The sequence below is a fragment of the Danio rerio genome, chromosome 17, assembly GCF_049306965.1.
Source record: "Danio rerio strain Tuebingen ecotype United States chromosome 17, GRCz12tu, whole genome shotgun sequence".
NCBI lineage: Eukaryota > Metazoa > Chordata > Actinopteri > Cypriniformes > Danionidae > Danio > Danio rerio.
The window spans coordinates 54,496,662-54,568,750 of record NC_133192.1 but is presented as its reverse complement, the minus strand read 5'-3'; the positions used below and the strand labels follow the sequence as shown (position 1 = coordinate 54,568,750).

The 72,089-nt window shown below is 34.6% G+C and overlaps 1 protein-coding gene and 1 gene segment (V, D, J or C); both read left to right on the top strand.

The window, feature by feature from the left end:
* The first annotated feature begins 42,270 nt into the window (after positions 1-42,270).
* Positions 42,271-58,551, top strand: LOC100538332 (Ig lambda-2 chain C region). 3 transcript variants are annotated; one of them, XM_073927701.1, is made up of 5 exons: positions 42,271-42,883; positions 52,876-53,211; positions 53,317-53,331; positions 53,431-53,534; positions 54,887-58,551. In XM_073927701.1, exons 2-5 carry the CDS (start codon positions 53,115-53,117, stop codon positions 54,902-54,904), a joined length of 234 nt encoding a protein of 77 aa, XP_073783802.1. In that variant the 5' UTR covers positions 42,271-42,883; positions 52,876-53,114; the 3' UTR covers positions 54,905-58,551. The 3 variants fall into 3 exon arrangements, with proteins under 3 accessions (XP_073783802.1, XP_073783800.1, XP_073783801.1); XM_073927699.1 differs by lacking the exon at positions 42,271-42,883 and adding an exon at positions 44,977-45,076; XM_073927700.1 differs by lacking the exon at positions 42,271-42,883 and adding an exon at positions 46,124-46,218.
* A 3,632-nt stretch (positions 58,552-62,183) lies between these two features.
* LOC101882318 (T cell receptor beta chain MC.7.G5-like) lies at positions 62,184-70,331 on the top strand. The segment is given in 5 exon segments: positions 62,184-62,208; positions 62,325-62,390; positions 64,571-64,921; positions 68,623-68,726; positions 68,841-70,331. Coding segments are annotated over 5 exon segments (582 nt in total).
* Positions 70,332-72,089: the final 1,758 nt, after the last annotated feature.

Genomic DNA, 72,089 nt, shown 5'->3' with positions numbered 1-72,089 from the left:
TCAAAAATATTTAAAGCCTGATTCTTTCCTACAGGAGAGGTGAGATGTGTGATTGTTAAACTAAAGGTGTCCATATTTGCCAACAAAAGGGACAACATCGTGATGAACTGCAGTCATGCTGATGGTGGCATGCAGGTTATGCTGTGGTACCAGCAGAAAAATACAGAAATAGTTCTAATTGGTTACAGCTATGGTATCAATCAGCCTACCTCTGAAGATGGATTTAAAGAGCGGTTTAATCTGGAAAGAGTGGATACACTGAACGGAGCTCTGAAAATCTCTGAAGTCAGTCAGTCAGACTCTGCTGTTTATTACTGTGCTGTCAGTACACACAGTGACACACACTAAAATTACAGCTTTACTAAAACTCAAGCACACAGGAAACCAAAACAGTTGTGTATGGCTTTCACATATCTATTTTGATATCTAATATTCTTTAAACCAGTTGACTTTAAAGTCTTTTGACTTCACCCGGCAGTCCAAAAGAGGTTCTCCCTAAATATTCAAAGTGCCATAGAATGAAAATATCGATATAGGCTACCTAGGTATAGTTGAATAATAAGAGTTCAGTACATGAAAATGATATACTCTCAGAAATAAAACATTTGCGCACTGTCACTGTGGTGGCATCTTGTTTGTATAAACATAGATATTGCCTACCTTTTAGTCACACACAGAACAGTAAATAATTAGCTTAAATGCATTGACCTTCGACATGTACTTTAACTAGATTAATGGGATTATTATTCTTTCTAAAAATTATTTTTAGTACTGCTTACCTTCTAAATGTTATATCAAACTCTATCACTTGATCAAGAAAAAAGGCAGACACACAAGTGCACTGTTAAATCTATAAAATATAATTTCAAGAGTTCACACTTAGCTCATGATTTATACATAGCTTGTTTGGCATGCTGTCCCGGGAGAGAGCCCTGAGCTCAAGGGATCCTCGAGCCCAGGGCTCCCCCCCTTTTGCAGGGCGAGTGGAGATTGAGCTCAGGTCTATCTCAAACTCCCCCGCTGCTGAGGCCAAGGCGAACTTCCTGAGAGTAAGACATTATAAAAAAGGTTTAGGCTTGTTTTATCTATAATATAGAGCACATTTGGAAGGTGGGAGGAAACCGGGGAACCCGGGGGAAACCCACGCGGACACGGGGAGAACATGCAAACTCCACACAGAAATACCAGATGGCTCAGCGAGGACCCAACACCATTGGTATTCTTGCTGTGAGGCAACAGTGCTAGTCACTGGGCCACCGTGCCGCCCATTCTGGATAAAGGAGGAAGGGGGTTTCTTCCAGACGAAGATAGTTGTAGAAAGGAAATGAGGATATATATAGTGATTTGGGATCCTTCGATTGGAGGATCATAATTAGTTAATGTGGACCAGCTGGGTAAATCATGAGCACATGCTCCTCTCGAAATTAGTTTAAAACTAAACTTCACATAATCTGATAAACGAGTAAAAAAGTTTAGAAAAAAAGTATAAACATCACACATATCTGCGCTCCATTGATAATGCCTTTTTATAGTCGATGTGTGCGCACTTAACTTTGAGTTGGTCTACTCAAAGTTGATTGACCTAACTCAGATCCGCTATTCTGAAACCGAAAACTCTGAGTTTTCAATCTCTCTGTAAATCAACTCAGAGTTCAAGTTTAAACTCTTAGTTGTTTGAACCTCCTTACTGAAACAGGCCCACTGTCTTTCTCCTCTGCATCTGTGATTTGTTTTGCCTCTGTGAAAATCAGCGTATGCTCAATCGGAAACTCTCATTTTTATGCAAAACCTTTCCTCTTTCCCTCCCCCGACACTCCTACCTAAACAGAGCTGGACACACCCACTTTCCTGAATTATTTCAAACTAGAGGTGTGAAAACAAGCTTTAAATTAGGACATAAAGTCAGTTCCTGGATTTTGACTAAATTCATCTCAACTGAACAACACAGAAATTTACCAGCCAGCTTCATTACAAATGCCAATAGTAACTATATTATACACACATACGCACGCACGCACACACATACATGCAAAACCATTTATAGAACGCTGCCTGCAAAAATTGCTCCTCCCTTTCACCAAAGACATTTTCACATCAAGGTCACTCTTAAGTGATGCAGGCAGGCAGGGAGAGAGATCGGTCTTTCATGTAGAGTTTTGTCTTGTCTTTCTCTCTCATACTCTCTTTCTTGTGTTTATGAGCATTTCTAACCCTTGTTTATAAGAATGTTAAGAGCAGCATGTGGGCTGTGCATAATTATCTTTTTTTACATAGGTAATAATGCATTTGAAAGGTAACCTTGATCATAACTTATCCATTTCAAACGAACTATTTCTTAAACCATGTTAATTTTTTTTCTTCCGCAGGGAAGGCGACATGTGTGATTGTCGAACAAAAGGTGACGTCCTTATTTGCCAACAAAAGTGGCAACACCGTGATGAACTGCAGTCATGATGACAGTAGCATGTATGTTATGCTGTGGTACCAGCAGAAAAATACAGAAATGGTTCTAATCAGTTACAGATATGACATGAGTGAACCCAGCAATGAGGATGGATTTAAAGAGCGTTTTGACTTCCAACGGACAGATACACGGAACGGAGCTCTGGAAATCTCTGATCTCAGTCAGTCAGACTCTGCTGTTTATTACTGTGCTGTCAGTAAGCACAGTGCTACACATTAAAATTACAGCTTTACTAAAACTCAAGCACACACAGGAAACCAAAGCAGTGGTGGATGGGCGGATTTCTGGTTTGATATATCTAATACTCTTTAAAGCAGTCATCCTTTTAAGACAGTACTACTGACAATCTCTTATTTTTTAATGTTAGATTTAAAGTTGCAATCAGAATTATTAAACCCCCTTAGATTTTTTTTTCTTTTTTAAGTATTTCCCAAATTATGTTTAATAGAGCAAAGTAATTTTCACAGCATGTCTGATAATATTCTTTCTTCTGAAGAAGGTCTTATTTGATTTATTTTGACTAGATTAAAATCAGTTTTTTATTTTTATTTTTTAAAAATTTAGGGTTAAAATTATTAGCCCCTTTAAGCTATATATTTTTTGTTAGTCTTCAGAACAAACCATCGTTATACAATAACTTGCCTAATTACCCTAAGCTGCCTATAACCTAATTAACCTATAAGTCTTTAAATGTTACTAAGCTGTATAGAAGTGTCTTGAAAAATATCTAGTAGAATATTATTTACAATCATCATGGCAAAGATAAAATAAATCAGTTATTAGAAAGCTTTAGCTAAACAGTAGTTCTACCAGGAAGACTGAGATGTCATGTCATTCATAATAATTATCTTGTCAGCCTATAACAACCAAGCAAGCCATATATATATATATATATATATATATATATATATATATATATATATATATATATATATATATATATGTATATATATATATATGAGCCCATCCTAACAATCTGTTCCTATCCTAACAATCTGTTTCGCTGTACTGAGGTGGCGTCCCCATCACCACCACCACTAGGTCGGCCTCGTCTCCACTCAGGGGGTTGGCTTCGCCCTGCCTTCATCTGCAGGCAGGATCTGCCAGCTCATCCAGAGTTCTGCACTATAGACGGGGCTTATGCCAAAGGACTTTATAAAAGGACCGTAACAAACTCGCATTTATGAAAACAATTCACAAATGTTCATATGCTTATCTGCCTCCTAAAGTCTTTCTGGTTGAAATCAGGGTCCCACTTTATATTAAGTGGCCTTAACTAATATGTACTTACATAGAAATTAATAGTTTGTTACAATGTACTTATTGTGTAAATACATGTATTTATTGTGTACTTATGCTTGCTTAAATACCTGTATGTAATTACATCTGTAATTAACTTCTGTAATTACATTTGTAAATACACTGCTGACCATTCCCTACACCTTAACCCACCTATAAACCTACCCACACCACCAAACCTGTTCTTAACCCAACCCCTATCCCAACTCAAGAGCACCACAAGTGCTCTCAAATACTTTATGAACACAGTAAGTACATTGTATTTATTTTTTTAATGCAAGTACATAGTACTTAATGACACTTAATATTAAGTGGGACCGAAATTAGTTATTAAAACTATTGTTTAGAAATGTGTTAAATCTTCTCTCTGTTAACCAGAAATTGGGGAAAAAATTAAACAGGGGGGCGAATAACTCAGGAAGTTTAATATTTCTGATTGCAACTGTATGTCATTTGTCCTATTAAAAAAAAAAAAAAGAGGTTCTGTTATTATTTACTCACCCATTTCAAAGTTTTTTTACTAACATTTATGTGTAATTTTTTTTTGTAATTTAACCTTTAAAAATATTTCTCGTAGTTAAACATGTGAAACATGATGACATATTCATATTAAATGACAACTTATTTACATGATGGGGTGTTTTTTTATAAGTTGTTTACATTAAGACTTTTTATGTAAAATCAAATGTTACACACATACTGTTTGCTATATGGAATGCAAAAACTTTAAAGCTCAATATCTCAAAATCATTCAGAACGCAGATAGAACCTTATAATTAAATAAATAATCTAAATCTAAATAAATAAAATGTTACATAAAATTTTAAACGATCCCCATCCCCATCATTCTTCCTTTATCTTCTCAGATGGGATGGTGGGCTAAATCAAAAATGACCATGGGCCAACTTTGGCCCACAAGCCCTAGTTTGGGCATCTCTAATGTAAAGCATTGTTTCAAGCGTGCTGGTTCAGAAGCCTATCAGACCAGAAGATGCATCATCATTTTTTTCCCTCCATTACATAAGTAACAAGGGTGTGTCTTAAAGAAAAAAAGTCATTCTCTCAGAGAATATTTCACAAAAAGCAACTCTAAATGGACTCCTTTCTTGTTTTACTCTTATTGCTTTGTTTTAAAGGTGTTACTTGAATTACTTGACCTAAAATAGTTATTTAAAACCATCCTCATGATTCTGACCAAATGTACATTCCTAATTAATCCAATTTTTGTCTATATATTTTCCAGCAGGTTTCAGTGACGCTGTTCTGATCACTCAATGGCCCAAGTACATATCCAATCGTCTAGGCTCCTCAGTTAAAATGCACTGTTACCAGAATGATACAGACTATGACTACAAATACTGGTACAGGCACATTAAAGGAGAAGGACCGGTGCTTATTGGAAGCTACGTTGTTAACTCAGACTCTAATGAGAAGGGATTTGAGTCTGGCTATAAACTGTCTGGTACAGGGAAAAAGGAATGGACTCTGGAGGTGGATGTTAAAGAGGGCACTGATGCGGTTTATCTGTGTGCAGCTAGTTTACACAGTGAATAAATGGCAATAAACCATATTACAAAAACATGTTGGAAAGCAGCCTGCAAATGCACCTGTATCAACCACAAATAAAGAAATTCTGGTCACACTTTACAATAAGGCTCATTAGTTAATGTTAATGAATGCATTTACTAAGATGAACAAACATTCAACAATACATTTACTACTGTATTTGTTCATGTTAGTTAACGTTAGTTAATGAAAATACACTAGTTCATCGTTAGTTCATGTTAACTCATGGGGCATTAACTTATGTTAACAAGCATGGAGTTGAATGTTAATAATGCATTAGTAAATGTTCAATTATGATTAATAAATGCTGTACATGTGTTGTTCATGATTAGTTCATGTTAGTAAATGCATTAAATAATGAACCTTATTGTAAAGTGTCACCGAAATTCTTACAGACGTTTTGGTAGAACCTGAGAACACTTACTTGTAATAATACATTAAGACTTCATTGACATTTTGCTCCTCCCCTCCAGCAAAAGTATGTTCACCTCAAGTACAGTCTGAAGCAATGCAGTCAGTAGGGGGAGATCTGACTGCTTATTTAGTGCTTTTTCTGTGTTTACATGTACTATAGGGTCTCTTTCATTCTCTTTACAGTAGCTGTGTTCAAGAAAACCCTAGTTTAGAATGATCTTAAGAGCAACATATGGACTGTGCATGTTTATATTGTTTTACATTGGTAAGAATACATATTTTTTCTTATCCATTTGAAATGTATTTCAAGCTTGACTCTTTTTTGTTCTTCCCCAGGAAAGGTGAATTGTGTCCTTGTTCAACAAAATGTGGCATTATTTGCCAACAAGAGTGACAGCGCCGAGATAAAGTGTAGTCATAATGACAGTAGCATGCTAAACATGCTGTGGTATCAGCAGAAGGATACAGCAGCCATGGCTCTGATCGGTTACAAATATGCTTCAGGTGACCCCAGCTATGAGACTGCTTTTGAAGGCCGGTTTGAACTGGAGAAAACAGATACACATAATGGAACTCTGAAAATCTCTGAGCTCAGTCAGTCAGACTCTGCTGTTTATTACTGTGCTGTCAGTATGCACAGTGCTACACACTAAAATTACAGCTTTACTAAAACTCAAGCACGCAGGAAACCAAAGCAGTTGTATGGTTTTCAGGTGTACGGTTTTCCAGTGGTGTAAAGTAACACATTACAAATACTCAAGTTGCTGTAATTGAGTAGTTTTTGTCTGGAGTTTGTTAGATAGCTTTAAAGACTTTCACTTGAGTACATTTTAAGGGCATAAACCTCACAAGGGTCTTGACATAAAACATTTACCACATAATATGCAGTATAGATAAGCTGAATGAGATGAAATTCATCCTCTGCCAGCAGGTGACCATATGAACAGCACTAATATTGTGTTTCCTGGGTTTCTGCTGTAAATAAAGCAGTGCCTTACTGGTTAACACTACTCTATATTAAGGGCCTACTCACACTATGCCATCCGTACTGTGCCCAGGCCCGTTTTCCGGATTGTTTGAGAAGTGTGAGTGCGCTGAATCGGGCTCAAGCACGGTTCACTTGGCCTGCCCTGGCCCAGTTGGAAGAGGTGTGCCTGAGCGCGGTTCACTTGGGCTTTTTGTGTGTGAGTGCAAAACGCGCCAAAGCCCGAAACTGAAAGCGTGACGTGACTTTTAAGGGACTGTTTCATATAGATTTATTAATCATTCTTACTGTTCAGTGAACGCAAACGGACGTAGTTATAAAAGACGAGAACTCCTCACTGCACGACAGCTGCGCGGCTTCAGCAGACCTCCTCATTCCTGCAGCACGAGAGCTTTATGATTGTTTATGAGCGCCAAAAGTGGCGGATCTGTTCGGCGAAATATCTGACTGCGTGTCACAGCATTCCTAAGGACTGTTTGGCGAAATATTTGACTGCATGTCACTGCATAACAAATGACTGAAACTATATAACTAGAGAAATCTCCACTGTGCTTCTGAGTGAGAGAGCGCTTCTCACTGAACAGCGCAGCAGCGATGACGTAAGTGTGCCGAGGCCCATTTGTGGTGTGAGTGCGGGCCGTCGGGGGAGATGGGAGGGGGGACAAGTGTGCTTTGGCCCGGTTCGAGGCAACTGTACCTAGTGTGAGTACGGCCTAAGAGAACACCGCATAAACTTTTCTAAAGATAGAAATTTCCCCTCATTTCAATTGAATCGATTTCACATTTATTGATGGTCACATATTTGAAGTGATTTTAAACCAGTTGGAGGTTCATCATTACATCCCTAGTTTGTAATAATCCAATTGGGTATGTCACGCCTTTCCTTCACTTATTAATTACCTATTTACTGCAAGTATAACACAAGGTATACTCATAAGTTCAATTGCAATACATTCATTTATTCATTTTCTTGTTGGCTTAGTCCCTTTATTAATCCGGGGTTGCCACAGCGGAATGAACCGCCACTTATCCAGCACGTTTTTACGCAGCGGATGCCCTTCCAGCCGCAACCCATCTCTGGGAAACACCCACACACACTCATACACTACGAACAATTTAGCCTACCCAATTCACCTGTACCACATGTCTTTGGACTGGGGAAACAGGAGCACACAGAGGAAACCCACACGAACGCAGGGAGAACATGCAAACTCTACACAGAAACTCCAACTTAGCCGAGGCTCGACCGAGCGAACTTCTTGCTGTGAGATGACAGCACTGCCTACTGCGTTGCCCCAATTGCAATACAAAAAATTAATTTAAAATTAAAAATGGCCTACTTGTGCACTTAAGTACACTTATAGTACACTATAGAGTATAAATTCATATACTAAAAAGTGGGCCAATTTAATTACAAATAGAGAAAGAGAATTTTGAGTTTATTGCCATTTCAGCTTTTTTGACTAATGTCATGGCAAAAAAAAAAGATCAAGTTTTCCACATTTTATAATAAATAATACACAAGGTAAAATACATAAATAATAATAATGATAACATAAAATATACAAATCTAAAACAGTTTTTTAAAGTTTACTTTTGATAAAAATTGTACAAATAAATATTAAAAAATATTTTATTTAAAGTCTCTCCAGATGAAAATTGTTGCCTGATTACATTACAAATAGGGCATTCCACAAGAATATGTTCAACAGTTTGGTTTCTTTAGCAATATTGACATTTTGGGGTTTCTTCCTGTGTGTCTAATGCCACATCTTCTATAAACCATCTCATCATCTCTTGAGTTAAAAAATAAATTAGATTTTCTTCCTATTTATGGCTGAATTTCAAAAAGTTTAGTTTCTGGGCACTGATCCCATTTTGTTTGCATTTGTTTAGAATATAACCTTTTATTAGTGGCATTAGATCTGAAAGTGGGATTTTGCCAGTCTGATCTCATGAGGAAACGTAAGTATTTTACGTTTTTTCAGTTTAGTGGCTAATTCATGCGAGATCAGTCGTATAAAAATGTACGATTTTAAAAAGGAGGCGTGGCACCTAACCCCACCCGAACCCCAATCGGCATTGGGTAATGAGCAAATCGTACTAAATAGTAGGAATTAGATTGTACGAATTCATACGAATTAGCCACTAAGGGTGCTTTCACACGTACACTTTTGTTTCGGAACGTGTCTCGTTTGCCTAGTTAGCGCGGTTCGATTGGCATATGTGAACAGGGCAATCGCGCTCTGTTCCGCGCCAAAGTAATCGCTCCGAGATCGTTTGAATGAGGTGGTCTCGGCTCGATTGAGACAAACCCTGGAGCGGTTCGATTGCAGTGAGAAAGCGATCCGATCCGAGCGCGGTTATATCACAGTGTTTTATGGATATGTGTAATAGGCTTACGGCTATATGAAGAGAGAATTATGAGTAGGGCGGGAAGTTTCGCGAGTCTCCGGATGCCCGCAAACGAGTGATGATCTCCCGGTAATCTCGCGTCTCCCTCCCGGTCCTCAAATAGACATCGTCGTGCACCCTTCTCACCCCTCCCCACCGTGTCTCTCCTCAGACACGTCGCGCGCGCACCTTGTCAAACACCACCAAACCACCACCTCTCCTGACAGCTTAGCAGGACGCTGCAAAATAAACCCTGACACTCTGACCAATGTGAGGAGAGTTTACTCGCACGTGACTTGTGTTAGCTCTTTTGGACCGATTAGAAACTTTGCAGTGTGAAAGCGAACTGCTCCAAGAGCAAAGAGCAACAATGTAACATTTGTAATCTCTGTTTCGGAACAACTGAATCGATTCACAGGTGTGAAAGCACCCTAAATCAAAAAGTTACGAAATTGCCGTGAGATTGCGTTGGATTTTGCACTCCTTTTGCTTTTCTGTAAGGGCTGTTTTGGCGGCTTTGTAGGCTTGTTCATTTCCAAATAATCCAGCACGTCCTGGGATCCAGCAGAAAACTATGTTATAAAACTTTCTCTGTAGTTCGTTTACTTTGATAAAAATGTCAATAATACCATGCTCCAGTTTAAAACAATTCAATGTTTGAAGACAAGATTTTGAGTCCGAAAAAATATTAAAATTGTGTTCTTCAGCATATTTAATGTGTTCCAAAGCTAAAAATAAATGGTTTTACTTCTGCTGTAAAAATAAAAAATCGAGCTTTGATCTGGAACGCGAAAACCGTAGTGTGATTGACCCATTACTACTGCTGCAGAAACATGACTGTCCTTTTATATACCCGTCTGTATATAAAGGTTTATGATACAATTTTTTTAATGTCAGCAACTTCTTGTTGATATGTATGTGGAAAAGTATCAGCCTTCTTATGCTTGCTCAGATCCAGATTTATATGCAACTTTTTCAACATCCACGGTGGAACGGGGCAAATGAGAGTCTGATGGATAGAATCAAAACTTACATTTAGGTTTTTCTATGCGTGTTCTGATCCGTACACCGGATGGTTGAATATAGCTGGGTATTGCCTCATACAAATACAGATATTGAGGTTGAAATATTGGTTTAAAAGCTGGTGAATTTAGTTACAAAAGGTATTCAAATAGTACCCGTATACTACTAGTACAGGTACAGTACATAAATGATAGTGTACTTCATAAATAAAAATAACTCAAGTATACTTGGTTGTCTCCACAATTTTTGTATAGGACATTATTTGCATAATATTTACATTAAAAAAACAAAAACAACTACAAACGGTGTAGCAGGGCCAACAGGGGGAGATGTAACTCGTACTAATATATAACAGATCCAAAAGAAATTCTCTCTCTCTCTCTCTCTCTCTCTTTCTCTTTCTCACTCTCTCTCTCTCTCTCTAAAGATTTGTCACATTTTAATCACCGTGTGCATCAGAGATGTTTGTTACTTTTGGTCTGAGCATTTTCTTCGTCATATTTTTAAGTATGACACTAAAGCAACATTAAATCAATTTTGACATAATTTACAGAATGTTTTAACATTTTACGTATGACATTGCGACAACTTAATTGAATCAATTTTGACATACCTTTCAGAATGTTTTCTAATTCTTTTTTTTTAACAGGGACTGCAAATTGTGTGAAATTTGAACAGCGTCTAGTTCTGTTTGCAAATCAGACAGGCAAGGCACAGATTGATTGCGAACATGATGACAGTAGCTTAGTCGTTATGTTATGGTATCGACAAAAAACAACAGGCATGCCTCTAGATCTAATCGGCCATGGTTATTCTGGATCTCCACCAAATTACGAGACTGGATTTGATGAGAAGCGCTTCAATCAAGCTAGGAAAAACCCAACAGCTGGATCTTTAACCATCTCAGACCTCCTTCCATCAGACTCGGCTGTTTATTACTGTGCTGCCAGTACACAGTGCTGCAAAATTCAGTTTTTCTAATATAAAAACATCCTCTCACAACCTCATATGTAAGAATGGATTTTTTTTTACACTTTCATATTACTGTAAAAAGTAAGATTACATATCACTAACGTTGTGGTTAACCATTATCAGGTGTATTACTGTACACAAACTGCCAGTACTAAATAATCTTGTTCTTTCTGGTGAGAAAGACTTTGGTAGAAAAAAAATAAATAAATAATAATAATAATAATAATATATATATATATATATATATATATATATATATATATATATATATATATATATATATATATATATAGTAAACAAAGGATAAACTTACTCACTTTCCTTCAGCTTGTTTCCATGGGGTTTTCATAGGTCATCACAGTGGAATGATCCGTCAGATCAAAGAAAAAAATATTAATGTTAAAGGCCTGTTAATTTTTTTTTTCAATAAAACATTCAATGATCACTACAGCCGTGTTATAATGTATATATTGGTGACTTACAGTATGTGCTTGTGTTATCTCAAATGTTTTGAATATTGGTTAAATCTATGTTTAGGACCGTGTCCTGTGTCAACATGCTAATGATGTCATACACTGTTGACTTCTGTTTTTTTTTTTATATTTAAAAATCATATTTTCTTATGTTTTATTAGACTGCACATGGCAGCATTGTAACAGAACTGTAAAAATTATTTAGTGTGACCAAACAGTGCTGCAACTTCCCGTCATGATCATTGCTGGAAAAAGCACTGTAAGTGCTGGACTCTGGAATAATAAAAGTTCCACTACCTTGTGGCATTTTTCTTGTTTCTTTTCAGCAATTGTTTCAGCACTTACATTTCACTTAAGTAGCTTTCAGCCTTCCAGCTTCATTTCTTCCATGGCTATGGATTTCTGCAGTCCCGTTGGATGTAATTGTAACAGGTGTTGAATTATATATATATATATATATATATATATATATATATATATATATATACACACACACACACACACACACACACACACACACACACACACACAYATATATATATATATATATATATATATATATATATATATATATATATATATATATATATATATATATATTAATTTCACTCAAAATTCTCCTTGTTAATCAACAATTATTTTTATTTAATGTCATTCAGTCCATACCAAAAAAAAAAGTTTTCTATAACAGCACCCATATTAATAAACATATTACAAATGTGACACAATTAAGGGGCTAATAGCCATAATAGTAATAGCCAAAAGGTAAACCAAAACAAAACTAAAGTAACAACAACATTGCCTTAAAACAGGGGTGCCCAATTCTATTCCTGAAGATCTACCTTCCTGCAGAGTTGAGCTCCAACCCTGATCAAAAACAACTAAATCATGGGTGTCCAATTTCGGTCCTTGAGGGCTTGGGTCCTGCTGAGTTTATTTACAACTTGCTTCAACACACCTACCAGAATGTTTCTAGTATATATTTTTAGGAGATTGCTTAGTTGATTCAGGTGTGTTTGATTACGGTTGGAGCTAAACTCTCCAGGACACCGGCCCTACAGGACCGAGTTTTGACACCAATGAACTTAACCCACTAAAGCTGCGGTCACACTAGAGTTTGAGCATGCGAAATTCTGTCAAACGGCTCTGCGAAAAGGGGTGGGATTAAACAAGCTTTTTAAACATTTAAAAAAGCGAGCGATTGCTCCATGTTTTAAATTTCTGTCCAGAGATTGTATGTTCCCTGCTGAAAAATCAAGCTTAAACCAGCCTAGGCTGGTTGGTTGGTTTTAGCTGGTTGACCAGCCTGGTTTTGGAGGGGTTTTGGCCATTTCAAGGCTGGTTTACAGTCATTTCCAGCCTGGTCTTGAAAATGATCAAGCCAAATCCAGCTAAAACCAGCTTGACCAGCCTGGTTTAGGCTTGATATAGCTGGTTTTGGCTGGGCTCCAAGTTTGGCTAGGCTGGTCAAGCTGGTATTAGCTGGTCATCTCCCAGCCTGACCAGCTAAGCCCAGGCTGGAAATGGCTGAAAACCAGCCTGTAAGTGGCCAAAACCCCTCTAAAACCAGCCTGGTCGACCAGCTAAAACCTGCCAACCAGCCTAGGCTGGTTTAAGCTGGATTTTTCAGCAGGGTTTTGATCCTCGATTGGTCTCACGCAATCAAGTGATGCAATTTCGCAGGTCAGAGTTCACCAAGCTTGAACTTTGCACCGCAGCAAACTACGAAACTTGACGCATGACCCTGCGTTTTCGGTCTGACGCATTCGCGTGCGTATGAATGGAAGTCTATGGGAGGAAAAGCCCAGTGTGAACGCAGCGTGAGTTGGATCTGAAGGAGCACTTGGTAATTAAGGACAGGTGTGTTTAATTAAGGCTTTAGCTAAACTTTGCAAGAAGGAAGATCTCCCGGAACAGGAACTATCACTAATTGGGTAATCTTGCATGGGAGGCAGGCACACTAGCAAGAATGTTAAAGCATGTGCTGTTTTAAACACCCCAAAACACTAAATCATTTTGTGAAGTAATTTACTCTGTTGATTCAATTTCTTCAATCACTACGTTAGTTACGCTAGTTAGTCTTCATATCGTTGTATCAGTTTCACCTGTGGCTTGTTATCCTCTCAACTGTGCATCCTGTATGTACCCCTGTGTTAAGTCTTTTGTCACACAGCTCTTATGTTGTGTTCACACCAGATACGGAATGCGCAGATAAATCACTTTATTCGTGCATAAACAGATGCATAAACATTTTAAGTTTACTCGCTTCATTTGTGCGTCAAATTCACTTCACAACAGACGCGGTGACCGTAGCTTTGTTGCTAAATGGCTAACATGGATTTTATTGAGAGAATAACTGTGTTTATGTGCTTTATGAAGGCTAAAAACAGCGTCGATTGCAATAAAATTGATAAACCCATGAAGCATTGTGCTTTAGGCACACTATGGGCATGCCTTTTCTCAAAGTGGCCTAATTGGTAGATTTTTCTTCTTTACTCAAAAAAAATTCTAATGTGTTTAAATGTGGGTCAAGACAGGGCAAACTTACGTGGCCGACTTAAAGATGGTGCCGCCTCTGCCAAACCAGAGCCATGTTTGGCCCACATGCTGTATGCCAGTGCCAGAAGAATGCCTGCTGTGCCAGATTTATGCCAAATGTGGGCCAGAATGTTTTGCTACCTGGGTGGTGTTTGTGATTTCCAGGGGTCCGTTTTTCGTACGTGGATTACTCAGTTAGCTGGATTTGGATATTGACGATTTGACACGATCCAGGATTGTTTCGTTCTTCAAAGCTGATCCGAGAGTTGTTGTCATAGCAACAGTTCTGCTAGGTCAAACCTGATCGGGAGCAGGTTCAATTAATATAAACAGGATTAGATCGGCTCAGTGCATGCAAAGATAATACAGAAAGTATGTTCGGAATTCTGATATTTTCTTACAGTAGTAGTTATATACACTTGGGAAAATGGTACATATTTTTAAACTATATATATAAAGTTATAGTCATTAATAAAATAAATTAAGTTATACATATTAATAAAACGTATGCAATCTGCACCCTCGAAATGAAAGTACAAAGACTGCCACCTGGTGGTGCAAAGAGAAAACTTATTGATATGAACTTTTTAGATCGCTTTAGTACAAATTGTTTATAATAGAAATGCACAATATGTGACTTTTTTAAAGCAATAATACATTTCAGCAGTCATAAACATGTTTTGATAGTTAATATGCAGTGATTTGATGCTTCACAAAAGTTGCAGACGCCTTTACCAATATGAAAATGCTTTTGTAAACAACCAGTTATTCTTTACACCGATTAAAAAACTATAATAAAGAAAATCTTTTCTAAATGTGGAACTAAATACATTGATTTGCATTGCAATACATGATGAATACTCTTGACACATGAAAGTGTAAAGCCTGCAGCTCACAACAAATGTAGAAGGTTATTGCGTGTCTTATTTAACAAGCCGTTTACTGCTAATTTGATGTAATTTAGCTCACATGGATAATTGAATATTAATCAGATGATGTCATTACGCTGCTGTGCCGTCAGCCAATCGTTGCATTGCTGATCATGATTTCGAGGATCGATAGATCTGTCTTTCACAACAGACGCAGCGATCTCAGATCAGGGGTCCGTTCTTCGTACGTGGATTACTCAGTTAGCTGGATTTGAATATTGACGATTTGACACGATCCAGGATCGTTTCGTTCTTCAAAGCTGATCCGAGAGTTGTTGTCATGGCAACAGTTCTGCTAGGTCAAACCTGATCGGGAGCAGGTTTAATTCATATAAACAGGATTAGATCGGCTCAGTTCAAGCAAAGATAATACAGTAAGTATGTTCCGAATTCTGATATTTTCTTACAGTAGTAGTTATATACACTTGGGAAAATGGTACATATTTTTTAACTATATATATATAAAGTTAAAGTCATTAATAAAATAAATAAAGTTATACATATTAATAAAACGTATGCAATCTGCACCCTCGAAATGAACAAAGACTGCCATCTGGTGGTGCAAAGAGAAAACTTATTTGTATGAACTTTTTAGATCGCTTAGTACAAATTGTGTATAATAGAAATGCACAATATGTGACTTTTTTTTAAAGCAATAATACATTTATGCAGTTATAAACATGTTTTGATAGTTAATATGCCAGTGATTGATGCTTCACAAAAGTTGCAGACACCTTTACCAATATGAAAATGCTTTTGTAAACAACCAGTTATTCTTTACACTGATTAAAAAACGGATACTATTATAAAGAAAATCTTTTCTAAATGTAGAACTAAATACATTGATTTGCATTGAAATACATGATGAATACTCTTGTCTTGACAAATGAAAGTGTAAAGCCTGCAGCTCACAACAAATGTGGAAAGTTCTTGCATGTCATATTAAACAAGCCGTTTACTGCTAATTTGATGTAATTTTGCTCACATGGATAATTGAATATTACTCAGATGATGTCATTACGCTGCTGTGCCGTCAGCCAATCATTGCATTGCTGATCATGATTTCGAGGATCGATAGATCAGTCCTTCACAACACACGCAGCGATCTCAGATCAGTTCATCCAGACATTCTAATCTAATTCGCGAACTTGTTTGAAGAACCAAATTAGCGAGAGATCAGTTATCAAGATTAAAAGATCCAGGATCTGCCAAATAATCTTAGATCATTTAAGCGAGGTACGAAGAACAGACCCCAGTTTATACAGACAGTCTAATCTGATTCGCGAACTTGTTTGAAGAACCAAATTAGCGAGAGATCAGTTATCAAGATGAAAAGATCCAGGATCTGCCAAATAATCTTAAATCATTTAAGCGAGGTATGAAGAACGGACCCCAGATCTCTAAACTGTTGTTTTTCTTAATTTTTTTTTGCTGCTGCTATCATTCTTTGATTCATTCTTTATTTATTTATTGCCATGTCAGCTACTAAGGCTATTTTCATGGCAAGAGCATTTCAGTAATTAACAAACATCAACAGTAAATAATAAATAATTGAATATACAGTTTAAATAAGATTTTTCTGGTTAATACATGTTAAAAATTATACTTTTTCTGGTGTTACTTTGTTAAAAAATGTCCTTAAGAGAGTTCTCATCATAAAAAAGTCTTTCTAGAGTCATTAAAAGCAGGGCAGTCCAGTAAAATGTGTTTTACAGTCCATGGGGTTTTACCGTGTAAACATTGGGTAGGGTCTTCATCTTTGAGTAAAAAGTTATGTGGTAATCTTGTATGTCCAATACGACATCTGGTAAAAATTACTTGATCAGCTGGTTTCTTAAAATGTCTTATACCTCTGTGTGTTATTTCAGGCTGGATTTCATGTAATTTATTGTTTTCCAGAGTATCCCACTCCTCTTGCCACTTGTTTAAAATGTAATTGTTAATAAAAGGTCTCATCTCTGATGGAGAAGTTTGACATTTGTTCATAGCTTGTTTTAGAGCAGCTTTAGCAGCTGCATCCGCTCGTTCATTCCCTGAAAGTCCAACATGTCCTGGTATCCAGCAAAAAATGATATGGTTAAATTAGTTTTGTAGGTTATGAACTTATGCCGAGTTCAGACTGCATGATTTTCAAAGTAGTGGTGTCACAGATGTTTTACACGGCATGACTATCTGGGCTTGCGTTTCATCGTTGCTTTGTTTACACTGCAAGATGGTTCGGCGACATGGACATTCATATTGCATGACTTTACTATAGGGAGAATCGCCGACAACTTCGTCCAAACTACGTCTCACAGCCAAAAACATGTAGTATATCTTTTGTTATTAACTACATAATGAGAAAGAAGCCTTTAATGGGGTAGAACATGTACATATTTGCTCACCTGGGTTTAAAGGGAATTAGCCGTTTCTCCTCAACGTTGATGATAAACTAATTTCTTTCTGTATGAAACGTCAAACAGACACGGGTGCTCCTGAGTCCTGTCAAACCTCCACTAGTTTTTCCTCCATTTCGTGGGTCCAAATAAACCGAAAAAGAGCGCTGTTAACTTCTTCCCCAACCTCCCGCTGGCCTGCAGCAGGTATACACACACACACACACACACACAAGTGAAAGCTGCTCTTTCATTGGCTGTAGGCTATCGCTGACGTTATTTTCAGTCAAAACTCAATTCACACAGCATGATTTGAATCGCCGATAGCTCCAGATATTTAGCACGCCAAATATCTCGCAGGCATCAGCGACTCATCTGCGATTCTCTCAGATCGCGTCTTTGATCGTTCATACTGTGTGATTGTCACTTACGTGCACGAGCAGCGATTTGCCTGTGATTTCAGGCATTTGTCTGCGATTTCTCAAAACCTGTCGGCGAGCCAAAATCAGGGCTAAAATCACACAGTCTGAACTAGGCATAAGTTAAAATATTTTCAATCAAGGGATGATCACTCTTTGAAGATTCCATCTGTTGAAGGCATCATTTAGAGTCTGTAAAAATAATGTTTTTCTTTTGTTGCTGCTGCTCTCATCATCATCAGCAAGACACAGCCCCTCCTCTTCGAGTCTTCCTTCTTACATTTTCACTTGGTCTTGGATCAATACTGAGAGATGAGGACCCGCCATATCTCAATACTTCTACTGAAATGTCTCTTGTTTGTGTGTCGAAGTGAGTGTCATATCTGCAGTACGACGGTTTACATATTCATATTTTTCCATATTTTCAAGTTAGATATGTTCAACACATGTTAGTCATTGACTGATTTATGGGTCGGTGTTATTTAGTTGTCTAACATTTTTTCTCCCACATAGGTCACACATCAGCAGACACCGTGCTTCAGTCGAGACGTTTCATGGCAGTGTTACCTGGAAATAATGTGACTTTAGACTGCAGCATGGCAGCAGGAGTTAGCATGTCTAGCTACACTATGTACTGGTACAAACAAGTCCACTCTGGTCAGCCCATAGAATTGGTTATAAAAGAGTACGAACAGGCCGTAAAGAACTACGAAGCCACTCTTAACAACAACATGTTCAGACTAATCATTTCCAGCCTCACTGCTCAGGACAGCGGGACATATTTCTGTGCTGCAAGCCACAGTGAAGTTAAAGTCTGCAGACTCGAACAAGAAGCTTGATATCATTGACACCTGGTGTAAGAGAAACTTGATGTAAAGATATCCAGTTTGAAAGCTTTTGTGGCTCCTAAGGTTATTAGTCGTGGACAATACGTAGTTCATTAAATGCAGTGTTGAATAAAAGTAGAAATGCTAACAAATGTGTTCTAAGCATATGTAAATAATGTGATACTTAATTTAGCAATGAAAAATAAATCATTAACATAGTATGAAAGTACAATTATTAAACACATATTCAATTACTTTGTAAGTCAAGAATAGAGGATTTGTAGCTGCAGTTATAAACTGCTTACTAACACATATTGATGTAGAGTTAATACTTAATAGATAATGAATTCACTATTTGCTAATGCTTAATAAGTAATTTATAGTGTGTCGTTATTATAAAGTGTTACCCAATTATATTTAAGGGTATGTTTAATGTATAAGTTCTACAAGCTTATAATGCAAATGATTTGGATATAACATCTCTCCAATCCAGTTCTATGAATCTGAGTCCTCCATCATACACACACTTATTAATGACTCCTACTTGTCTTCCTCGTGATGAAGAGTAGGCAAATCTGATATGTAGTGGGGAAAAAAAACTTGTTTATCAGACGCTGGATTCGAATCGGGTTCATGATCGATCGTGTCAGGGTCAAAATATGTTGCCATACACTCTACAAGCTACACCTCTCACGCTGCTGTCTGTAGCACTCTTTAATTATGTTGTCTCTATCAATCTAACAATGATGGGTGTGAATCGCTTAACTAGCTTATTCCAACGAGGTGCACAGCCTAAATAGACACTCCAAAATTTGCACCCCCCCCAATGCCCATTGGTTAATCCGGCTCTGCATTATGGGACATCAATCTCTGCTTCATCAGCTGCTAAAGTTGACAATAAAAGCTACACTCTAACACAATTTATTGCCTGTATTTTGCCATTAATTATTGCTTTAAATTCCAATATGAGAGCTTAATTTAAGAGTTTCTTAGAATTTTAATATAATAGTTTAGTAATGTGTGTTTGTGTGTGTGTGTGTGTGTGTGTGTGTGTGTGTGTGTGTGTGTGTGTGTGTGTGTATACAGGCAGTATAACTAGTATAACTAGGCAGGTTAAATTAATTACGCAGGTTATTGCATAACGATGGTTTGTTCTGTAGACTATTGGATAAAAATATCGCTTAAAGGGGCTAATAATTTTGACCTTAAAATGGTTTTTAAAAAATTAAAAACTGCTTCTATTCTAGCCGAAATAAACCACATAGGACTTTTTACTCACTGTGAAAAAATTTCTTGTTCTGCTAAACATAATTTGACAAGAAAAACAATATTTTAAAAAGAAAAAAAAAAAAAATCAGAGGGAGTTTAATAAATTTTAGACTAGTAAAATGTAAATTAAAATCACTTGGATAAACTTATCACTTTTTATTAGCTTGCTGTGTAGTTCTCTGGTTAAAAAAAATAACATGTTTAGCTGTAAGTTAACTGTATACTATCGGAAAAAAAATTGCTTAAAGGGGCTAATAATGTTGACCTTAAAATGTTTTTTTAAAAACATTAAAAACTGCTTTTATTCTAGCCGAAATAAAAAAAAAAGACTTTCTCCAGAAGAAAAAATATTATCAGACATACTGTGAAAATTTCTTTGCTTTGTTTAACATCATTTGATAAGAAAAACAATATTTAAAAAAGAAAAAATATTAAAGAGAGTTTAATAATTAAAATGTAAATTAAAATCACTTGGATAAACTTATCACTTTTTATTAGCTTGCTGTGTACTTCTCTGGTTAAAAAAAAAAAAAAAAAACATGTATAGCTGTAAGTTAACTGTATTTCACATAAATTCTTAGTAGGTTGGGGAAGAGCTTGCCAGATTTCACAGGAAGTTGACATTATTTGCCATACTGCAGACATCCCGGCTGAAAGCACAACATTCATTTACAGGATGAAATGGAGCTCAACTGGTTCATACTCACTTTACTGCTGACTCTGTGTAAGACTATTGGATTATAGAAGGTTTTCATCTCTTCATCTATAATAATAACACTTTAACATTCTTTTAGATATAAAAAGTACTTATGGAAATTATATTACATAATAACTGAATGCATTAACAAATGCAATTTTTCATTTAAATCTTTAATTTTAAAAAAACTATTTAAATGTACATACTGTAGTTTGAAATGATACAAAACACATAATTTAAGAAACATTTTGACATGCTAGTTTTTTTAGTCTTTCATGCAAAATGTAATGCCTTTTATGATAAACTTTAAACTTAGAATACATCTTACACCATTTTTGTTTTACAAAATTACATGTCTTTAGTGTATTTATATTTCTTTCCAAGTAAACCTTTATAAAGAAGTGAGTGCATTTAAAATATATTACCTTCTAAAGGGTTTATTGAAATTAATAAATGACTTAATAATGAAAATATATATTTCACATGTGCTTTAGTCAACAAAATAAGTTCACTTAAAAAAATTAATTGTTATTGTTAAACTAAAGTACACAACATATTACCTGTGTTGTTTTCTTAACCAACCTTTTTATTTTCCAGATAAATCCAATGGAGAAATTGTTCAAAGGTCAAATATATTTGCAAACAGCGAATCCAATGTGACGTTAACATGCGAACATGATCATAAGGACCACTACAGATTGCTCTGGTACAAGCAAACAAATGGAGCTACGACTTTGACTTTACTGGTATTTTCTGCTGGACAAAATATGGTGGATTATGAACCACCATTTAATACTCCTAATTCAAAGTATGAGGCAACCCGGACTGAAATAACGAGGTCCACACTGCAGATTAAGGATGTCAATAATGAAGACTCGGCTCTCTATTATTGTGCCACAAGCACACAGTATCACAATACAGCTGCACTGCTAAACAACAACCACAACTTTAACACCACACTGACGGCATGAGGAAAGAAAATACTGATAATCCTGTAGATTGGTTGAAATAAAGATTTAAATGTTATTACAATTTCTTTTAAACTCCTGTAAATAAGCTGAAAAACATTACACAAGCTAATTTTAAGATGATGTACAATGGACAAAGTCTGCAAATCAAGTACTTGAGTGAAAGTATGCACAGATACACTAGCTAAAGTAAAGGTTTTATGTCGTCCGTTTCAATTTTACAAAAGTACTTGACTGTTTTAGCTATCGTGTGTAATAAAAATTGTAACGTTTCATTGAAAATAAAACTGTAAAAAAGTCGTAATTTTACGGTTTATTTCCAGCAGCTGGGGTGCCGAAAAAAGAAAAAGAAAAAGAAAAACAACGGCCGTTTAATCACAGAATTTTACTGTAAAATAACAGACGTTGAATTACAAAAATTTAACAGAAAATTTAATTTAAGGAACATTCTTTAATTTAATGTCCGTTATTTTACAGTAAATTTCTGTAATTTAACAGCCGTTATTCAGCTAGTTCAAAATGCAGCTGCTAGAGTGCTTTCTAGAAACAAGGAAATATGATCATATTACTCCAGTTCTTTCATCATTGCATTGGCTCCCTATTAAATATCATATAAATTGAAACATTTTATTGACTACCTACAAAGCCCTGAACGGCTTAGCTCCCCAGTATTTGAGGGAGCTCCTGGTGTATTATAGCCCCTCACGTCCACTACGTTCAATTAATTCTGGATAACTGATTATTCCCAGAATATTAAAACCAACTGTAGGCGGTAGATCTTTCCCAAATCTGGCACCTAAACTCTGGAACAGCCTTCCTAGCACAGTTAGGGAGGCAGACACACTCTGTCAATTTAAAACTAGATTAAAGACGCATCTCTTTTAAAATCCAAATCCTCTAAAGAATTGTTAGTCTGCATTATTTAGGGCAACCGGAGCCGGGAACACTTCCCTAAAGACATTACAATTTTAACGGCGTCTGCGCTTATGTTAGTCTTTCTTTTATTATTCCAGAGGTTTCCATTATCCTGGACCTGGCCGTATCCTGAGCAGCTGCTGTGGTGGTTATGGAGGAGTGGAGAGCACGAGACTGATTCCTGTAAGACCCCAGTGACAGATAAGTCCTTGCATTCATCCTGAAGGGCCAGCCTGTACACCAGCCGGTGACCTCTCCCCCCTGCAGCTTCTCCACGATGGACGTCCAGCGCTCTCCTACCTCCGGCGCCTAGACTGCAGCTCTGCACAAGACGTTTGGCCATAGGAGAAATGGTGGGGCCCAACTTAGCCTGGTTTCTCTTGAGGTTTTTTAATCCTTCACTATTCTTTGCCAGTTTTTTCCTCGACGCTGTCACCACTGGCGTGTATAGTTCGGGACCTCCGGAGCTGCGCATCGATGAATTTGCTCTTCAGTGTTTGAACTCTTGGCGAGGCAGTGGTGCAGTAGGTAGTGCTGTCGCCTCACAGCAAGAAGGTTGCTGGTTCGAACCTCGGCTCAGTTGGCATTTCTGTGTGGAGTTTGCATGTTCTCCCTGCCTTCGCATGGGTTTCCTCCGGGCGCTCCAGTTTCCCCCACAGTCCAAAGACATGCAGTACAGGTGAATTGGGTAGGCTAAATTGTGTGTGTGTGTGGATGTTTCCCAGAGATAGGTTGCAGCTGGAAGGGCATTCGCTGCGTAAAAACTTGCTGGATAAGTTGGTGGTTCATTCCGCTGTGGCGACCCCGGATTAATAAAGGGACTAAGCGGACAAGAAAATGAATGAATGAATGTTTAAACTCTCAGCATTGAATATTAAACCACACTGAACTGAACTAAACCGAACTTCAACAATAAAAACTGGACTGACAATGTTTCAATTCACTATAATCTTCTATGTGAAGCTGCTTTAACACAATCTACATTGTAAAAGCGCTGTTGAAATGATGAATTTAATTAATATAATTCAGTTGCTATCTGGGCTTTCCATGCCTTTTTACACCTCCCTTTTTCCATTTGTTAAGTACTTTTCCCTTTTTCATTTATTTTATAACACATAACTTAATTTCTACATTAATTGGCTTTGTTTTCTTTGTATAAATAGATTACATTGGTTGTTACTGACATCTGGTGAAAATTTTATCAACAGCACCTTTAGAAATGTTTCTAATATATATATGCATGTATGTATGTATGTGTGTATGTATATATATATATATATATATATATATATATATATATACATTTTTTTTACCTGCTGTTATTTATATTTGTATCTAAAACTAAATAGTCTAATTATAAGTTAGAATAATGAAAACAACCTTGAACAAATATTTCTCAAGTAACAGTTCTGTTGTATTTAAAGGCTCTGATCTCTTGCTGAAAGAAAGTCTTAGTATGTCATTTCCTTTTCCTTTTGATCAAAGAATCACTTAACAGGACAGTAAAAATACGTCCAGAAAGAGTAAGAGACAGAAAGGGTTTGATTCTCCTCTTTAACATCATGGGACTGCTGTGTTTGTTGTTTGTATTTCTGCTAGTTACTAGTAAGTAGACTATTTAAGTAAAAATATATTTGTTGACATTTTAAATTTTCTATAATCAATTGTTTTCTATCCAACAGAATCTTCAGGAGAAATAATCATCACTCAGAATGAACATCTGGATAGAACTGAACTGCTTATTCAACTGAACAAAAACATTTCTTTAAGATGCAACCATAATGATGCCAACTACTATAATATGTACTGGTACATACAGAGAAGTCAAGGTGAAATGTCGCTTGTTGCTTTTTCTCTTGGAAAGGATACAGAAGAAATAGTTGCCCCATTTGAAAAGACAAAATACAAAATGAAACGTCCTGATATTAAGGAATCTTCACTGGAGATCAACAGTGTTGTACAGGAGGACTCAGGCATTTATTTTTGTGCTTCAAGCATTGCACAGCACTTTACTAAACCAAACACCTGAACAATAACCTCAATCTAAGCCACAATGAGCAGAAGGTGAAATAATAATATGAATAAAGGAATCTAATAATAAGGAAAAATAACAGGAATTTAAATATCAACAGCAAATGTGATCAGATATATAAATAAGGGTGTCTGTGGGGTCTTAAAAAGTATTAAAAGTTGCTAAATCAATGTAGGGCAATTAAGGTCCTTAAAAAGTATTAAAAACCAGAGGCGCAAGCTCTTTCAACAAGTTTTGCAGTTCACTGCATTGCAAAGTTCAAGCTCGCAGCTTTAAGCCTGGTTTATACTTCTGCGTCAAGCGACCGGCGTAACCCACGGCGCATGCAACGCGCGTAGCTGTGCATTTATACTTCTGTGCTGTCTCTGTTGGTCTGCATTAACACTTTCGAAACGCTAGTTGGCAGTGAGGTGTAAATGTTCCTCTGTATCGAGTTTCTTCGCTGCTGTTTTGCTTTTCCTGAACACTTCCTGGATGTACAAGTGGCTCAAACTCGCTCATTTTGAGGCAGCAACCGGCGGACAACTTTAACTATGAGATAAACATAGAACAAAACTTTCCATCCCGAGCTTGTTCACGGGACTCCACACTTGTAAACAATCGCTGCATCAGGCTCGCACCATTCACGCGACTTTCGGTCCCGCCCAGACTCGTCAGCGCTACCAAGCCGACCAATCACAGAGCTTGCGCTACGTGTTATTGCGAGGTGTAGTTATATTTTTTTGAGAGGTGCACATCAGCGACGCCAACGGCCACATCGAAGGGCCATGCGTCAGCGCCGTAGCATACGCCGGCGTTTGACGCAGAAGTATAAACCAGCCTTTACTGTCTGTAAGACAGACTGTCTACGTGTTTAACACCAAAGAGCCGGCAATACTCCCTGTTGAGTGTGCTTCCACTTGATATGATATTCAAGGTTGATGGCATCAGCAAACCACTCTACTTTGATATAGCACTTCCCTTCTGCCGACCACCACAACAGACAAAGAGCTGTTTAGAGGCTGCCAACAGGACTCTGTCAGGAGATAGAACAACTCGGTCTATATAATTGCATAGCCAAGTCTGATTGTCCGAATGAGCCATTGCAACAGGCTGGGCAGCACTAACCAGGCTGGCAGAGCCCCAATTTGTGGCACCATTGAAGCGATTGTTCCCACCCCAGCTTGCCAGCGGTGAGATGTTTTGCAGCAGATGTAATTGCAGGTGGAATCCCTCGCCCTTTACTGGTAAAAGATGTAACGGTCATCTTTAAATTAACAAGATACACAAGAATAAAAATTAAAAAAATGGTTCAATTCTCTAGTTCCAGTATTCAAATTTTATCATTCATTGATGAAGGATACTTTATGTATTAGAATCTCACAGCTGTCTGAAAATGTCCCCACAATAAAACATGAACCCAAACAACATTTATACAATAACACAATACAAAAATTTTGAGTGTGGGTGTGTGTGTGTTTGTGTGTGTGTGTGTGTGTGTGTGTATGTATGTGTGTGCGCAAAGTCCAAAAGTCCGTGGATGAGTGTAAGTGTAAAATGAATTGCTCTCACCGCAAAGTTTGAGTCCGGGTAATTGGTAACATGTCTAGTTGCTGTACATCAAATGTTCTCCATGGATAGTCTTTACTATGGTTCTGCAAGGCTAATCAGTCCAAAAACAAATATCCACGCAAATTGTCCTCAGCACACACTAAAAAGGTTAGCTGCGTCCCAAATCGCATACTTATGCACTATTCTACGCCATTTTGTAGTATAAATAGTGTAAGTAGTGTGTTCACACTGAAAACTCTTAAAATAATAAGTGCACTTTAATTACCCGGATGATGCACTCATTCAGCCACTAAAATGAAGTGTGTAATGATGGACACTTCACGCACTCAACAACCGCAGGTTTGCTTACGTAGCGGAAGGGGCAGAGCTATCGGACGCACATGTTGGATAACTTTATTTATTTTGGATGGAGAAAGCAAAATTCTCCTACGAGAGTGATTATATCGCCTCCCGATGGTGAATGCGGCAATACTCACGATAGGTATTATTTGATAATTCGGTCGTTTATTTCACTAATTTGGCAACCGTCAAACGTCATCAGGGAAACGGTTTGAATTTCCGTTTAGTAAAAAAACATTAGTGTGCCATTTGGGACAACACTACATACATGTACTATCCTGTTGAGTGTGTAAGTGCATAAGTACATAGTGCATGAGTGCATAGTGTATAGTGTGCCATTTGGGACGCAGTCGTAGATTTGGCAAACTCCTACTCCATGTGCTCTTCTGGCTTCTTTAGATGTCCCACTGAGTAGTGTTCATGTGCCCTCTATCTCCCCCTTGTGGTGTGTATGATATGTAAATATTTCATTCATTTTCTTGTCAGCTTAGTCCCTTTATTAATCTGGGGTCGCCACAGCAGAATGAACCCCCAACTTATCCAGCAAGTTTTTACACAGCGGATGCCCTTCCAGCCGCAACCCATCTCAGGGAAACATCCACACACACATTCACACACACACTCATACACTACGGACAATTTAGCCAACCCAATTCCCCTGTACCACATGTCTTTGGACTGTGGGGGAAACCGGAGCACCCGGAGGAACCCCACGCGAAGGCAGGGAGAACATGCGAACTCCACACAGAAACGCCAACTGAGCCGAGGTTCAAACCAGCGACCCAGCGACGTTCTTGCTGTAAGGTGACAGCACTACCTATTTTGCCACTGCCTCGCCATGTAAATATGTGTATATAGAAAATCAGCAACAGTTAAAACAGGAAATAGACTACAGACACATTCACCCCACCTCATCACTTCAAAATAAAAAACATAAAATAAAAGTCCATTACTCAATGGTATATTTGGGCTACAAAAAACTGTGCGACTATGCCTAACCGCATGGCCTGTTTACACAGGGAATAAATTTTACAGTCAGCATAATCTCAATTATGTGGCAGCGCTACAAAGATCAGATTTCCTCTTCTGTTGGCGACTCATCTCAGCGTTACTTCATGGTCCACTTGCCAGACTTAGTAGAGTCCTCGGGTGGGTGGCGTCAACTTCATGCAGGGAGCTCATCATGGCTGCTTAGCCGGTGAAATGGGGTGCGGCGGAGGACCAGGTCTTGGAGCCGTAGGTGGACGCCCTAAGTGAGAAGCAGCCAAATAGAAGATGACCCGCCCCATTGTGTTTGACTGATCTTTCACTGCCGAGAACCCCTAGTAGTAAAGTCCCAGACAGTGCCGCCAAACAGGCCTGCCTTAGGGAGCACATCTTTGCAAGCTTTATCAACGTTGTGCATATCTGCCAGGGTTAGCCAGAGGTGGCTTTCCTGGACCACTAGTGTATCCATTATCTTCTATAGGGCAGTGGGCGGTCAACTTGAAATAAATCTTTTCTTTTGAGGGCTCTGTAGCAGTATTTCTTTGGTGATTTGAGTTTTGTTGCCTCCGTGGAGTGGGCTACCATCTATCACCCCCACTGTGTAAGAAGAGTTACAGGGTTTTAGTATGAGTCAATTGGAATGGTGGATTAGCCACACAGGGCATGTAGCCAAAGTCTCTTTAGGGCAAGTCATTTCACTCAGCGGCCATCTTTGAAACGCCTCTCGGGCAGTATGCTCGGGCGTTCTGTTTAAATTGGGAGACATCATAATCTCCAAAACTACTTGCCAAGATTGTGATCACATTAAATATTATGAACTACTGTCCATTTAGTTAAATTTCTAAATGTTCGTATCACACAAAATCGGCAGAAACTTACGTCTAGTCCAAGCCTCTCCCCAGGGGAATTGTAATTCTATAGCGTTCGCTGATTGGCTCCTGTACTAGAAGGTGGGTTTTATTCACCATATAGCTATCACTGATTGGCTCCTTTACTAGAAGGTGGGTTTTATTCACCATATAGCGATCGCTGATTGGCTCCTGTACTAGAAGGTGGGTTTTATTCACCATATAGCGATCGCTGATTGGCTCCTGTATTAGAAGGTGGGTTTTATTCACCATATAGCGATCGCTGATTGGCTCTTGTACTAGAAGGTGGGTTTTATTCACCATATAGCGATCGCTGATTGGCTCCTGTACTAGAAGGTGGGTTTTATTCACCATATAGCGATCGCTGATTGGCTCCTGTACTAGAAGGTGGGTTTTATCCACCATATAGCGATCGCTGATTGGCTCCTGTACTAGAAGGTGGGTTTTATTCACCATATAGCGATCGCTGATTGGCTCCTGTACTAGAAGGTGGGTTTTATTCACAATATAGCGATCGCTGATTGGCTCCTGTACTAGAAGGTGGGTTTTATTCACCATATAGCGATCTCTGATTGGCTCCTGTACTAGAAGGTGGGTTTTATTCACCATATAGCTATCACTGATTGGCTCCTTTACTAGAAGGTGGGTTTTATTCACCATATAGCTATCACTGATTGGCTCCTGTACTAGAAGTTGGGTTTTATTCACCATATAGCTATCACTGATTGGCTCCTTTACTAGAAGGTGGGTTTTATTCACCATATAGCGATCGCTGATTGGCTCCTGTACTAGAAGTTGGGTTTTATTCACCATATAGCTATCACTGATTGGCTCCTTTACTAGAAGGTGGGTTTTATTCACCATATAGCGATCGCTGATTGGCTCCTGTACTAGAAGGTGGGTTTTATTCACCATATAGCGATCGCTGATTGGCTCCTTTACTAGAAGGTGGGTTTTATTCACCATATAGCGATCGCTGATTGGCTCCTGTACTAGAAGGTGGGTTTTATTCACCATATAGCGATCGCTGATTGGCTCCTGTACTAGAAGGTAGGTTTTATTCACCATATAGCGATCGCTGATTGGCTCTTGTACTAGAAGGTGGGTTTTATTCACCATATAGCGATCGCTGATTGGCTCCTGTACTAGAAGGTGGGTTTTATTCACCATATAGCGATCGCTGATTGGCTCCTGTACTAGAAGGTGGGTTTTATTCACCATATGGCGATCGCTGATTGGCTCTTGTACTAGAAGGTGGGTTTTATTCACCATATAGCGATCGCTGATTGGCTCCTGTATTAGAAGGTGGGTTTTATTCACCATATAGCGATCGCTGATTGGCTCTTGTACTAGAAGGTGGGTTTTATTCACCATATAGCGATCGCTGATTGGCTCCTGTACTAGAAGGTGGGTTTTATTCACCATATAGCGATCGCTGATTGGCTCCTGTACTAGAAGGTGGGTTTTATTCACCATATGGCGATCGCTGATTGGCTCTTGTACTAGAAGGTGGGTTTTATTCACCATATAGCGATCGCTGATTGGCTCCTGTATTAGAAGGTGGGTTTTATTCACCATATAGCGATCACTGATTGGCTCCTGTACTAGAAGGTGGGTTTTATTCACCATATAGCTATCACTGATTGGCTCCTGTACTAGAAGGTGGGTTTTATTCACCATATAGCGATCGCTGATTGGCTCCTGTACTAGAAGGTGGGTTTTAATCACCATATAGCGATCGCTGATTGGCTCCTGTACTAGAAGGTGGGTTTTATTCACAATATAGCGATCTCTGATTGGCTTCTTTACTAGAAGGTGGGTTTTATTCACCATATAGCGATCGCTGATTGGCTCCTGTATTAGAAGGTGGGTTTTATTCACCATATAGCGATCGCTGATTGGCTCCTGTATTAGAAGGTGGGTTTTATTCACCATATAGCGATCGCTGATTGGCTCCTGTACTAGAAGGTGGGTTTTATTCACCATATATCTATCACTGATTGGCTCCTTTACTAGAAGGTGGGTTTTATTCACCATATATCTATCACTGATTGGCTCCTTTACTAGAAGGTGGGTTTTATTCACCATATAGCTATCACTGATTGGCTCCTTTACTAGAAGGTGGGTTTTATTCACTATATAGCGATCGCTGATTGGCTCCTGTACTAGAAGGTGGGTTTTATTCACCATATAGCGATCGCTGATTGCCTCCTGTACTAGAAGGTGGGTTTTATTCACCATATAGCGATCTCTGATTGGCTTCTGTACAAGAAGGTGGGTTTTATTCACCATATAGCGATCGCTGATTGGCTCCTGTACTAGAAGGTGGGTTTTATTCACCATATAGCGATCGCTGATTGGCTCCTGTACTAGAAGGTGGGTTTTATTCACCATATAGCGATCTCTGATTGGCTTCTGTATTAGAAGGTGGGTTTTATTCACCATATAGCGATCGCTGATTGGCTCCTGTACTAGAAGGTGGGTTTTATTCACCATATAGCGATCGCTGATTGGCTCCTGTACTAGAAGGTGGGTTTTATTCACCATATAGCGATCGCTGATTGGCTCCTGTACTAGAAGGTGGGTTTTATTCACCATATAGCGATCGCTGATTGGCTCCTGTACTAGAAGGTGGGTTTTATTCACCATATAGCGATCGCTGATTGGCTCCTGTACTAGAAGGTGGGTTTTATTCACCATATAGCGATCGCTGATTGGCTCCTGTACTAGAAGGTGGGTTTTATTCACCATATAGCGATCGCTGATTGGCTCCTGTACTAGAAGGTGGGTTTTATTCACCATATAGCGATCGCTGATTGGCTCCTGTACTAGAAGGTGGGTTTTATTCACCATATAGCGATCGCTGATTGGCTCCTGTACTAGAAGGTGGGTTTTATTCACCATATAGCGATCGCTGATTGGCTCTTGTACTAGAAGGTGGGTTTTATTCACCATATAGCGATCGCTGATTGGCTCCTGTATTAGAAGGTGGGTTTTATTCACCATATAGCGATCGCTGATTGACTCCTGTATTAGAAGTTGGGTTTTATTCACCATATAGTCGGCAGCTAGTTCTTTGCAACTCTCACATGATCGCCAACTGAAGCTAAGCAGGGCAGCTTCTGCAGTACCTAGATGGGAAACCACATGGGAAAGCTAGGTTGCTTCCAGAAGTGGTGTTAGTGAGGCCAGCAGAAGGCACCCAACCTGCGGTCTGTGTGGGTCCTAATGCCCCAGTATAGTGATAGGGACTCTATACTGCTCAGTGAGCGCCGTCTTTCAGATGAGACATTAAATCAAGGTCCTGACTCTCTGTGGTCGTTAAAAATCCCAGGATGTCCTTCGAAAAAAAAAAGTAGGGGTTTAACCCTGGCATCCTGGCCAAATCTACCAATTGGCCTCTGTCCATCATGGCCTTCTAACCATCCCCATATCATAATTGTCTCCTCTCCACCAATCAGCTGGTGTGTGGTGTGCAGTCTGGCGCAATATGGCTGCCGTCGCTTCATCCAGGTGGATGTTGCGCACTGGTGGTGGAGGAGGACTTCCCCCCCTTCCCCCTCCATTGTGTAAAGCGCTTTTAGTGCCTAGAAAAGCGCTATATAAATGTAAGGAATTATTATTATTATAGCAATCACTGATTGGCTCCTGTACTAGAAGGCGGGTTTTATTCACCATATAGCGTTCACTGATTGGCTCCTGTACTAGAAGGCGGGGCTTCATTCACTATATTGACTGTTTTTAACATTTAAATACAAGTTAAAGAAATGGCTAAAAGCAAATCAAGTTCACAATCATGTGTAACTCTTTTGTCTAACATTTTAAGAAATTCTTATTACATGTTTTATCTCTTTGTCATATGTAACTTTACTGTTTTTGTATGTGTGATGATGTGTTTTTTTATTTTAGGTTGCCTTTTAAAATCTGTCTGGGGACAACAGATGAAAATTAGCCCTTGTGGCTAACTCTGGCTTATTTACAGTTCTACAGTTTATTAATGAGCATTGTCACAATCGGCTAGATGCTAATTATGAGTTTGCATAAGCTACATAGGGTAGGCTACATTTTGGTAACAAAACACACCTAACAGACATTCTCGGCTGCACTCCTTCATGCTTTATTTTTCCTATTTCTGCCTCTTTATGACTCTATAGTGTTGTGTCATATATAATTGGAATTTCTGAAACTGCTAAAATCAACCACTCTCCCATGGTGCACGACAAAACTGAAAAGGACCTATTTCGAAGTCTTGTCCGAATGTTGTGTGCTGCGGAAAGGCGGCTTTAGGGGTGGAATTGGGATTGGGCTTAAGTGTGAAACACTAGTGAGTTTGGTCTCTGAATATTAGGCTTAGTGTAAGAAGTATTAGGAAATTCTTCGGTCCCACTTTATATTAAGTGTCCTTAACTACTATGTACTTACATCAAAAAATAAATTCAATGTACTTACTTTGTTTATAATAAATTTAAGAACACTTGTGGTGCTCTTGAGTTGGGATAGGGGTTGGGTTATGGACAGGTTTGGTGGCATGGGTAGGTTTAAGGGTGGGTTAAGGTGTAAGGCAGGGGTCTCAAACTTGCGGCCCGCGGGCCATTTGCGGCCCTCAGTGCAATATTTTGTGGCCCGGAAGAAAGAGCGCTCCCCGCTCCGCTGATTCTATCCGTACACAGCGGTCACTGGCATTCCCCGCCCGCCGTGCAAACAAAGGGGCGGGGATGCCGGTGACATCACCACGCACCCCGCCCCTTTGTTAGACGCTGTGACGGGCGGGAAGTGTTTAGGAGGGAACTCGCGCCGGCCAGAACCAAGGTAAGCTGTTCCCGCCCCTGCCTGCCACTTAGCTACCTATCTGCAGCCTGCCACCTACCTAGCTACAGCCTGCATCTTATATATATTATAGGTAGATACAGACTGGTACAGACTGATGTGACTGGAGTGGGGTGGGGGTGTTTTATTTATACATATATACGCCTTTTTTTTAGGTGAGGGAATGGAAGTTTTGAGTGAGTTCCCCCACTTATTTCCCTAGGACTTCAATAAGTCAAAGTACAGGTCTAGACTTAATGATGATCATCTTCAAGCCATACTGAGCGTCTCAACTGCTTCCGCTCTAAAGCCAAATGTGGTTCAGATTTGTGAGAAGAAGTGCTGTCAAGTCTCTGGCAGCAAGAAGTAGGCAAAACATGCCATATTCAGAAGAACTGTTCATAATCTTCACTCAATGTTCTATTAATGTTCAGGACACTTCATGTTCAGAAGAAATAATTAAAACTGTTAATAATGACATTTGAGGACTTTTTTTTGTGAAATCCCTTATGCGGCCCAGCCTCACCCAGACTTTGCCTCCTTTGCCTTGACTTTGTAAATTGAGTTTGAGACCCCTGGTGTAAGGAATGGTCAACAGTGTATTTCCAAAAGTTAATTACAGATGTAATTACATACATGTATTTAATCAAGCATAAGTACACAGCAAATACATGTATTTACACAATAAGTACATTGTAACAAACTATTAACTTCTATGTAAGTACAGTACATATTAGTTAAGGCCACTTAATATAAAGTGGGACCAATTCTTCCTTTAATTCAGCTGGCATTAATAAATAAAAACAAATACATTCAAATTTCAAATTCAAATGCGTTACACTTTTCCCCATTCAAAAGTATACGAGTGACACGTCTTGTGTATTCTGTAGTCTTTGATGCAGCCTTTAGATGTCCATCCTGCCCACAGCAGTACATGCACAGTTGTTGACAAAACTTACCACTGGGTTATTTATTTAAACTTATAGAACCTAATTTAACACAATGCTTGACTTAGCATCTTAAATCACATATTGTCAATGTGCTACTTTTGTTCTCTCCAATATGGTTTGAAAATGAAACAAAAGGTGAAGGATGTAAACTTTGACATGATAACTAATAGGGACGTTCAAAAGATGTCCTTTAAAATGCAACTACGATAAAGTAGTAAGTCACAAAGCTCTAATAATTTTATGTGAAACACTCAAAAGTAAAAATGTTTCTTCATGAAAAGAGATTTTTGGGGAATAGGTAACATTGAGAAGCAGTACGAGTCTCAGTATGTCATTTCCTGTTGCTTTTGTTCATAGACTCAGTAAAACAGGCCAGAGAAAATACATTCAGAGGTGGTAAGAGACAGCAATGCATTGGTTTCCCTCTTTAATATCATGGGACTTTTGAATTTGCTATTTGTATTCCTACTAGTCATTAGTAAGTTTATCTAGACTTAGTAAAATATGCTTTTTATTTAGAAATATATTTGTTGATATACAAGATTTTCTATAATCAATTGTTTTCTACCCAACAGAATCTTTAGGACAAATAATCATCACTCAGAATGAACGTCTTGATAGATCTGAACTATTTGTTGCACCGGACAAAAATGTTACTCTAAAATGTAACCATAATGATGGCACCTACTTTTATATGTTCTGGTACAGACAGAGAAGTAAAGGTGAAATGTCGCTTGTTGCTTTTTCTCCTGGAAAAGATACAGAAGAAATAGTTGCCCCATTTGAAAAGACGAAATACAAAATGAAACGTCCTGATATTAAAGAATCTTCGCTGGAGATCTACAGTGTTGTACAGGAGGACTTAGGCATTTATTTCTGCGCTTCAAGCATTGCACAGCACTTTAACTAAACCAACCACCTGAACAATAACCTCAGTCTAAGCCACTAAGCAGAGAGGGCAAATAATTTCAATAATAAATGAGCCTGTATCATTTCTATCAATCTTTGAAAACCTAATCAAAGTTAAAATAAAATAGTTAGAAAATATAAACAAGTCCTGAATAAAAATATAGCCTGATTATACATTTTAAAAATATAATGTGCTTAATCTTAATATTGCAGCTATCAGGACTGAGGAATTATGCATTATACATAATGCAACAACAATAATAGTGCTATACATCATAAACATGCAGCTAATTAAAAAAAAAAACAGGCAATAATAATAATATTAAAGATTGAGAGTGTGTGTCTGGTTCCCAGTGATGTGTTGCGGCTGGAAGGGATCCGCTGCGTAAAACATATGCTGGATAAGCTGTTGGTTATTTCCCCTATAGCAACTTTTTATTAATAAAGGGAATAAGCCGAAAAGAAAATAAATGAATGTATTAATGAATAATTATAAGAAATGTTGTTGTTATTATTATTATTATTATTATTATTAATATTATTATTGTTGTTGTTGTTGTTGTTGTTGTTGTTGTTGTTGTTGTTGTTGTTATTATTATTATTATTATTGAGTAAATTTTTTTTCAACTTCTCTTACTTGCAGAAATTGAAAATGGGGGAGTGAATGAAACCATATTTTCCCCATTTTTTATTCCTAACTGAGTACAATGGTGTGTTTTGTAATTTCCGGGTCAATTGGTGCTTTTGAAAACACTATCGGTTGGGTTTAAGGAGGAAGTAGGGTGGGTCAGTCGAACGGTCAGTCAGTCAATCAGTCGACAGCGGCCTCTGGTGAATTTACGTAAGAAGAACAGACGCAAATGGCATAAACGAGAGAAATTTGACGTCTCAAAAAACTTACTTAGTGGTCTCTCGAGAAAGCAAAAACTGCAAAAAAACATAGCTCCTGGGACGTATTTGGCATTCACCATAAATGTATATATAGCTACATTTTCAGAATGAGCCTGGGTTGCATGTTTGCCTCAGCAAGAAGGCCACTGGGTTTAGATATCGGCTGGACCGCGAGATCTTTCTGTATGGTTTGCATGTTCTCCTGGTGTTCGCATGGGTTTTCTCTAGGTGCTGTGATTTTCTCCACAGTCCAAAAGACATGTCTTAAGGGGAATTGTAAAAAACTAAATTTTCTGTAGTGCGTGAATAAAGGACTGTATGGGCATTTCTCAGCAATTGCCAGAGAAATGGATAGAACTGAATGCAAGGAATAACTGAATGAAAGTGAATGAACAGACCAATATATATATATATATATATATATATATATATATATATATATATATATATATATATATATATATATATATATATATATATATACATAYATATATATATATATATATATATATATATATATATATATATATATATATAYATATATATATATATATATATATATATATATATAGTTGAAATCAGATTTATTAGCCCAGCATATTTTTTACGCAGCGAATGCTCTTCCAGCCACAACCCAACACTGGGAAACACCCATACACTCTTGCATTCACACACATACACTACGGCCAATTTAGCGCATGTATTTTTACTGTAGGAAAAACCGGAGCACCTGGGGGAAACCCACGTGAACACGAGGAGAACATGCAAACCACTAACAGAAATGCCAACTGACCCAGCCGGGGCTCCAACCAGCGACCTCCTTGCTGTGAGGCGTGCTGCCCACTGCGCCACCTTGACACCCATATATATCTTTTTCAATATTCATTTTAATCATTCATGTCTTTTTTAATCTTCTTGATAATGTATAGCACTTCGAATTATTTTTGTGCATGCTCTTGATGCCATATAAATGAACTTGCCTTGGCTTGCCTACCATTATGTTTTCCAAATCTACAGTAGTCAACATTTAAAGTGGATCAAAGCCTTTCATCAAAGCTGCCCTTAAAATATTGGACAACATTCATACAGTATTTGATTACAATAAAACACAAATGATTACTCAAACTCTCTGTACTCGACTTGATTTGGAAAACATCAGATAAATCATTTTCATATAATTTGATCATCCTCTGGATTAAAGATCATATGCTGACCTCTGCAGGATGATAGGAGTAACTTTTATACTGTTTTATTCACCATTCAACAGCGGCAGATGACATAATGATGCAGTCAAATGCATACAGAACAGTTCTTTATATTACACGATATTTATCACTCATGAACAATAATTGTATTATTGTTTTTGTTTGTTTGTTTTTTTGTCTTTGTTGACAGCATTTCTCTTGCTGCCAGATTTAATAAAATAAGACTTTTGTTATCATACTGAAGGAGTAGTGAATGGATCAGTGGCTGCTCCAATATGTATTTGCTGTAAATTGTCTTTCCTTTAATTTGATTAGTAATAAAGCGCATATTTACTTAACTTAAAAAGTGTGTAAACCCTTTGACTTAAAAGCTAAAAGTTGACTTAATCCTTTACAGCGCAGCGCTGCCCTGAGGAAACAGAAAGTTTTCTTAAAACTTATGCCAAGCACAGATTTTTTTTAAATTATGGCAAACAATTAAAACGTTAGAAAACTACATTTTGACTTATTGTAATAGGAGCACATGGTATGAGAAGAAGTTAAGATTATTTGCTGAATTAACCTCATTTAGAGTAACATAAACTGTACAAAAAAAAATGTGTGTATTTGTGAAGATGTAAAGAAGCCTTTTGTCAGGTTTTATCAAGTTTTTTTATTTTACATGTTCAAAAATTCTAATTTTCTTTCCGTTGCCTGCGGGCAACGCTGTGCGATAAACGATACTTTTCAAGATGTGTTTACTTATATTACATGTGAACATTTTCACATATTATCATTATTACAGATTGCATTATTTTTCATTTAATTTTACTTTTTTAACATATTTTGACATAAAAATGAATGTAAGCTTGTTCTATAGAATTAAAGAGCAGGATCCAAGACTTCCCATCTGAGAACATCTACTATAAAATGTAGTTGAAATTGTGTACTTTGTATTTTTTTCCCCCCAATATTTCACATTTATTGAAAATGTATTATCTTCTATTTATAAAGATGTTGGGTGAATAAAATAATAAATAACTAAAAAAAAAATAAATAAAAAAAAAAAAATATATATATATATATATATATATATATATATATATATTTATTTATTTATTTATTTACATATCTATCTATATATATATATATATATATATATATATATATATATATATATATATATATATATATATATATATATATATATATATATATAAATAAATAAATATATATATGTATTGTGTGTGTGTATATATATATATATATATATATATATATATATATATATATATATATAAAGATATAAATAAATAAATAAATAAATATATATATATATATATATATTTATTTATTTATATTTTTTAAGGTATTTATTATTTTTTATTCACCCAATATATATATATATATATATATATATATATATATATATATATATATATATATATATATATATATATATATATATATATATATATATATATATATATATACAAAGTACACAATTTCAACTTCAATCTTCAGAAGTTCAAAAAGTTGCACTGACTGTCATATATATTAGTGATCAGTTTACACAGCAGGCAGCACACAAAAAGGGGTCATATACCTATATAGGCCAGTAACAAAACACTATATACAGTGCTCAGAGTATATGAGTACACCCCTAATTAATATTAGATCTAGGGCTAATATAACAAAATAACTTATTATAACGGTCCAAAATTAGTACACCTAAATTGATATGTTAAAGAAAAATGTTGAACAAAAAAATGTAAAAGAGCAAGATTCAAGAGAAACAAAGAAATTATAAAATTTAGCTGAAATTGTGTAGTTTGTAATTTTGTTTTCAATATTTCACATTTATTTAAATGTGTTATCTTCTGTTTATAAAGATGTTGGGTGAATAAAATAATAAATAATTTTAATAAAAAATAAATTTAATTTTAATAAATACGTCAATTTAATAAATCTGTTTTGTTCAGATGCACCAAAATATATGACCTATATTCAGTGATAAATGGATAAAAACATTAATATTCAAAATGGGGTGTACTCAGTTATGCTGAGCACTGTATATGTTTTATGTTCTTCACTATTTCCTTAATGATTCTGTTACAATTTGAATAAGATGTGTAAATTGTTATTGGTCCATGATCACTGACTCATGATATGTGTTATATAACATGTGAACATTTTCTACCATTGTTGCTTTAAGGCTGGCATGTCCAAACTCGGTCCTGGAGGGTCAGTGTCCTCCAGGTGTTTGTTCCAACCCCAATCAGACACACCTGGACTAGCTAATCTAGTTCTTACTAGACTTTTTAGAAACATCCTTGCAGGTGTGTTGAGGCAAGTTGGAGCTAAAATCTGCAGGACACCGGCCCTCCAGGACCGAGTTTAGACACCTCTGCCTTAAGGCAATAAAAAATATTTTGGGGTTGGGGTGCGGGGTCAAACCAAAAACAACTTTAAAGGATAAAATGTTCCCAAAAGAACCAAAAAATCATGTGGAAACATTTTTGTTACCTGTACCATTAATATATGTGCAGTATAGGGTTAATTTAAAATAGTAAGTAAACTCATTGTAACTTGGAATTACAGTTACACTTACAGTAATTACTTGTTAATTTAATTCAACTTATGTTGTATTATTACTTTCATAGTTAATTTACTTAATAATTTTAAGGCAACTTTTTAAAGTACTTTTTACAGTAGTTATTAACTTATTTGATGTCCTTAATGTCATCCCTCTTTAAAATAAAATTGTAAATATAGAGTTGAAGTCAGAAATATTAGCCCCCCTTTGATTTGATTTTCTTTTTTTAAATATTTCCCACATGATGTCTAACAGAGCAAGGAAATTTTCACAGAATGTCTGATAATATTTTTTCTTCTGAAGAAAGTCTTACTTGTTTTATTTCGAATAGAATAAAAGCAGTTTTAAAATTTTTAAAGCCATTTTAAGGACACAATTATTAGCTCCTTTAAGCTCTATATTTTTTCAATAGTCATAATCAAATCGAACAGAAATCAGATTGAGAAATGTGGAATATGCACATTGGTAAGGACTAGAACCAGTGACGTTCTTGCTGTGAGGCAACAGTGTCGTAACCATGGGGCTATTGTGCAACCCATCTAGGAAAGGAGAAGGAGTAGGGGTGGAAGGGGGGATTCTTCAAAATGAAGATGGCTGTGATATGGAACTAAAGCAGGTCGCACACCAGAAGCACCACTCGGCGTCGCGACAGTTTAAAGTATCACACATCAGACGCGCACATTCGCATGATATTTAACATAAAACTAATCAGATGGCGCTCTGTGGCGCGGCTGAAAAATGAACTGCGTCCTGAGTCGTGGCCGGGGGCCGCCGACAGCCGCCGACTTGTAGCGCCGGTGTGTGTATCCTGATAGAAACCTACACTGTAAAAAAAAAAACTAATTTTACAGAAAATATCCTTAAATTTTTTACAGTAATTTTTTGTCATTTCACATTATATTCAAAACTTAGTAAAAACCAATCTCTCTAAATTAACCGTTTAACTTTCATTTTAGGTACTTTATTATTAAAGACAAATTACTGACATTTGTGTTTTTTATACACGGAAATTACAGTATTATTTATGCAGTATTTTTCTGTTATTTTAAATTATATTCAAAAGTTCGTAAAAATTACAAACACTATCTGTAAATTAACGGCTTGACTGTTATTTTATGTACTATATAAGTAACGACAAATTACAGCAATTTGTCTGTTTTTTACAAAAAAATTACGTATTATTTAGTGTTTTTTCCTGTTTTTTAAGTACATTTAAAATTACGTAAAATGAAAGTGATAAATTGTAATTACTTGCTCTGTAAAAAAAAATAAAAAATCATAAAAAAAAAGGTCAAATGACTGGCAGCTACGGCTGCCAAACAAAAACCATACAATTAAGGTAAAATTTCTTTGTTGAAAAAAAAAGTGCAAAAAATAATAAATCTACTTTATTGATGGTGTTCGATCATAATAATCTCCTGCTAGAAGCAACAGCTGCTATTTTACCCAGTAGTACATGTTCCTGGATGAACATTTATGTTAGTCTTGGAACAACATTCCAATCAGCCAATCAGAATTAAGAGGTATGTTTACCATTATTGTTAAGTTTGGGCTTACAGTTACTGTTTATGCATCTCTACATGATTGTTATAACTATTATTATTGGGAATAATTTACAGTTATGGTTGGGTTTAAGGGGTCGGGATTACATTTTCGAACAAAAACGATTTTCCAGGTTCAACACAGATGTTAATCCAGGATCGCATCGTGCTTGGCAAAATCATGTTATATAGTCGTAAAAAGCTTAGTATGCTGTTGGATAATTTTTTTCTATTTCTGGTTGTTGTTTTAACATAGTAACTGTAGGATTACCACAGCAGATTAATTTAAGTACTGTGCTATTGTATAGTTCAAAAACACTGCAGTATGTACAATAAAAAATATGGTAACACTTTAGGATTTAGCTCTCACTAATAACCAGTGGTTCATTATCTGCCTATTTTTAAGACATTGGGTGTTCATTTGTTCTAATAAAATACATACACTGCACATATTCTTGACAAATATTAAACACTGAATCTGTGCATTAATTCACTTTTAAAGTGAATCAGATTTTTGTATTATGTTTAAGAATTTATTTATTTCCCTTATTATCTTTATGTTATTAATAATAATTTTATTTGGTCCCACTTTATATTAAGTGTCCCTAACTACTATGTACTTACATCAAAAAAATAATAAATACATAAAATGTACTTACTGTGTTTATAAGGTATTTGAGAACACTTGTGGTGGATTTGAGTTGGGATAGAGGTTGAGTTATGGACAGGTTTGGTGGCATGGGTAGGTTTAAGGGTAGGTTAAGGTATAAGGGATGGTCAACAGTGTATTTACAAATGTAATTACAAAAGTTAATTACAGATGTAATTACATACATGTATTTAATCAAACATAAGTACACAATAAATACATGTATTTACACAATAAGTACATTGTAACAAACTATTAAATCCTGTGTAAGTACGTATTAGTTAAGGCCACTTAATATGAAGTGGTACCTTTTATTTTATCTCAGGCCTTACACAAAACAGACACTGTACTTGTAATCCTACGGTACTCTGCTGAATGTTACATAAGGATGTGGGAGGAGCTCAAAGAGACATTTTTAGGTGGAGGCATCTGCACCTGCCCAAATTCTCGGTAATCACAGAAATAGCAACATAGACTTATTCAGAAAGACATAAAAAAAGAACATGTGCAAGAGAATGATGAAAATTACTGATAAAATGAGGGTTGGGGGGAGCGCAGGGGGGAAGAGAGAAAGCTAATTTTTCGTTTTTGTATAATGTTTTAGCACCGTGGGGACAGGGGGCCACGGTGATACATTCCCATAGAGCCGCCGTACAAAAACCTCTCTCCGATTACTGCCAATTAGATTCCGACAAACAATGCAAAGATATCTCTCGGATTTTAACAATATCGATATTTAGGACATACAGAGCAATAATATTTGAATGATTTACACATTTTTTTATTAATTTTATTGAAAGTGAATACAAGTTTGTCTACTCAAATTTGAACTTGATTGGATAATTTTACCATTTTCTTGCAGCAAATCAATGTATATTGGATTTGCATGCTTTTACGTTACACTTCTGCGTGGATGACAACTGCTGGATTTATGCACTTTTGTTTGATAAAGGATAAATAGGAATTCCAATGCAAATTTCGGAGCAGTCATTAACATTGTGCCTCTGGCTTACAAGCTTACTTCGGGAATGGAACAAAACTGACAGTTTTAGGTAAGTTGACCTTGATTTTATTATTTTAATGATCAGTGTTCAACTGACTAATACTGTAGTCTAAACAGCTAAACTAGCATAACTCGTGCCTTAAATTAGTGAATATCACTCACTGTGTGGCAATGCTGATCGAGCATACTTTGGAGCTGGAACAAAGTTAACAGTTATAGGTAAGCAACAACTTTATCTAAATTAATGTACAATAGCCAAAAATAATTGCAAATTAAGATCGCCAAATATGATTAGACTCTGTTGAAAATGCATAGAAAATACAGAGCAAACCGAACAATCAATTTGAGTCACAGTCATATGCTGTGCCAATTATCAAGCCTACTTTGGTGCCGGGACCAAGCTAACAGTTCTGGGTAAGTAATACTTATTAAAAATTCTGGGCTGTTTTAACCTCATTTAGGGGTAAATATTGAAAACCCAACTACTGGGTTGAATTTTTAAACTACATTTTAACCTACCTGTAACCCAGCAGTTGGTTCTGTCTATAATTTGTCCAAATTTAAGTTGAAACAACTCACTTTTATTAGACTGCTTCAGCTTGACTTTGAGCTAATATACTGCATAAAGGTGTAATGAGTTCATAATTCAAAGCCACCTGATTACAAATAATGAGTATGCAGTTTATATATGCAGACTATATGAATATAAGATATTGAAGCAATGAAAAGCAAAAGTTCATGTTATTATAATAATTGTAGGAGTTATGTACACCGATTCTGGGTTGTCATTACCCAACGTTAGCTTAAATATACACTTAAAAATGATGTTCGCTGTTTGTTCAAAGGACAACTTAATTGTTTTATGTTCAAGCCACCTAAATATGAAAAAAAAAAAAAAAAAAACTACAACAACAACTAATAAGTTATCTTAATTTCTTTGATTGTTTGGAACCAAAATGCCAAACTGGGTTATTGTAATATATATATATATATATATATATATATATATATATATATATATATATATATATATATATATATATATATATATATATATATACATAAATAAAAAAATTAAAAAATTATAATATAAAATTATAATTATAATATAAAATATGGCTTCACCATATTTTATCCAACATTGGGTTTCAAGAAGCCCTCATTTGCTAGAGTGTAGTAGTCAGAGTAATTTTAGCAGAGATCTCCACGCTGTGCTTTGGAAGCAGCCAGGCTTTCTTTGGGGATGGAACAAGACTGACTGTCCTTGGTAAGAACTTTTGTATAAATGTTAAAATACAATGCCTTATAAAATTACCGGTGAGAATAGCATGAGTTAGCTGTGTACGTTACAAGATACAAGTTAGCGATACTGTCTTGAAACTCTGTGCTCAAACACGCAAGCATACTTCGGCAGCGGCACCAAACTGACTGTTTTAGGTAAGAAAAATAATGATTTTATTCAGAATTATTGTATAAATTATTTACCTAAAAGCATTAAAATATCAAATAGCTGCTAAAGTAATATATTTATTGTGTCTAAGGACTGCGATTTGGCTCGGGTTTTGTAGAGTTTTGGGTTCTACAACAGGTCTACCACATCCAATAGGTAGCCAGTGTGTTTGTAACTTGAATACAGTAGAAAGTCTTTAGTGGAGTTTTGTACAGTCAATTGGCATCAGTGTAATCAGTTCAGTTCTGCATACTTTGGCAATGGGACTAAACTTACGGTGACAGGTGAGACTTTTTTAAAACACATTTGTTGGATGAATATTTTTAAATACTAAAGTATGCTAATAATTCATTTAGATGAGTCTATAAGCAGCCATCGATCGATGCCATACACCTGGCACATATCGTAGACATTTTATTAGTGCATATGTATGCTGTGTCAACTACTTCTCCAGCTTATTTTGGTCAAGGAACAAAGTTAACCGTACTTGGTAAGGAACACAGTTATTTTATGTATTTGACAATGCTTTCTCATAAACAGTATGTGGAGTTGTTTTTTATTTATATATTTTTTAATGAAGACATTGGTTAAATTGACCACACCTAACAAACCTAATGCGTTCTGAGGTTTGTTCTTTGGGACTATTTATGCTTTGCAATGATAAAAGTGTTTAATTATTGTGGATTTAGTGATGAGATCTGCAGTAGATGAGGTTTTATCTATGGCATAGAATCAGTGTGAACAACTACGATCCAGCATACTTTGGTAGTGGCACCAAACTCACAGTCCTAGGTAAGAAAAATTTTGACTTTACATTAGAAAGTATCCTGTACAAATGCACGAAAGTCAAGAACAAAGTGTTTCATTCATTGAAATGATCAACACTAAGCTTAAAGAAGCAATGTGCTTACATTTGTAAATAATTAAACAGTAAGAAGTTAAATTAATCTTCAGAGAAGTGGATAAAAGTGGCATTTCAGATGGCTCAAAAATCAGACAAACCATAGTCCACGAAGAAGTGGGAGTAATTTTATTAGTGCACATGAATGCTGTGACTCTGGTGCCGGTGCTCAGGCTTTCTTCGGCAATGGAACAAAGTTAACAGTACTTGGTAAGCCATGCATTTGTATTTATATTTCTACTAAGTCTCTCATTGGTGATAGACAGTTTAAGAATTGAATTGAAAAGTCTATTGTTATATATTTTGTGAAAATATCCAGAATTGTTAGCGTTCTATAGTTTCTGAAAATATAAACAAATAAAGATCTCAAAGAGGTTTCACCTGTAGCATAGAATCAGTGTGATCAGTACGACCCAGCATACTTTGGCGATGGCACTAAACTAACAGTTCTAGGTGAGTAAACTGAGCATCTTACTTTATAGAATCGCCAATTATATTTCATGCATATGAATATGAGACTTTAGCATTTGGTGTCTTGAGTGAATTTGTAAGTGCACACGTGCACTGTGACACTGGTGCTTCTCAAGCTTTCTTTGGCACTGGAACGAAGTTAACTGTGCTAGGTAAGAAAAGTCTTCTTTTCAAATAATATCAGATAACAGTAAAGTGGCTACATGATCATGCCTATAGTTGAGGTTTTAACTGTAGCCTAGAATCAGTGTGAACACTGGCAGTGTTGCATATTTCGGCAACGGGACTAAACTCACAGTTCTAGGTGAGTAATTTGAGTATTCAAATCAGGATAACACAGAAATATGTTCTAGAATTTGCAGATTATGTGTTATAGTTATAAAGTGAGGACACTAGACATAAGTAAATTAGATAAATATGGTCAATAATGCAATTACTGATCATTTAAGGCAAAAAATGACTAGGATTTGGTGTCATGGGTGAATTTGTAAGTGCACATGTATGCTGTGCTCTGGTAGTTATCCAGCTTACTTCGGCAGTGGAACAAAGCTAACTGTTTTGGGTAAGATTCTTTAAAAATACTCATGCTATTTCTCTTAGGTCTATTCAAGACATCTGAATCTGATCAATTCTAATTGAATTAATTGTAGTATGAAACCACAGAGGTTGTCATTCTTTAAAAATTAAGTTAAACACATCAGCATAAGTGGCATAATTCAAGATTAGGGTATTAACTGTAGCGTATAATCAGTGTGAACATGGGAAGTGAAGCACACTTTGGAGATGGTACAAAACTTACAGTCTTAGGTGAGTAATTTAAATAATGTTTATGAGCTTGCTAACATATTTAGGAACATATCCTGTCTATTTGCTGTTACTTTTTGAAAGCTTCCAGTGTTGATATTGATATAGTAAATTAAGAAATGTACTTTAGTTATTGGCCTATAGTTGATATATATTTTAAAATATTTAAGTGTGACTGAATTTGTTAGCGCACATGTGTGCTGTGCCACTGGCTATGGTCAGGCTTATTTCGGCAAAGGAACAAAGTTAACAGTGCTGGGTAAGAAAATCTTCTGTGCTTCTATTTCATTGACAGGTATTGCTAATGTACAGTATGTACGTCAGACTCGTTTATGTGACTATATTACATTGATTAGGCTCTCTGGCAAATGTAAAGTTGCTATATGTCATTTAAAATGAATGAATTGGTGGAAGTTTTTTAGAATTGAATCTCATCTTTAAAAAATAAGATTGGATCTAGCGAGATAAGTGGCACTATTTCTATGAATCAAACCCCCGCTGAGGTTTTAATTGTAGCATAGAATCAGTGTGACCTCTGGTTATCCTGCATACTTTGGCAGCGGCACTAAACTAACAGTTCTAGGTGAGTAATCTGAGCATTGTGTTTCATTTTTAGAAGACATTTAGGATTGTAGAGTAATCTTGTTTTAAAAGATGTGTTAACATGTAGTCCAGTATAGCTGAGGTTTTAATTGTAGCATGGAATCAGTGTGAACAATGTCAATCCTGCATACTTTGGCAGCGGCACTAAACTAACAGTTCTAGGTGAGTAATCTGAGCCTTGTGTTTCATTTTTAGAAGTCATTTAGGATTGTAGTGTAATCTTGTTTTAATAGATGTGTTAACAGTCATTAAAATGTAGGCCAGTAAAGCTGAGGTTTTAACTGTAGCTCGGAATCATTGTGAACAATTTCAATCCTGCATACTTTGGCAGCGGCACCAGACTAACAGTTCTAGGTGAGTGGCATGATATTTAATATTATTATTTAAAAATATATCTACAACTTAGATTCTACACATCAAAACGACTTAAATAAGTGTAATCCTCAAGCTAGATATCGTGGTAAAACTGTCAGTGTTTACTTTATCTCCAGTATAGCTGAGGTTTTAACTGTAGCTCAGAATCAATGTGAACAATCTCAGTCCTGCACACTTTGGAAATGGCACTAAACTAACAGTTCTAGGTGAGTTATTAAAGTATTTTAATATTTATATATTTCAGATTTTTCTATAGTAGATATCCAAGAAGTGCTGAATTAGAATAACTGGATAAGTTAACTCATGTCTATGAATGACAGTATAGTTCTCGTTTGATCTACAGAACTGTAGCTTAAAATCATTGTGAACACTGGCAACCCAGCATTCTTTGGCAATGGTACTAAACTAACAGTTCTAGGTAAGTAATCTGAGATTTCTAGACGTTTGGCAAATTAAATAGGAATGAATGGAGGTGTAAAGTTAAAGTTAGACAGCATTCAATGTTTAAAGCGATCTTCAATATTGTTGAGGTTTTAACTGTAGCTCAGAATCAATGTGACACAAACTCAACCTGCATACTTTGGCAGTGGCACTAAACTGACAGTTCTGGGTGAGTAGTTTCAGTTTTATGTGTGGTGTTTATAAGCTAATAGTTAAGTTATCTAGAATTTTGGTCTTATGAATTAGAACAACTGTAATCGTTTTGATATTTAAGTGATATATAGTGGGATAAATATCAATGGTATCTCCAGTATAGTTGAGGTTTTAACTGTAGCTCAGAATCAATGTGACACAATCTCAACCTGCATACTTTGGCAGTGGCACTAAACTGACAGTTCTGGGTGAGTAGATTCAGTTTTATGCTTGGTTTCTATAGCCTAATATTTTGCTAAGATATCTAAAAATTTTGGTCTTATGAATTACATATTATTATACTGTATATAGTGGGATAAATGTCAATGGTATCTCCAGTATAGTTGAGGTTTTATATGTAGCACAGAATCAATGTGAATAATCGCAACCCTGCATACTTTGGAAATGGCACCAAACTAACAGTTCTGGGTGAGTGAATTAGCTATTTTGATATTTATTTAAAAAGTTTTTTCTATTAGGGATTAAAAATAATGGTAAGTTTGAATAAGTGGACTCAATACAGCTGAATGACAATATAGTTTAGATATACTGTATAAAAGTATCTGAGGGTTTTAACTGTAGCTTAAAATCAGTGTGAACACTGCCAGTCCAGCAGTCTTTGGCAATGGCACTAAACTTACAGTTTTAGGTGAGTAAACAAAGCATTCGCATCTGTAAGAACTTGATTTTATTATTTCTTTAAAATGATGTTAATTTAAGTGGTAACTTGTCTTTAATAATATATGTAGATGTAGTAAAATAAGTGGGAAAATTCCCATGATTGGACAGTTGAGGTTTTAACTGTAGCTTACAATCAATGTGAATAATCGTGACCCTGCATACTTTGGAAATGGCACCAAACTAACAGTTCTGGGTGAGTAGATTACCTATTCTGATATTTATTTTAAAAGTTTTTTTTTCTATTAGTTATCAAAAATAATGGTAAGTTTGAATAAGTGGACTCAATACAGCTGAATGACAATATAGTTGAGATATACTGTATAAAAGTATCTGAGGGTTTTAACTGTAGCTTAAAATCAGTGTGAACAGTGCCAGTCCAGCAATCTTTGGCAATGGCACTAAACTTACAGTTTTAGGTGAGTAAATAAAGCATTCCCATCTGTAAGAACTTGATTTTATTATTTTTTTAAAATGATGTTAATTTAAGTGGTTAACTTGTCTTTAATAATATATGTAGATGTAGTAAAATAAGTGGGAAAATTCCCATGATTGGACAGTTGAGGTTTTAACTGTAGCTTACAATCAATGTGAATAATCGTGACGCTGCATACTTTGGAAATGGCACCAAACTAACAGTTCTGGGTGAGTAGATTAGCTATGCTGATATTTGTTTTATTGTTTTTTTTTCTATTAGCGATCAAAAATAATGGTGAGTTTGAATAAGTGGACTCAATATAGCTGAATGACAATATAGTTGAGATATACTGTATAAAAGTCGCTGAGGGTTTTAACTGTTGCTTAAAATCAGTGTGAACAATGCCAATCCAGCAATCTTTGGCAATGGCACTAAACTTACAGTTTTAGGTGAGTAAAATAGGCATTCTCATTTGTAAAAACCTAATTTTATTATTTGTTTTAAAAACTGTTAATTTGAGTGGTTAACTTGTCTTTAATAATATATGTAGATGTAGTAAAATAAGTGGGAAAATTCCCATGATCTGATAGTTGAGGTTTTAACTGTAGCTTACAATCAATGTGAACTATGGCAATCCTGCATACTTTGGCAGTGGTACCAAACTTACAGTTTTAGGTAAGAATACTTGTTTTGTTTGCTTGTGTCTTGGTATTAGCTTTAATTAATTTGTGAAAGAAATGTGCTAAGTAGCAAATTAAACTAAATCCAAACTATATAAGGTGTGTTTAGGTGAATTATGCAGAAATACTGAAATTAATGTAGACTATTGCTATCTAAAATTGTTCATAATACTTATGAGAGTGTTTTGGAAGCTTGATATTTTATTTGAGAAAGGTGTTGATAAGTCTGTACATGTGCTGAAACTGAAATGGTCTATTCTAAGTGTCAAAATCATACTGTAATCAGATTAAAGTAAGAGAAATGGTTTTACTGTAACTGTTCAACAATGTGAACAACAGACCTGCATACTTTGGTGACGGGACCAAACTTACTGTTCTGGGTAAGAAAGTAAAGGTTTTTTTTTTTTGTAATAGTTGTTTTTGAGTTGATTTGTGTTAATTAAAGATAATTAGTGTTAGTTTTCAGTGTTTAGTCAGCGTTAATGACTGAAAATACTAAGTACTGTATGAAGTTAAACACTAGCTTACAGTCCATCTAAACTGGCAACTCAATGTTGTTATGCAAGATTTATAAATCGTTGACTTTGTTGCATGCATTATTGATTTACTGCTTGCATTAAATGTGATATTTTGTATTTTGTTCTGTAAGGTAAGATTACCACGAGGTGCAAATAACTGCAAACTGGCACATACAGATAAATTAGTTTCTTGCGAGGTTGTCTGTGGTTTTCCTGTTGTAGAAGCAAATAAACTGTAGAAATTCGACCTTATCATTACCAGATTCCATCTGTGCAGTAAGCTGACTATATACAGTTGATGTCAGAATTATTACCCCCACTGTGAATTGTTTTTCTTTTGTAAATATTTCACAAATGATGTTTAACAGAGCAGGGAAATTTTCACAGTATGTCTGATAATATTTTTTCTTCTGGAGAAAGTCTTATTTGTTTTATTTTGGCTAGAATAAAAGCAGTTTTAAATTTTTTAAAACCAATTTTAAGGTCAAAATCAATAGCCCCTAATTTTACATAGTCTACAGAACAAACCATTGTTATACAATAGCTTGCCTAATTACACTAACATGCCTAGTCAACCTAATTAACCTAGCTAAGCCTTTACATGTCACTATAAGCTGTATAGATGTTTCTTTAAAAATATCTAATTAAATATTATTTACTGTCATAATGGCAAAGATAAAATAAATCAGTTATTAGAAATGAGTTATTAAAACTATTATGTTTAGGAATGTGTTGAAAAAATCTGCTCTCCGTTAAACAGAAATTGGGGAAAAAATAAACAGGGGGAATAATATTTCTGACGTCAACTATATATGTCAAAATCTTTCACCCTTCTTTGAAATGATTATTATTTTGTGTCTTTTCCATGATGACAGTACATCATACAGTGCTCAGTATAAATGAGTATTTCCCCTACAAATCTTTAAAATTCAAATGTTCTATATGATGCTTTGCAATTATAGATTTGTCAAAATTCAATTTCTGAAAGTCACCAAACTCTTATTTTGATGGATATTAACTGTTTAATGTTTTGCTTAAATGCATCAAAATATATTGGCTATTTTCACTGATAAACAAATTAAAATTTTCAAAAGGGGTGTACTCATTTATGTTTTTGTATGTTTATTGTTTTCACAAGAGCTTAAAGTGTAATTTAAAGACTTGAAATGGATTTGGTTGACTAGGAAAGGGAGTAAGTTTAAATAGGCAATGTTTTTTGGACAATAGTGCAATATTAGCAGGGCTAAAACATTGACCTTAAAATTAATTAAAAAAAAAAATCAAACTGCTTTTAATTCAGGCAAAGTAAGACTTAAAAGGAGTAAGACTTTCTCCAATGGATATAAAAAACTGAAATACTGAATTCCTGAAATACAATTCTTACTTTCCTTACTTTCTTTTTTTTCTCTAAAATTAAAGTAGTGTGTATATATATATATATATATATATATATATATATATATATATATATATATATATATATATATATATATATATATATATATATAAAATGAATATATATATATATATATATATATATATATATATATATATATATATATATATATATATAAAAATATATAAATGTATGTATATATACATACAGTTGAGGTCAGAATTAACTGTTTATTATCCTGTTCATTTTTTTTTCCAATTTCTGTTTAACAGAGAGCAGATTTTTTCAGCACATTTCTAAACATAATAGTTTTAATAACTCATTTAATATAACTGATTTATTTTATCTTTGCCATGATGAAGGTAAATAATATTTGACTAGATATTTTTCAAGACACTTCTAAACAGCGTAAAGTGACATTTAAAGGCTAAACTAGGTTAATTAGGAATTAAATCTTAAAATAACTAGAAATTAAATCTTAAAAAAAGTATTTAAGTGGAATTGTTTGATATTTTTAAGAAAAAATCAAAGTAATAAACCCAACTTTCTCATACTAATACATTTTATAACTTTTTAAAGATTTAAGTACACTGTTTCATCACTGTTTTTGTTGTTAGGTGACGTAACTTGCTGCTTAAAAGACGTGGAGTCATTTTTTTCTTTACCTAAATTGACACGTTCAAATGGAACATTGTGTTTTGTGTTTAAGATTATTACTGATTATTACTGTGATTATTACTAGATTACAACTGTGTTGTTCATATAATTTGCAACAGGAAATCAAGCAGTGTTGTTTACTGTTTTTTAATAAACAAAAATAAATAATAAAATAGCCTAAGTGAATAATGGACTTGAGTATAGAGTAAACTTGACCACAAAATGACTGAATAGAACAACAGACAATGTTACATTTATATAATTAATAAGTACATTTGATTATCTTCATTCTTGACTTAAAAACCTGCTTGCAAAAACTTATAAAAGTCAAACACAGTTGTATTTTTTACAATTTAAAAATAAATGTAAATAAAAAAAATTCATAATGTTTTTATTTTTATTTTGGAGTAACTGAATTTTGTATTGTGACTCTGACGTTTGCCTCATTGTTTTACAGATCCTTTAATTCCCAAGAGTGAACCATCCGTAAAGATTCTAAATGCACCTCAAAAGGAGTCCTGCAAGAAAAAAGTCACACTTGTGTGTTGGGCTGAAGATTTCTACCCAGACCATGTGAAAGTAGCATGGTTTGTTGGACAGCAAGAAATAACTGAAGATGTAGCGACAGACCCACATGCCACCTTTGTCGAGGGAAAAAAGTACACCATATCCAGCAGACTAAAAGTCTCTCAGAAGATGTGGAAAAAATCAACAAACAAATTCACCTGTATAGTGTCCTATTACAATGGATCTGTCACAACTGAACAATCAGCTTCTGTATATGGAGTTGCAGGTAAGAGTTATACAGTGCTGTCTATGTGTTTATTGTTTGTATAAAAGTATACATCAAATGATTTCCAGGTATTAATTAATATTGTAATATTTTTTTTTATTACAGGTGGATATGACCGAGGTAAGGATTTGATAGTATGGATGTTTATAGTATAGCATTTCAGCATGTATTGCTAATGCCGATTTAAGTAAATAATTGCATGTAATGTTTAATCTCCAGACAGCTATGTGAAGTCGTCACAGTGGATGAAGCTGGCATATGGCGTGACCATTGCTAAGAGCGGACTGTATGGCCTTGTCATCTTTGTGTTTGTATGGCGAAAGGTAAAGAACTTTACAGAATAAAACTAATGTTGACATTTTACTAAAACCTACACCATCCAGAGAAACGGAGCATTTCAAAATGATCCCTTAATTTGATCTATATCTATGAATGTTTTAATATGTTGTGTTTGCAGTAGAATTATTAACGGTGGATAGATGGATAGATAGATAGATAGATAGATAGATAGATAGATAGATAGATAGATAGATAGATAGATAGATAGATAGATAGATAGATAGATAGATAGAATGACAGACATATAGACAGACAGATAGACAGACAGACAGACAGACAGACAGATAGATAGATAGATAGATAGATAGATAGATAGATAGATAGATAGATAGATAGATAGATAGATAGATAGATAGATAGATAGATAGATAGATAGATAGATAGATAGATAGATAGATAATAGAACAGCAGACAGATAGACGGATAGACGGATAGATAGATAGATAGATAGATAGATAGATAGATAGATAGATAGATAGATAGATAGATAGATAGATAGATAGATAGATAGATAGATAGATAGATAGATAGATAGATAGATAGATAGATAGATAGAACAACAGACAGATAGATAGATAGATAGATAGATAGATAGATAGATAGATAGATAGATAGATAGATAGATAGATAGATAGATAGATAGATAGATAGATAGATAGATAGATAGATAGATAGATAATAGAACAACAGACAGATAGATAGATAGATAGATAGATAGATAGATAGATAGATAGATAGATAGATAGATAGATAGATAGATAGATAGATAGATAGATAGATAGATAATAGAACAACAGACAGATAGATAGATAGATAGATAGATAGATAGATAGATAGATAGATAGATAGATAGATAGATAGATAGATAGATAGATGATAGATAGATAGATAGATAGATAGATAGATAGATAGATAGATAGATAGATAGATAGATAGATAGATAGATAGATAGATAGATGATAGATAGATGATAGATAGATAGATAGATAGATAGATGATAGATAGATAGATAGATAGATAGATAGATAGATAGATAGATAGATAGATAGATAGATAGATAGATAGATAGATAATAGAACAACAGATAGATAGATAGATAGATAGATAGATAGATAGATAGATAGATAGATAGATAGATAGATAGATAGATGATAGATAGATAGATAGATAGATAGATAGATAGATAGATAGATAGATAGATAGATAGATAGATAGATAGATAGATGATAGATAGATAGATAGATAGATAGATAGATAGATAGATAGATAGATAGATAGATAGATACTACTTAAAATAAGTATTTTAGATTGAATGTTTATGTGTCGTGTTTTACAGGGTTCAAATGAAAAGTGATGACTGGATCATCTGACCATGATGACTGATGGATTCTGGACGAAAGAAATAATCAAGAAAACACCAACAGTTTACTCCATCCAGAATAGAAGATGCTGTATATATAACTGAGGGCTTTTTTATTTTATTGGTAACACTTTACAAAAAGGTTTTACAATATTTGGTAATGATATTACATTAAACAGCATAAATTAGTATTAAATTATAGCATTTATTTACCTTTGTTGACGTTGGTACAATTGTTTTTTGCACTGTAAAGCATATCCAGTAATTTGATTTGCTCATCACCCAATGACGGTTGGGGTTAGGGGTGGGGTTAGGTGCAACGCCTCCTTTTAAAATCGTACATTTACATACAAATTCGTATGAATTAGCCACTAAACTGACAAAATGTAAAATACTTACGTTTCCTCGTGAGATCAAGCTGGTAATATAGAGAATTAAGTAGCTGTAAAATAACAGAATAGCGAAAAAATATTACCAGTTTTCATATCGAAATTAACTTCACTATCCCAGGCGGTAAATAACTTCAAACTATGTCAACAACATTTTCAAACTGCTCAACACTAAAAGATTAGAAAAAGGAAAAACCAAGATCCCATATTGCAGTTCAAAAGCATAAATCTAAATCACAAAATACGTAAAACTGTTAACTGACCAATATTTTGTTACAGTTTGCTTGTTCATTGGTTCACTGGGCATTTAATGTTAAGAAATGTAACTCTTGTTGGCTATGTATTACAAATGACTAAGATTAATAAAAGTGTTAGAGAAATTGTTTGCTTTATGTATGCTATGTAGTTAGCGTGTTAACTAATTAAACCTTTTTGTAAAATGTTACCATTTTATTTCAACTCTATTCTTTCCTGAATATCTATCACAATGAAAATATGCTAACAATGCAGATCATATTAATCATAAAATATAGTTTGTTTTATTTTATTTTGCTTGTTTCCTTGCTATTTTCGAATGTTTTGATAGCATAGTACTATACTAGTAAAATAGACTAACTTAGGCAAAGATAGATATAAATATATTGTGACATTTTACACACTGAACGTTACTGTACTTTATTCTTTTAGTTTAACTTGCTTAATATGTAATAAAACTCATAATATATGGAAACCATCCACATGGCAAATTTTCATTTATTTTATAATGCACATGGAGCACTGATACAGGGTTTTTATTACACTGTAAAACCCAACAGTCAAATTTATCAAATAAAATGAGTGTAGTTAACTCAAAAATTGACTGAAAGTTAACTTTACTCATTTGAAAAGAGTTTTGAGCTCAGTGTTGTTTACTGTACTAATATAGATTTTGTATAGAGTTTGTAGCAATCGGTTTCCTTATACAGTTTGAGTTGCCATAACTTATTGGGTTTTACAGTGTATTATTTCAACAACAAAGCTTTGGAAAATCATCCGTTTGCTTCCCAAGGAAAGTCATATGTTTGATTACCAAGGAAGGTGGTAGGTTTGAGTCGCAGAGAACCCAAATACATTTGATTTAAAATATGAAATTATTTGAATTTAAGCATCCTAGTAACAATGATGTAACTTGTTGTTTATATTCTCTAGCTAACCAATGGGGCCTGAGTGGCCACCTAGCGAACATTCTCATTATAAATCCATATATTTGGGTGTGATATTATGAAGATAAAGATGAAATAATGAATTTCTGCACTTTTTTCTATCTTCTAGATAGATAGATAGATAGATAGATAGATAGATAGATAGATAGATAGATAGATAGATAGATAGATAGATAGATAGATAGATAGATAGATAGATAGATAGATAGATAGAACGACAGACAGATAGACAGATAGATAGATAGATAGATAGATAGATAGATAGATAGATAGATAGATAGATAGATAGATAGATAGATAGATAGATAGATAGATAGATAGATAGATAGATAATAGAACGACAGACAGATAGACAGACAGACAGACAGACAGACAGACAGACAGACAGACAGACAGACAGATAGATAGATAGATAGATAGATAGATAGATAATAGAACGACAGACAGACAGACAGACAGACAGACAGACAGATAGATAGATAGATAGATAGATAGATAGATAGATAGATAGATAGATAGATAGATAGATAGATAGATAGATAGATAGATAGATAGATAGATAGATAATAGAACGACAGACAGACAGATAGATAGATAGATAGATAGATAGATAGATAGATAGATAGATAGATAGATAGATAGATAGATAGATAGATAGATAGATAGATAATAGAACGACAGATAGATAGATAGATAGATATATAGATAGATAGATAGATAGATAGATAGATAGATAGATAGATGATAGATAGATAGATAGATAGATAGATAGATAGATAGATAGATAGATAGATAGATAGATAGATAGATAGATAGATAGATAGATAGATAGATAGATAGATAGATAGATACTACTTGAAATAAGTATTTTAGATTGAATGTTTATGTGTCGTGTTTTACAGGGTTCAAATGAAAAGTGATGACTGGATCATCTGACCATGATGACTGATGGATTCTGGACGAAAGAAATAATCAAGAAAACACCAACAGTTTACTCCATCCAGAATAGAAGATGCTGTATATATAACTGAGGGCTTTTTTATTTTATTGGTAACACTTTACAAAAAGGTTTTACAATATTTGGTAATGATATTACATTAAACAGCATAAATTAGTATTAAATTATAGCATTTATTTACCTTTGTTGACGTTGGTACAATTGTTTTTTGCACTGTAAAGCATATCCAGTAATTTGATTTGCTCATCACCCAATGACGGTTGGGGTTAGGGGTGGGGTTAGGTGCAACGCCTCCTTTTAAAATCGTACATTTACATACAAATTCGTATGAATTAGCCACTAAACTGACAAAATGTAAAATACTTACGTTTCCTCGTGAGATCAAGCTGGTAATATAGAGAATTAAGTAGCTGTAAAATAACAGAATAGCGAAAAAATATTACCAGTTTTCATATCGAAATTAACTTCACTATCCCAGGCGGTAAATAACTTCAAACTATGTCAACAACATTTTCAAACTGCTCAACACTAAAAGATTAGAAAAAGGAAAAACCAAGATCCCATATTGCAGTTCAAAAGCATAAATCTAAATCACAAAATACGTAAAACTGTTAACTGACCAATATTTTGTTACAGTTTGCTTGTTCATTGGTTCACTGGGCATTTAATGTTAAGAAATGTAACTCTTGTTGGCTATGTATTACAAATGACTAAGATTAATAAAAGTGTTAGAGAAATTGTTTGCTTTATGTATGCTATGTAGTTAGCGTGTTAACTAATTAAACCTTTTTGTAAAATGTTACCATTTTATTTCAACTCTATTCTTTCCTGAATATCTATCACAATGAAAATATGCTAACAATGCAGATCATATTAATCATAAAATATAGTTTGTTTTATTTTATTTTGCTTGTTTCCTTGCTATTTTCGAATGTTTTGATAGCATAGTACTATACTAGTAAAATAGACTAACTTAGGCAAAGATAGATATAAATATATTGTGACATTTTACACACTGAACGTTACTGTACTTTATTCTTTTAGTTTAACTTGCTTAATATGTAATAAAACTCATAATATATGGAAACCATCCACATGGCAAATTTTCATTTATTTTATAATGCACATGGAGCACTGATACAGGGTTTTTGTTGCACTGTAAAACCCAACAGTCAAATTTATCAAATAAAATGAGTGTAGTTAACTCAAAAATTGACTGAAAGTTAACTTTACTCATTTGAAAAGAGTTTTGAACTCAGTGTAAGTTCACAGTACTAATATAGATTTTGTATAGAGTTTGTAGCAATCGGTTTCCTTAAACAGTTTGAGTTGCCATAACTTATTGAGTTTTACAGTGTATTATTTCAACAACAAAGCTTTGGAAAATCATCCGTTTGCTTCCCAAGGAAAGTCATATGTTTGATTACCAAGGAAGGTGGTAGGTTTGAGTCGCAGAGAACCCAAATACATTTGATTTAAAATATGAAATTATTTGAATTTAAGCATCCTAGTAACAATGATGTAACTTGTTGGTTATATTCTCTAGCTAACCAATGGGGCCTGAGTGGCCACCTAGCGAACATTCTCATTATAAATCCATATATTTGTGTGTGATATTATGAAGATAAAGATGAAATAATGAATTTCTGCACTTTTTTCTATCTTCTTAATAAAACAGAATGCTACAAAAACACATCTGTGCTAAGAATATAGTGAGATTATATCATAATATAATATAATTATTAATATAATTGGGAAAAAGATTGACAGTTTAAGATCAATTTGCTAAATGCTGCCGACCTGAATTTGTCTTTGTTTTCATTTGGACACACTGTGCATCGAAGACATTGCTTTTTGTGTAGTTATTTGATACAATGCACCTTACATTATAGTGCAGGTCTATGTTTTCACATTAATCAGCATTTATTTAATATTCTTCTATTAGAAATGCACATCACTACAATTCTTCTGTTGACCATACATAACTTATTGATTCTATAAAAGTAAGACAAAACAGTGCAAAACTGAAAAAAAGAAAATTAAACTTGCTGTTTGTTCAAACTTCTTATTTAAAATGAACTGAAACAAGACTTAAAACAATTATGTTTTCCCCAAAAAAACTTATGTTAAATCAACCTCAAAACTAATGTTAACTTATTTTCTTCATGTTGTCCCAAGATAAATCGATTGTGCAAAACCATTAATTATTTACAGTGTATAAAGTGAGACAAATAAGATTGTATTTTTAAACTACTGGAATACAATTTAATATAACTCCTTAACTTTTTTTGCTTGCCATGACTTAGGGCCCTATCATACACCCGGCGCAGTGGGGAGCAAGGTGCGGCGCAATAGTCTTTTGGTAGTTTTAGCTTGGCGCAAGAGTCGTTTTGAGGCGTTGTACTACGCTGTTTAAATGACAAATGCATTAGCGCTCATTTGTGCGCCCATAGGCATTCTGGTCTAAAAAGGAAGGCGTTCTGAGGCGGACCGCTGGCGCATTGCTATTTTGAGAATCTATAATACATTTTTCATTAGACCAAAACAAACCCGGTCTAAACTCCGGGGCAGAGTTGCGCCTCGCTTACACACTGCTTAATACGCACAAGAGAGCAATAGGCAAATATCTTTACATATGAAAAAATTTAAATATTAAGGATATATATAGGATATAATAAGAATAGATATAGAATATAAATATAAAGGATAAAATATTACAAAACATATTATTTTCTAGCCTACATAAATATGAAAAACCACTGCTTTTATGTCTTCTTCATCTTGGGAGGCTTTTTCAGTTCATTCATAACAATTGGCTTTTGTATAATGTTATTATTATTAGCAGTATTATTTATTATATCCATATTTATATTTGTTTTATTAAAAACAAGCTTAGATTTGTCCACCTGTCAGGTTTTAGACCATATGGGGCATGGCAGGTGTATTTGGAAATAACTCAGTATTTTGACCACAGCTGGCTCTTAAAGGCAATGGGAGATGAGACTCTAATTGGTTTATTCTCAAAACACACCTATAACTCATTAAGAAAATAAACTCAACCCTTTTAGACCATGCGCCACTGCGCAAAGCGGATTTCCCCGTCCTTAAATTAGCAAAAACGCGTTCTGACACGCCCTGAAAGCGTTTGCGCCCTGCGTTTTTCGCTCTACGCATGGACCGTCAAAATAGAGCGCTTATTGTCAACTTAGGAGACAAATCTCAAATAGCAAATTGACTTATTATCAAAATATTCATTTGATGAATGTGACATATCTAATGGTGTTAAAGAAATCATGAATTTGTAGTCATTACTATAAAATACATTGAATCTATCAATTACTGTATTAAAACAATCACAACAAACAGCGAGTACGCTGTTTCTGAAGGTTCACATTTAAGTTTCTTTTTTTTAAGATTCAGATTTTTAAAAAATCCGATTCACTGACATTTTAGGTATTCCTTTTACAAAACCTATGAAGTTTATGTTCTGTATGGGCCATTTTTTTCTGCAGATGCTAGATGCTAATACAATCTAGCTAATACAAAATAAACAAAACATTTTCAGAATTTGGATGACGGTGTTGATATTTTAGGCATTGCCTTTGCAAATCTTACGATGTTCATGTACTGTAGTAGCAATTTTGCTTTTTGTTTTTTGTGTAGATGAAAAAAATCAAATCATTTCCTCACAAATTGGGTGACAGTGTTGACATTTTAAGCATTAATTTCACAAAACTTATGGAGTTTATTCACTGTGGTAGCCATTTTGTTGTTCTTTAGATGCATTGTAGATCTAATATATGTATGATGGTGTTGACATTAAAACATGGGGACACAACTCGGAAATCCTGCATGTGTCATTGAAAAAATAGCCTTGATTTGATATGAAACATCAAGTGTCACTTTTGAAAAAATAAGTATATTTTCGTATAGTTCCTTGAAATGCCGGCCTGAAAATAGCAACTTTCAGTTTCAACCGCTCTTAATACATGACAGAATAATTAAGCTTTAGGAAAATGACCTAAACTTTGAATTTTTTTGATCAAATGCTAATGGTCTAATCTGATTCAATGATTTATGCTAAGCTAAAAGTGTTTCTGCCAAACTGGGATATTGACTGAATGAATTGAAAAATAGTAAAGCTCAAACTGTTTAACTCGAGGTGACTTGTAAAATGAGCATATTTCAATCAAAGTGGAGTGTTCTCCATATTCATATTCAACTTTCTACACAAAACTAGCACAGCAAGTAAGCTTTATTTGATACAAGTACATAATAGTTAAAGACAGCACATACTAGAGATACTAGAAATGTACAATTACTATCATAAATATTACATTATTATTAACTAAAATGAAACAACAATGTATCTAAACATTATGTAACATGTCAATAGGCAATAATAATACATTTCAGTCATGAGAACATTGCTAGCTGCAAGAACCTGAGTGCAACTGAGATCATACATCCACAAAAAAATGAGTACTTATTGATTACTTTTAAAACTAAAAGCAGTAATTACAAAAAAAAAATGGCTTTAACATAAATTCTATTAGTAAATAGTACTTAATATACTATCTTATCAAATTCAGTGACATTCATCCACTTATCGGCGATTAACGATCCCTTTTGATTGGTCTTGGTTCCATTCTATTTGCATATTTAAAAAAATACTCTTAAAAAATGTTCCAGAAAAATATTAAAAACATTTCAGTGTGCTATATATGCTGCTGAAAGAGGCCTCACTGGGTAACAGCTGGGAGGCCACTATGGCTTTTGCACGGTCTCAAACTGAAAAGGGGCCCCAAAAAACAGTGTACCATTGCCCATTATTAGCTGTTAGTTGTTGAGGTTTAGGTAATGAGATAAATCATCGTGTACTAGCTACGCAAAACTAGAATTTGGCGAAGGAACCAAACTGACAGTTTTGGGTAAGTCTGAATTCATTAATATTTAAAATAATATTTAAATGTCGCATTGCCTGATGTACAGTTGAAGTCAGAATTATTAGCCCCCCTTTGATTTGTTTTTCTTCTTTTTTTTAATGTTTCCCAAATGATGTTTAATAGAGCAATGAAATTTTCACAGTATGTCTGATAATATTTTTTCTTCTGGAAAAAGTCTTATTTGTTTTATTTTGGCTAGAATGAAAGCAGTTTTTAATTCTTTAAATGCCCTTTTAAGGTCAAAATTATTAGCCCCTTTAAGCTTTATATTTTTTCGATAGTCTATAGAACAAACCATTGTTCTACAATAACTTGCCTAATTACCCTAAACTGCCTAGTTAACCTAATTAACCTAGTTATGCCTTTAAATGTCACTTTAAGCTGTATAGAAGTGTCCTGAAAAATATCTAGTCAAATATTATTTACTCTCATCATGGCAAAGATAAAATAAATCAGTTATTAGAGATGAGTTATTAAAACTGTTATGCTTAGAAATGTGTTGAAAAATTTGCTCTCCGTTAAACAGAAATTAGGAAAAACAATAAACAGGGGGCTAATAATTCTGACTTCAAATGTATAAATATGGCATGCAAATGAATCAAAATTGGTTACAGAAAGCAAAAAGTACATCCACAGACCTCTAAAATAAGGTTACATTCATAAATTATTTACGTTACAATAATTTTTCATGTTAAATCCCTACTGTTTTCATAGTTTATAGATAATATACTGTCTATTTTCAGTAAGCAAATTATGGAACAACATAGGCATTAATTAACGTTTTTTGTATTTAATGATTTGTTTTAGTTTTTTCATTCATGAATTAAATTGCATTATGGGATGCTGGCCCTTTTTTCATTAACTTCTGATGCTGAAAAGTTCTTTTGGTCACACTTTATTTATTTTATGATGGTCCGTTTGTTGAATTTAAGTTACATTGCAACTAATTCTCATTAGATTATAAGTAGACTGTTGGGTTGGGGTTCGTGTTAATGTAAGTTGACATGTATCGCGAAGTTTCTTAGAGTCAGTTGAACGTCTATTTAGGAGCAGTATCAACAGATATTAAGCAGACAGTCTACTAATACTCAAATGGACCATTAAAATAAGGTGTTGGCGTGACTTTTAATGACATTTTTAATAGTTTAAATAGATTCATTGTCTGGGTTGGTAGTGCAAATTATGATATACAAACTTGGTAATAAACTGCCAGTACAAAACATTATAATACATTGTTTCAAACTACTAACATGTCAATAAAAGTCACTTTGCTAAATTGCAAAGTTGAAATTCGACATTAAATGTAGGTAAAGCAGAGATCAAGGTGCTATAATGCAATTAATAATTGTAAATAAATGAAAAACACCCAAATACGGTAACTTAACTAGCAGATTTTTATTTTTTTTTAAATGTAGAAGTATCTAATTAAATGTAAAAATAGACAAACAAGCTACATCTTTTATGAACATTAAAGCAACATGAAAAGCAAACCATCTGAACATCAAAATTCATGCAAAAAGAACAATAAGAGCCTGAATTAATATTTTAACACATACAGTTGAAGTCAGAATTATTACCCCCCTTAAATTAATAGCCGCTATGTTTATTTTATTTTATTTTATGATTTATTTTACAGTATCTTTGCCATTATGACAGTACATAATATTTTACGAGATATTTTTCAAGAAACTTCTATACAGCTTTAAGTGACATTTAAAAGCTTATCTAGGTTAATTAGGAGGTTAGGGTAATTAGGCAAGTTTTTATATAACAATGGTTTGTTCTGTAGATTATCAGGAAAATATATAGCTTAAAGGGGCTAATAATTTTGACCTTAAAATAGCTTAAAAAAAATTAATAACTGCTTTTATTCTAGCCAAAATAAAACAAATCAGACTTTCTCCGGAAGAAAAAATATTATCAGACATACTGTGAAAATTTCCTTGCTCTGTTAAACATTATTTGGGAAATATTTTTAAAAAAAATGAAAGAAAAAAAAAATGAAAGGGGGGCTAATAATTCTGACTTCAACTGTATATGCAATAGTTATAAAGCTTGCAGTGAGTAACCACATAGTTATTGTTGTATAATAACATACATTTTATTTTATACAATATTCATTTTCATATAATAATTATCACAATGGTCCATTTTTTCCTCTCAAGCCACAAATGTGACTGAACCTGAGGTTAAGATCCTGCCACCTTCCCCAAAAGAACTCTGTTCTCAGAATACGAATGATAAAAAACTCTCAACTTTAGTGTGTGTGGCGACTGGCTTTTATCCCGATCATGTGAGCATGAGCTGGAAAGTGAACGACCAAGAGAGAAAGGACAATATATCGACGGACCACATAGCCATACAGGACAAGACGACACTGATGTACAACATCAGCAGCAGAATGAAAGTTTATGTCTCAGAATGGATGGATCCCAACAATAAATTCACCTGCACTGTCCGATTCTTCAACGGAGATCATTATATCAATGTCAGTTACACCACTAAAGGTCAAAAAGGTTTGTACAAATCTAATAAGCAGGTTATTATGATTTAACGTTTAAATACATATGCAAAATCATGAAATGCTGCTTTGCCATTGCATCATTTTATGATTTAAAATCTAGGAAAATGATTATACACTGCACAATAACTAACATTTCAGAACATTACACACATACAGAATTACATGTTCTTTAATATAATTTTGCACTGCATGTATACAGGTATATGGGAAGTAACTGTAAATTATTTACATAATGAAAACTGTAAGACTTACCAGCAAACTAAATGCAGCAAAAGTGTTTTGCAGTAAAATGAACAATGTAAGCATGCGTAAAGACAAGTACATAGCACTTAAATAAATAATGTTTATGTCTATAATATTGACACCTACTCTGTAAAATAAATTCGTAATTTTACAGTTTATATCTGGCTGCTGGGGTGCTGGAAATAAACAGTTAAATTACAGTAATATACCGTAAAATAATGGATATTAAATTACATAAATTTCCTTCAATTAAAATTTCAGGTGAATTTCTGTAGTTTAATATTAATTATTTTATTTCAAATAAATTTATTTATTGCATTATTATTATTTTTTATTAATTAATATTTTTTATTGCAAATTTCTGTAATTTAACAGTTTATTTCCGGCATCCCAGCTGCCGGAAATAAACTGTAAAATTACAACATTTTTTTTTACAATGTAGAGATAATTTTAATGTTTCAGATTAACAAACAAAATCAAATATAAGTTAAACAACAGAGGTAAAAACTAAATTAAAATAATGTTTTTATTATTGAGAGAAAATTTTCATTCAAAACGACATAGCTCTGTGTGAAAAAAGTAAACCTAAACCTAATGACTGTTACAGACGTGCCACACATAGCACTAACAACTGCATTAAAGCATTTTAGATAGCCTGCAATGAGTCTGTTACAGTAGCTTTGCAGAATTGTTGTAATTCTGCCCCATTTCGATGGGGTGTTCGAGCATGAAGTCCCTTTCCAATACCATGCCACAGCTTCCTAATTGGATTCAGGTCAGGTCTTTGACTTGGCCACTCCAAAGTCTGCATTTTGTCTGCAAACAATTTTTTACACAGATATACAGTCGAAGTCAGAATTATTAGCATTCCAGCTGCCGGAAATAAACTGTAAAATTATTATTATTATTTTTTTTTTACAGTGTAGAGACAACATTAATATTTCAGATTACCAAACAACATCAAATATAAGTTAAACAACACAGGTGAAAACATAGGTCAGTTTTAAAATAAAGTTTTTATTATTAAGAGAAAAACTAAATTCAAAACTGCATAGCTCTGTGTGAAAAAGTAAATCTAAACCTAATGACCACACATAGCCCCAACAACTACATTATAGCATTTTCAATAGCTTGCAATGAGTCTGTTACAGAGCTATGGAGGAATTTTGGTCAACTCATCTTTGGAGAATTGTCGTAATTCAGCCCCATTTTGATGCAATTTTTGCCAAGCCAATGTCATGCCACAGCATCTTAATTGGATTCAGGTCAGGGGTTTGACTAGGCCACTCCAAAGTTTTGTCTGCAAACAATTTTTCACACAGATATACAGTACAGTTGAAGTCATTATTAGCCCACTGTTTATTTTTTCCCTAATTTCTGTTTAACGGAGAAAAGATTTTTCTAACACATTTCCTAAACATAATAGTTTTAATAACTCATCTATAATAACTGATTTATTCTATCTTTGCCATGATGACAGTAAATAATATTTGACTAGATATTTTACAAGACACTTCTATACAGCTTAAAGCAGTGGTTCTCAAACTTTTTTCACCAAGTACCACCTTAGAAAAAAATAGTCTCTATAAGTACCACCATAATGACCAGTATTGAAATACAGTAGCGTAGTAGGCAGGGCCGGAGCAAGCTTAACTGCCGCTCTAGGCAAAGGACGGTCACGCCGCCCTCAAACCTAAAGTGAAACCAGGGGAGATTTTTTCTATTCTGCCGCCCTAGACGCGGCTATAACTGAGGCGCGGGTGGCGGGCGTAATTTAGGGGACGCCACCCTCTCTATTCTGCCTCGCTAACTTAGACGCGGATGAGGCGCGGGTAGTTTCGGGGACGCTGCTCTCTATATTCTGCCACCCTAGACGCGGATGTAATTGTGGCCGCAGGTGGCGAGGAAAGTTTCGGGGACGCCGCTCTATCTATTCTGCCACCCTAGACGCGGATGAGGGCGCGGGTGGCGAGGGTAGTTTCGGGGGCGCCGCTCTCTCTATTCTGCTGCCCTAGGCGGCCGCCTAGGTCGCCTCTATGGAAGCGCCAGCCCTGGTAGTAGGCCTAATTAGCCAGCTAAAGCTCTGCACAATTCAAAAATGAGGCAGATTAATTTCTATTATTATGAATAACTATTATTGTCAGTCACTTTAAACATAATAACTAGCCTGAACATTAACACTGCCCTGCGCTTACAGGTAAAAAAGTAAATTATGTTTAAATTAAAATGTGCTTCTAAAAGTTAATTAGAAATGTTCTTAAAACTGCCATACTTAAATGTACAGTATTAACTTATAGTAGCTTATTCAACAAAACCTGGAGATGTTCCTTGGACCTCATAAATATAGGCTATTTGTGATCATATTCATATAAAAAAAAGTTTTTGACAATTTTTAAAATAGATGTAGATTTATGACTTATTTGTATTGAAATCTAAACATCTAAACTTTAAATATATGATTTTGATTTACATATTTAATTTAGAAATTAGATCTGCTTACTGCGTGTTATAGGCTTTGTGTGTCAGAAAAGCAAGTCATTAAACCACACCCGTCAACATTGGGATATAAAATTACGGGATACGCCCCCATCAACCGTTACAAATATGGGAAGGATATTAACTTAAATGATAGAATACATAACAGACTTTAGAAAACTGAAAATAAAAGGTTTATCCTATTAAAACAATTTACTGACCACATTGGTGTTAGCGTACGCTTTAAAGGGTTAAAAGTGTGTTAATTTTTTTAAATTTAATTATCCAGCCATTCCTCCGCGTACCACTAAGGAAGCTTGCATACCACTAGTGGTACACGTACCCCAGTTTGAGAACCATTGGCTTAAAGTAACATTTAAAGGCTTAACTAGATTTATTAGGTTATGTACAGATTGACACAGGTTAGAGTAATTAGGCAAGTTATTGTAAAACGATGGTTTGTTCTGTAGACTATCAAATATATATATATATATATATATATATATATATATATATATATATATATATATATATATATATATATATATATATATATATATATATATATATATATATATAGCTTTAAAAGGGCTGATAATTTTGTCCTTAAATTGGTGTTAAAAAAATTATTAACTGCTTTTATTCTAGCCAAGATAAAACAAACAAGACTTTTTCCAGAAGAAAATATCAGACATACTGTGAACATTTCATTGCTCTGTTAAACATCATTTGGGAAATATATAAAAAAAGTAAAAAACATTAAAAGGGGGCTAATAATTCTGACTTCAATTGTATATCCTACACGCTATGTTTTGGATTTTGTTTTCCCTCAATAATAAAAACCTTGTTATATTAAAGTAATAATAGTGCAACACATTATAATTATAACCAATATAACATACTACATGACAAATATGAATATATGAAAAACCAAAGCAACGTATCAGGTGTTTTTGTACATGTTTGTGTTTTTAGTGAAGCCGAAGGGATTGAAGCTGGTTGGCTTTGGCTACATCCTGTTCCTCAGCAAGAGCTTCCTGTATGCACTGGTTGTGTCTGCTATGTTCTGGAAACTCAAGGTAATCCCTAATAACCATAATGTACATCATCTTACCCATAAAATATGAATATAAAATAAACAGCTGGATGTTCAGATACAGTACATATGACTCCATCAATTTTTTTCCCTGCAGTTTTCAATGAAGACAAAAGAAATTCCAGAAGAGTGAGATGCATCGAACCTGTCCAAAAATATAAAGGTTAAAAGTTATAGATATACTGTATTGGTAACACTTTATTTTAACTACACACTATAAATAATTTATTAAGCATTAGCAAATAGTGGATTCATTATCCGTTCAGCATTAACTCTACATTAATAAACGTTAGTAAGCAGTTTATAACTGCAGCTACAAATGCTCTATTCTTGACTTATAACCACATTTAAAATGTGCTTAATAATTGTATTTTCATACTTAGTAAATGATTTATTTTTCATTAATAAATTAAGTATCGCATTATTTACAAAGCAGTTGTATTTAAGAGTAGTTGAGGGTTTTTAGGATCATTCAGAATGAGTTAGTAAATGATTAATAAACTATTGAAATCAACGTTTATATGTCTTATTATTTAGGCATATACTAATAGTTAACTAATATGTTAATAAATGCTTTATTAACTCAACTTCATGCAGTTTTGTGACCTAATCTAAAGTGAGGACTATTCATGCTTTATAAATCCCTTATAAATGACAAATAAAGGCTCAGAGTCAAATGAACTATAATCTTTGCAATCTTTTCTAAAATGTAAAATTACTGTAAAGTTTAAACATTGCTGAATATTAGGAGTGTCAAAATACAACAAAACTGGATAAAACAACAATATAATAATTAAACAATGTAATAAAATACAATGTTTAAACTCTACAGTGATTTTATTTTAGATCAGGTTGTAAAGATTTATTTTTTTTATTTGATGTACAGCTTAATTTGTGTATCTTTAATTGAATAGGAATGAATAATGTCATTTTTCCTGTTTAGAATTTAATTGAGCCTTTATTTGTCATAAATAAAGGATTTATAAAGCATGAATAGTCCTCACTTTAGATTAGGTCACAAAACTAGTTGAAGTTGAGTTAATAAAGCATTTACTAACATACATAGTAATCATTAATATAATAAGACATATAAAAGTTGATTTCAATAGTTTATTAATCATTTACTAACTCATTCTAATTGATCCTAAAAACCCTCAACTACTATTAAATACAACTGCTTTGTAAATAATGTGATACTTAATTTATTAATGAAAAATAAATCATTTACTAAGTATGAAAATACAATTATTAAGCACATTTTAAATGTTGTTATAAGTCAAGAAAACAGCATTTGTAGCTGCAGTTATAAACTGCTTACTAACGTTTATTAAATGTAGAGTTAATGCTTAACAGATAATGAATTCACTATTTGCTAATGCTTAATAAATGATTTATAGTGTGTGGTCATTTTAAAGTGTTACCGATATATTTTATTATTATTATTTTATTGTTTAAAATTGTTGTATGTTTAATAATAGTAATAAGTTTAATATTTGTGCATACTCCATACACTTTACTAGATAGATTTTAGTTTTATTTTGTATGACTTGTATGATATTTCTTTCTCTGCTTTGAATAATAAACAGGTAAAAATCACAAACCAGAACATTTTATTTGTATTGTTTATCTGTCTCGCAATAACACAATAGTGTAAGGCATAACCTGAAACTACAGTCAGAAATGAACAGCTAATTATCAGACATAATTTAGGTAGAATCCAGCAGAACTTCTGCTATGACTAAAATATTTAACTATATTAATCTGAGACCTTTGTTTGATGGGAAACAGAAGGCATCTGCATACAGTATGTGTTGTGCAGTGGAAGATCTGCACTTTTGGAAAGTGTGGGTTGTTATAGTTATTTGAAAGTCTTCCACTGCAATAAGGGGAAAATACTTTGTAAGACTTTCAACTGTAAATCACTCAATGTGAGCATTTCTCAAAATCCCTGGAACAAGGCACATGAACATACTGAGAATGATGTGACTTATGTGACTGAATTAGTAAGACAGCATGTTGATTTTGTAAGTACTTGCCATTTTCCAATAGGGTTCCGCTAGTTGATGCCAGTTAATGTATTTACTAATACGAATGAAGCAATACTTGTACAGCATTTATAAATCATAGTTCAAACTGTACTAATGCGTTATAAAAATACAGGTAAATTATAAAATCCAATACATCAATACATATGTATGGACATTTAATTGTATGCCCTTCTGCCCAACATTTTATTCACTTTTAAATTTAAAAGCTGCTAGAAAATGCACTTCTAGTATAGTACGGGGTATATGCCGAAGCATGCTAATAAGACTTTTAATTTGCCAGTAACCTGGGTTAAGCGCTTCCGGCGAATCAACACAATCTCACGGCAATTCGTAACTTTTTCATTTAGTGGCTAATTCGTATGAATTAGTACGATCTAATTAGAACAATTTAGTACGATTTGCTTATCCCCCAATGACGGTTGGGGTTAGGGGTGGGGTTAGGTGCCACGCCTCCTTTTTAAAATCGTATAATTTCCTACGACTAAAATCGTACGAATTAGCCACTAAACTGGCAAAACGTTAAATACTTACGTCTTCTCGTGAGATCAGGCTGGGCGAATTGAATGCCAACGCAAAATCCGGTGCGTTTAAGGTCTGTTTTCTTTAAAAATCAGCGATCTCCACTAGCTGACTGATATCCGATTTAAAGTGGGTCTCAGATTGTACAAGAAGCACTGCATTAAACTACATTTCCCCCACCATATCTTTATAATATGAGCATTTATTTTACCCCAGTATATCCAATGGAGCTTCTGCGTTCTGACGGGCGCGTGCGAGTAAACAGCTTTTTCGTCACGCTTTACGCTTAAGCAACTAAATAAATGCTAAACTTTATTTAACCGAATGTATTTTATTGACATTACAACATTGATGCTGTATAAGGAACCGTATAAAATGGAAAAAAGTTCACAATAACAGGTCACCGGAAGTGTATCAGCATGGGAACAGCACTAGCTCGGCATATACCCTATTGTTACTCCTTTTATAATTAATTATTGCTGCCATTTTACCTTTTTATCTCGTTATTATTGTTGTTGTTTTAGATAAATAGGACTGCACTGAAGGCAAACGTAATTTTCATTGTATTTTGTACAATGACAATAATGATTCTGATCTACAGCTTACTCGTGGAAAAAAAAAAAAAGCTTGACAGCCTGAAGCTTTATTTTGCAAAAACAACCATGTAGGTGTACATTATCCAGCTTACAACACCGTTACTTGCTGCAAAAGTAAACAATCAGATACAAAAGACTGATTTGAGCTGTAATCATTTATTATTTTTTATATTTCCTAAATGA

Bases quoted from the DNA above. Each gene is read 5' to 3' on its own strand.
- LOC100538332 (XM_073927699.1), top strand. From the start codon at position 44,992: ATGAGGTTTTATCTATGGCATAGAATCAGTGTGAACAACTACGATCCA. The intron at 45,077-52,875 runs GTAAGAAAAATT...ATTGTTTTACAG, and splicing joins CACCAAACTCACAGTCCTAG to ATCCTTTAATTCCCAAGAGT.